The following is a 60948-nucleotide window of genomic DNA, read 5'->3' on the forward strand; positions in this document are numbered from 1 at the left end:
GTTAACCTTGGACAACATAAACAGATGACCTATACATCATCTGCCCTAAAGATCGCAAGGTCTGAAAACTTTACTTTTGATAAGTTTGTTTTGAAACTAGATTAATTAGGCCTACCTTGAGATGTTCCAACCATTAAAGCAAGCATTTCAAGCACTGGTTTAGAAAAATATTGGGTTCAAATATGCTGCTGTCCCTTGAAAACTAGTTAAAATACCTTGCTTTAAAAACATTATATGTATGCCGCTATGAAAAGAAGTTCCGTTTTTCTTTGAACAAAAATAAATGAAATAAAATAAACACAGGCTAAAGAATCAACTCTCGCTTCACTGTCTGAGAGACACAAAATGGTTGATCAAAAGGTGTGAGCCTTGCTCTGTGGAAGTACCGGTGCTCTTATATTTACTGCTTTTCAATATCTTTTATCCGGTTACGTCTGTGCAGGATAAAAATAGATTGGAACAAAGTACACGTCATTGTCTTACCAAGTCCAATGTCGGTTAGGTCAAGAAGACTTTTGCCACCTAACGCAACTTTCTGACGAGATCCTGGTTGGTTTTTATTACGATTCTATTGAACTTGGTGAATAGTGGGTTCATATTGACAACTGCTGTTGAGGTCGTTAAAACAACTTCCTTTGGTTCAGACTTGACATGTCACTTGATATGACGCCCACGTTGTGTGGTAATTGAAGCTTTCTTTGTCGTGTACAAATACAACTCTGGGGAAAGGGATACTCAATAGATCTCACTCATATATCTAAAAGTGGTTGTTTAATTTGAGATCCATTGCAAACATGAATGGAACAATCTGCTTATGAAAAGAAACACAGGCTTAAATGTAGCTTTTTGCTTCTAAGCTGTAAGCTCTTAAGCGGTCTCTGCCAAGGAAAAGTAATGCAGCTGTTCTGTACTGCCATACAGTGTTATACTTGATTATGGCACCTTTGTGGTGAGCCTAATAGATTGACTGTCTGTCTGAGGTGAAGTAAATTGGGTAATTCAAAGCGGTTACCTAAAGAGGGTAGGGTGTGTGGGTGTATTCTGCTAAGGTGCAAGATTTAGTTTAAATGATGACTATTCTGTTGCTTATAATTAACACACAACATGCTTTTGTAACTTAACTCAGGGTTAGGACAGACAGAAGACAGACCTTTTTATGTTTACATTATTGTTTTTAGCAACTTTCACAATGAAAAAACGCCGCTTTTGGATTATTGTTGTTGTTTATATTTCAAAACTAATTCAAAATCGTCTAAATATTATAACGATCAATTTAAGTGCAACAATTACTTTCTTTTTTGTTTTTTTTGTATAGGGAAACCTTTTTTTTTATAAAGCTTATATCAACTCAGTCTGTCGGTCTGTCTGGTAAAAAGTTTGAACATTCTCCGGTCAAGTTGAAAATTTGCACAATTATTTATTAATTGTACCCGACAAAACATGAATCAATTTTTTTAAAAATAACCAATTAGTTAATTACTTATTGGGGATTAATTATTTTCTTTGGTATCGAAATAATGGGAATAAATGCTATGAGAGATGTAGATGTATATATATATATATATATATGGATTTAATCCCCTCATTACGTTTTGACACGTTTTTTTCTCCCACTTCCCATTCTTGGATCAATTTGAAATTTTGCCGATACACGAATCCATTCAAACATTAACCAGTTAGCAAATCAATTAGTACTAACTAACTAACTTTGTTTTATATTGCAGACAGGGAGCTAAACCCTGCCCTCTTCAGATAAATGGCAGTAATCAGCAGTTCTTTCCCTTAGAAAAGCTTTGTTTTTTTTTAAAAGTAATCTTTTTTCTTTTTCTTGTTTTTCATACTCGTACATCTTTTTAAAAAAAATTTGATTCTCATGATATTTTAGATCTTTCAAAGTTATCATACGTTTTTACTTTCTTTTCCGAAAGCGAAACATTTCATTTTAAATTAACTATGTAAGCATTTTTTTTTGTTTAAGTATCAGTACTACTGTTTAGAACTATTCATTATTAATAGAAACAATAACATGATAGACTACATACTAAGGGAGATCATTTTCCTGTACATTTTTGGTACTTTCTAAAAAAAAAAAAAAAGGTTATTAAAAATATTTGAATTACTAAATTAATTTTTTTAATGCATTTTCTATGTATACATGTCAATATTATTTAAAACAATGTTTGATGTTATACAAGTGGAGTGCAATATACAATAAAATAAAAACCATAGCAATAGGCCACAGTGGAAAAATTCCTCCTTAAGGCTTTAACTGCGAGATTGGCCATTTACAAAACCATCAATTAGATCAGTAATTATAATTTATAAAATAAAGACAATTTAAATATTATGTCATCAGTCGGACAAAGAGTACAATAGTATTGGCAATACTTTTGATTAGTTTCAATACATACATGTCTCTTATTTTTGTATTGGTGAAGACTGAGTTATGATTGCTGATAGTTTGTAGTTCTTAGCTTCTGATATCCATGCTGAAAATATTTAAACCAGCCCTTTAACCTGCTTGATTGGCCACTTCAGATTAAATTTTGAGCTTGTATGTTTCCACACAAACTGTCTTTGTAATGTTGTAAAATCTAATATAGCTAAATGAGTTATACCTATGTGCATATAATTCCTCTGAGGTACTCTTGATCAGGAGAATATGAATGCAATACAGACAGATGTTACATACGTTATAGTACACCCACAGGAGCCACACATGAGTTTGTGTAACACATAATTTATTTATTATCTTATTTTTTTCCTATTCTGTACATATAGGAAACAACTTGTGAAATTAAGTTATGCTTTATATGCATTTTATAAATTCTGGGTTTTATTTCAATTAGAAAACTTGAATATTTACATTATAAAAAAATGTACACCATGATCTTTGTTTTAACATTTTGTGCAGAGCAGGAACATTTTTATTAAGAAATACAAAGAAAAAAAAAGGGCTAATAATATTCTAATATTATCAATCTTGGTTTTTTATTGGCTAATGAATGAGAAAGAATTGTTACAACACATGTGATCAGCATTTTTGTAGAAGTTAAAAACAATAAACAAAATTATATCCCTAAGGATAATTGTATTCAGCTATTTTCAGAATTATTCCAGCAGTCAAAAGTAATGTAACACAAAGGAGAAATATTAAAGGTTTGAAATACAAAATCAGAATGCATTCTAGTAATCTGACTCAATAATTGTAATACATTAAATGTAATCACTGTTTAAAAAAAAAAAGAAAGCTGGTAGATCTAAAAGTAAGTAATATTTGTAGTTTTATATATGTATATATCTCCTTTTAAGTAAGCTCAAAAAATTCACAAGAAGCGTCTCCATTTTTTTCCACAAATGTAGGTGTCAAAAACTTCAATGTAAAAAAATGATGTACACAAAGGCTTACAATTTACACATAGACCAATGAGTTAGACTTCTCAATAAGTACATACATAACTTTTGAAGAAAAATTCACTTTTTTTTCATGCATTCGAAATTTATCAAAGATTTATCAAAGAAAAAAATACTTTAGGCCATCTTTCTTGTTCAGAAATTCAAATGCACCTGAGTTCAAGCAAACTTTTAGTGGATTTAAATCTACAATTCAAGATAACAAAGGGATATGCAAATATATAAAAATATATATATATATAATTGCTTTAATATAGCTCAACTTTTATGTTTTTGTCACATGGTTCAATCTCTTTTGTGGACCAATTGTGGAGGGAAGGGGTATTTGAGAGAAGGTTTTCCGTGCTGCCTATAGGCTCTCAGGGAACACAACTCTGCTTGAGTCAGGAGTCAACTCGAGCCCTCTTGAAAGGTAGCCAAGTGGTTTAAGCCTTAGGGTTAACACTTATGTATAAATCCATAGTAGGAACAATTAGAGTTTTAACATTAAGACTTGCAATAATAAAAAAAAAATAATATAGCTGTTTAGTTATAATTTTTAAAGTCATTTATGAATAGTAAAGAACATGATTAATTGCTAAAATGAAAACTTTGATTAAGGAACAATAGTGAGCTTTTTCATGATCACCTGATATAATTCAATTCAGACAGCCTAAATGGAAACAATAAATATAACAAATGTAAAGCTACCATACAAATTCATCAAAGTGATAACCTGATATCAATGCACTGCCTGACCACTGACAACAACTTTATGTATTGATATGAAATGATCATAGCCAGATTCAATGACCAGTCTGATACTCTGTGCTCTTTTTTCCTCTATCTGTATTTCTTCTTGTTGTAGTTGAGAGTCTATCTCTTCAAATACTGGGGAATTAAACAACAAAATTAAATGACATTATTAACTTTAATGCTGAAATAATTATACAGTTCGTGTTACGTGCTGCCAATTGTACAGCATTGGCTGATATTTATTGGACATTAAAGTTTTACATTATTTTGGAGACCTGAGATGTCAAGTTCTTTGAGTTGGTGGTGTGGTGTGTAGCAGTTTGCAGAGAGCCTGAATAGTGAGAATCATTGCAATATAAGGGTCGATTATAAGCCTCAACTGCATAGTGCAAAAGGTATTTTTTATTACTACAGTAGAAACGTAAGTTAAATATCTGCGTTTCATTAGCTTAAGCTATTTTGAAAAATAAAAAGCTTTATTGCTGCATGGGTGAAAGAATTTTGTGTTAAGTGTGTGCCTTTTGTATTTCTTGCTGATGAAGACCTGATATATATAGCTTCTACCAAAATAAAAAAGAAAGAAATTTGTCAGCTTAAATAAAAGCAGTCAAATGAAAAAGAAATATTAAAATGTGTTTGTCATGTAGAATTACTCACTTTTTTCTGCCAACATGTCAAATTTGTTAATGTCTGTACCTTCAGAACTCTCCAATCTAATTCTTTTTACTTGATTTAAAAAAAAACAATGTTAAGGCAAAATACTAAATAGTAAAAATTAATGTTTAATAAACATTTCTATAAATCAATCTTATTACAACAGTACATTACAATTTTTTCTTATTTCTACAGTACAAAACATTTTAGAAATTGTAGCTTCTAAATAGCTAGCTTAGTTACTACTGAATCTTACAAACCTACATAAATATATTTTTAATAGCCTGAGAATGTTGAAAACTTCATGTGTTTATTCTGAGCAGTTAAATACATAGAGTATAATCATGACAGCTGTTTACAGCAAAGTTTAATTTATCACACACACAAAAACTAAGATAAGAAAAGCAAAAAAAAAACTTAAACTGCTGGCAAACATGGCTGAAAACTGCTGGCAAACATGGCTGACATATGGACAGAAGTCTTAAGAAATGGATAAAGGGGGTTGGTTAATGATTTTGAATCATCTATAAAGCTAAGAGGATGGAAAACTTAAGTTGAAAGCTCACTGCAAAGATACACAAATATCAACTGGATGTTAGAATCTTCTTTGAAAGAGTAAATTATGAAATTAATTTTTAAAACTGTCTGAAACAAAATCAGATTCTGAAGTGTGTTTGCGGCCTAAGCTTTTCCAGAGGTACATAAAAGAAAGTCAAGCCCTACAGAGAGACTCAAATACACTCACCATTATAAGAACAAATGTGGACATTATTTATTTTCATGAGAGACTGAAATCTAATGACAACTTCCTGAGGGAACATTCCTGTTGTAGACCAAAATGTTTCTGCATTTCTAAATTTAAAAACAAAAAAAAACAACATTTAAACATTTAATTTTTCTTTTCTTACACTCTTTCTCTCTTCCCTCATCTCACCCTCACCCCCCCCCCCCACCACCACTTTGACTGAGTGGCATGCATCTCAGAGTCTGCTGTGTGATCTCAGTGGAACAAATCACTAGACTTCTCAAAGATTTGTATATAATGTGATTTAAGAATGAGACTGAATTTAATTTTAAATCACAAAGCTTAACCGCCTGAGGTCTCATGCTTTTGGGTCCCTATTCAGACTAGAAAGTTTAGTTTCAGCTCATTTATATATGCTGAGCTCCTAAGGCAACAGCAAAATATAAAAGTATCCCAAATACTCCCTCCTCCCACACATATCTGCAAACGTAATTGGATCAGAGTGCAACAAGCAATTATACTATAAGTAAGAGCATGTGAAAGATACTAAATAATAATATTTATATAGGCCCAAATTATGCAACAATTAATGTTATTCCATTTTATTTTAAGAATATTGATGTTTCCTGCTTACTAGAGACATAAATACGCCAGCTAAAAGTGGAAATTACCAAATTGCTTTTGTTTATAGCTATAGGCATCCCCTCCTTTAGCCGGATCTCTGGTAACCATAAGACAGTAATCATAACTAAGTAATGACTTCTAATGACTGAAGTGAGACTAAGTCTTACAAATACGAGTTTATATATTTTTTAATTAGGAATAATATTTTTGATATTATCTTATGAACATGATCGTGATTATTTTTTTTTAAATTAATTTAAATTCACATGATGATGAGTGACAGGACAGTGTCAGTGACACTCAGTTGACTCAGACTCAAGCAAGTGACAGATTAGAGAATTAGACTGATTAGTGATTTACTTAGTCGTCATTACTGACCCATCTATCATATGTTCTGGAGGGTGTTTTTCATCACTAGAGGTAGCCAGAGCAATATGTGCATCAGCTGAAGCCAAAGCAACGTCAAACATTGTGTGAATTAGGATCTAGACTAGAATCTAAATTTATTCTAGCTACTCTATTTTCACGTTTTCTGCAGATTGTTTACAGTTGGTCAGCAACGACGGTATTTTATTGTGCGCATGCCTTGGCTATGGGGATTTATTAAATCTGTTTTATTTTATTAAGTTTTAATTTCATTTATTTTTAAATGGTTTTCTAAAATAAATTAATTACCCATTTCATTTTATTGTTATAAATATGTATACATTTAAATATATTTGTAGCGAAAATAACAGTTTATAATACACAATCTGTCAATAATTTGTTATCAATAATTAATGGTCTCATGACCTACATATTCCAAGTAAGATCATGTGACTACAATATACAAAATGGTAGCCACCACAACAATGGAGTTTTTTCTTTCACTAGTAGGGATTCTTGTCTCTTTTTCACCTAAATCTACTTATGCTGATCCATTTCCCGTAGTTCTTTGGCATGGCATGGGTAAGTAAATTTTGCAACTCTAGGTTATCATTAATCTAATCAAGGTGATCAATATATATTTAGTTATTTACTTATTGTTATAATGTTCCTTCACTTCTTCAGAATGGAAGTACTGTACATTATATTAAGTGATTAACATTGGCATTGGTCTGATTCAGTGATTGGTCTTTGGAAGATTTTCAAGATTCAAAAGATTGTTAGAGTTACAGTTAAATCCTATCCCAAACCTCCTGCAGGATGACACTCTGTCGACATTCCAGAGCGCATACCATTCTAACAGCAGGCAGCAATCCTAGATCTACAATTTCTAGATTTTCATTGTACTACTGTGAATATTTATATTAATATTATTATACATGTAACTTTAAATTTAAAGTAATACTAATACTATTACTAATATTGCTCGGCTGCTGCAGTAACTAATTAAAAGGTAAACTTGAATCTTAGATCTAGATCAGTGGTCTTCAACGGGGGCGATATCGCCCCCTAGGGGGCGTTTTCGAGATTTTGGGGGGCGCTGAGAGCCAAAGGGGCGGTAGGGGGGCGCTGGGCACAAAATGGGGCGGTAAGGGGGCGCTGGGCATAAAGGCGGAAAGAAGAAACTAAAGGTGCTCTGAAACAAAACAAATATTAAAATTCTTCAACATTAAACTAAATATAGATAAATTATAGTTAACTTGCTTCTAATTTAAAAATAGGAACAGCGTTAGAAATTGAGTTCGGGAATCCCATTTTCTATTTTTAAAATTCTTACTGTTTTGCTATGATTAAAGAGTATTTATTGGACCATCTCGCGCATATAAACGTTTAAGATTTGATAAACAAAGTAGTAATACGCCTTTTAGATTATTGTTTATTTTATCTACATATGTTAATATATTAATATGTAAATGTTAATTGCAAAAAAACATTACAGGTAACATTTAATAGAATAGTTTAACTTTTTAAAAACAAAAAACATTGATAAAATGTTACGAAAACTCACTGGTATGTCATGTAATATTTCCTTGAGATTTAGGGAATTGCAACTAGAAAAAAAGTAAGTTCTACTTTGATGGCATTTTCCGATGAGGTTATGAAACCAAGTCGGCTTCACGAACATATTGCGATATCCAAAAATAATTTAAGAATACTCATGAACAATTATAAAAATCTACAATTAAAACAATATTAAAACAAAAAAACAGCAAAGCAGGATATGTTTTAATGGCTTCTTAAAAAAATGCAAAACTTTTTTAAAATTCTTATAATATTGTTGAAAAATTGATTAAAACTAAATTTATTTTAAAACATGTGTAACACTAAAACACTTTTTTTCTGTTAGAGATGAAATATTATTTCAAAATTGTCTCGTTATGTAGCTTATGGGGACTTATAGGAAACAATCAGTGGTTGGACGCTACAAAGACTTCATAGGTAATATAGAATAAAGAACAAATCTATTCACTATTCACATTGTGAGTTATGATACACAAGAAAAGTTTAGCCCACAATTTCATTTCTATTTGAATCTAATTATAAAACTGTAAATAAAATACAAACCCATGCCGAAAATAAGCGCATCTTTCAACAGTTTTATGAAACAAATGATGAAAAAGGTGATAGACTTGTTGTAAACTGAAGTTCGCTGGATTTCGAAAGGGGTTTGTTAATTGTCCTGGCTCGTTTTTTAAGCTCTTAAATATTATTTTTTTTTTTGAGAAACAGGAAGATTCAACGTTTAGCGATGACTTAAAGCAGGCTAAAAAAAAAAAATTGTTTTACATGGTAGGCATCTAACACAAATGAATGAAACGAACTTCCGACTGCTAGGAAAGAGATTGACTTTTATTGATAATCTCATTTTCTCTTTTATCGAGATATTAAATTTATTTTAAAGAGTTTTACAATCTCACATAACTTGTTTGTTGACAAATGAATTACTGCCAAAGGACACCGATATCTATGCAATTCACATAACAATGCTCTATGAAGAAATTAAGATTCGCTTCTAAAATTTAAAAAAATATATATAAATGACAATTGTTAAACATCTGTTACTGACGTTCAAACTGAGTTGCATGAATAAATAAATTTACAAAATCATGTCTTCAGTAAAAAAGAATGTAAACATAGGAGGCACACAGTGGCGTAGCTAGGGTGGGGGGGGGGGGGAGGGGGGAAATTTGAAAATCTCCCAAATTATTGCTTTTTTAATTAATTAAATTAAATATTACGCAAAATGCACCAGCCTTCAAAGATGTCAAGCCCCCTGGCCCCCAAACGATGGAAATTCCTAGCTACGCCCCTAGAGGCACAACAGAGATGTAGCTGCATTTTAATGTTTCAGTAAAATTCCAAACTTTGGTCGAAAATGGAATTATAAAAAACAAGGTTACCATTAGCTTAATTTCATTTTGTAGTGAATTCAGCAATAATAATATTTATATTAAAAATAAAAAATAAATTAACAACTAAACCTAAAAACAATAGGCCCTAATATTCAAAACTTCAAACGGAGACTATTCTTAGGATTTGAAAGAAAGTCTTTACAATTAATTTTTGTGTGTAATCACTGCAAATTATTTGACATAATTTTTGCATAATGATAATATTGGCTGTTTTTTGCCTTTAATTCCGAAGATTACGGCTGAGTCCAGTGTTTCACATAACTACGGAAACCCAACTGCGACCTACATATTTTTCCCGAATTTTATGCAGACAAAGCCGTTGTATGCTGGCTTTTCTTTGAGTATCAAATGTTTGTCCCGCAGTTTTTGTAAGAGCTCTCGAACTGTTTCTCTCAGAGGCTATCTGCTGCCAGAGGATGCTGCCAGGTACTTTCCTCTATGCCAGTGAGAGCGAAATGGCGCCTGAATAAATCTTTATAGCGCTCACGGGGGAGAGGGGCTCCTCAAAGCTCGTCAGTCATAGGCCAAGTAGTTCACAACAATCGCCTTTGGCATGCGGTCGTCTCCCAAGCGGGATAAATGTTATTGACAGCATAAAAATTAATAGATATTTTGTTCAAATTTTCCTTCTCACGCTTCTTTATAACTGTTTTTCTTAGAGGGGGGCGCTGGCGGATTTTTTAAATTCGAAAAGGGGGCGGTAGGCCAAAAAAGGTTGAAGACCACTGATCTAGATTAATCAAGATTCTAATTCTAGTAAAAGTACATCAGACCTAGAAGATATATATTTATATAGATCTAGTACTAAACAATGAACTATAGATTTACATATTCATATTCATCTATAGATTAACATGCATGACTAAATTGACCTAGGCCAGGGACACGCCCAGGATGTAGGCCTAATCATCTTTATTTAAGTAACTCTTTCTTTTTATAAGATAATATAAGGCTTTGAAATGCCAACATTAGATTATCATTACATTTTTTATAATCTGATTATGTTTCATTAGAGAAAATGGTTAATTAACAATCAAAATAAATGCATGATTAGATCAGAGCATGAACAATGGATTCAGAAACCCAGCCAACACTGTCTTTGCCACCTACTTTATATAGCAACACAGGAATGAGATCAACATTTCACACAATCATCTAGAGTCTGCCCCCCTTTTATCCAAAAATATTTTTAAAAAATGAATTGGTAGTGTACAAGTAGTGTACTAAGTAATACAAAAGGATTTATGTGTGAGTGTTTTTGTTAAATATGAGGACTTGCAAGGGTCTCCTACATGTTCAGTAAAACTTTTTTTTTTGTTTTCTGTTGTTGTAGTGTTGTAGATAAAATATTGAATGTTATTTTCAGAAAAGCTTAGTTTAAAGAACTATTAGTTCAGTTGTCATTTGTTTAATTTATTATATATCACATTATATTTTTATATATAGACATGAAATAGTTCAAATTAGATATAGACTAACAACTACAGTGATAACAAATAATATCAACTGTAGACCTTATTTTGATTACTTCAATACTGACATTTGAATGAACTTTGACCTATTTTTTTTTTAAAGATGATAAAAATGATCAAATGATAATGGACCTTATCCAAAAGCTGGTAATTAGGATGACCTTGTTTGCTTTCATCTACTGTTTTATTCTTTAAACGTCATTTGTTTAAAAAGAAAAATATATTAAAAAATGTATAATAGATCCATACACTTATTCATATTCATCTGTTTTTCTTCCTTTTAAAAGTATATTTTCATATAATAATTCTTAAACGTTATTTATCTTTTAACAAAATTTTCGTATGGAATAAGATCAATTCTTTTTTTTAACAGGAAATAATTATGATAATTAATAGAATCCTAAATGCTGCTGGCAAAATCATTGGCAAAAAACAAACCCCATTTGGGCAGTTGTTTGAGACAAACATCTATAAAAAAGCTAACAAGATCCTCGAAATAAAGAATCACCCTTTGTGTCAGGATTTTGTGATACCATCACAAAAGAGATACAAGACACTGATAGCAAAGACAAACAGACACAAACACTCTTTTGTTCCCCTAGCAATCAAATCATTAAATAAGAACAATCTGGTATAAACTTTGTCACATGTAAATTATGAGTGAGTCTGGTGTGAATGTACACTTTGGTTTCTTATAGTTATAATGTTTTTTGTTTGGTGTAATGCACAAATTGTAAGACAAATTTCCTTACGGATAATAAAGATTATTATTATTATTATTATTATTATATTATTATTAATTGTTCTAACTACAAAAATTAAAGCAATAAATCCTCTCATTTTGTTCTTTTCACTAGGTGACAGTTGCTGTAATCCCTTAAGCATGGGCTCTATCAAGAAACTCATTGAAAACCAAGTGGGGGGTGGTGTGTATGTGAAGTCACTGGAAATAGGAAATAATATTGTGGAGGTGAGTGAAGTTAGTCTAACTGGCTTGACAATAACAGAGCAGAATACATGAAAAGCAAGGAATCAATCACCCTGTATAAATTTTACGAAAGCCTAAGATGTCTAGCCTCTTTTATCTTCTTTTTTTGAAGGAACATCTGTAATTTACAAGATTATTGTATCTAGATAATCCAGAAATATTTTTTAAATGTACTTAGCTTACTTAAATGTATGTGCTATTTCTATTTGTTACATTCAAAACGAAATATTTTTAAATGCTTGTTATTATCTGGCATGAATATTAAGTTTAAAAAAAGATGTTTCAATATTTTATTTAGGAAAATAATAAATATCTGAAAGTATCTCAAAAATAGATAAACTCATTAATTCTCTGTCCTAGTGTGTGTGATCATACCATAATAACTAGTAACCATAATTAGTGTCTCAGATTTAAACCAAAAACAAACCCTAAACCTTAAAACTTCTTTTTTTTTTTTCAACATTAGAGACCAAAACACTGCAAATAGTGCCTGTGTATTGTATTCTCCTAATAGAAAGTACTGATAATGATATGATGAATCTCAATACTTAATTTAAATAAAAAAAAAAAAGTTAATGAATCATTGTGCTTCTAAATAGGACACAGAGAATGGGTTCTTAATGAATGTCAATAGGCAGATAGAAATTGTTTGTGACCAACTACAAAAAGATCCCAAGCTACAGCAAGGATACAATGCTCTTGGCTTTTCCCAGGGAGGACAGTTTTTGTAAGTTATGATAATTTGTAACATTTTACAACTATTAGCATTCATCTAGGACATAAACTTTCAGTTTCTTTATTTATAATAAGTAGACAAAATAAGTAAAAGTTCTGATACAAATTATGCATTTTTTTTTTAAGTTTTAATAGTTTTAGGACAATCTACATTTACATATGAACTAGCTTTATCTTAATTCTTTTGTGTCTAAGACAATGCTTTATTATATTTACCTTAAGGCAATAGATTTACAAATGAATAAGAGGGCTTTGTTTTATCGTTGTGTATTTAAAAAAAATGTAGAACTTATTTTTGCTGAAAAAAACGATCTATACAATTAAAAGAATAATATTTGTTTTTAGACGTGCTATTGCTCAAAGATGTCCCTTGCCACCAATGCTCAATTTAGTTTCTTTTGGTGGGCAACATCAAGGTAAAAAAAATATATATATTACTCTAGCAAGCTTAATACTTTGGTTGTCAGCTGTTTATTTGTTCTTACAGTTTATTTATATGATCTCATTTCAAGGTGTCTATGGTTTCCCGAGGTGTCCAGGAGAAAACCAGACTATTTGTGACTATGTTCGCAAACTTCTCAATGTTGGTGCTTATGTTTCGTAAGTTGTTATTGTAAATTTTATTTATTTTATATTTATTGTACCAAATATTGATGTCTTAAACGATGATGACCTCTTTTGTCATTTTGGGTTCTGAGGGCTTTGTACTGGGGTTTTGTGCCTCCTCATGTGGCTGGTAAGACCTATATGAGCTCAGAATGTTCAGGGGCACACACTGCAGGTTATTCCAGCTGGAGCTAGTGTCATTGGCCTTGCTTTTCTTCTCTGAAGCTTTTCTTCTGCCAACGCAGGTCTCTTGTACTCTGCAATTTTCACACCAGTTTTCACAGCTTGAGGCCATGATGCTCTACCATGTGCTTCCATCTCCCACATGGCAGGTTCAGCTGAAAGTTTTCAGGAACACTATGAGGATGTCCTTGAAGTGTTTTCTTTGTCCACCTTGTAAGCTCTTCCCTTTGTTAAATTGACCATAAAGTAGTCATTAAGGGGTTTAGGAGGGCTGTTCTCACCTCCATAGCATAAGAACAGAGCAAGGAAAGGTGCCCCAAATTATGCCTGCTCTAAACTACCCTAGCCAGCCTACCCCAGCTGGCTGATGGTAACGCTATGCAGGCAGTCAAAACTCTTAGAAAAAGATGAAGATAGTTCTTCTTACCTTAGGTGCATGGAATATGCCCTCTCTGCGATAATGACACTTTGAAAGACCACTAGTAGCCAGAAGCTACAACAATACATCATAGATATAGCATCACTGAGTGAGACTCAGTTTGCAGATGAAGGCAATCTCTGTGAAAGAAGATCTGGATATACTTTCTTCTGGAGTGATAGAAGCAGTGAAATATGAGGCAAAGCTTGAGTTGGTTTAAAAAAAAACAAAACATAATAATAATGCTTGTCTTCGAGTTTGAAGATTAATGAGGAATACAGTATTTTCCGTGGCTACGCAGTCCCAGCTGTTTTAAAGAAACATCATTAGTAACTAAACTAGCCTTATCACTACAAAACTTAGCATTTGAATACAACCAAAGAGACATCCAAGGAAATTTAAACCTTCAAAAAATCTAAACACGTCCAGACTAGCAAAAGGAAAGACTGAAAGGTTGCTCACAGATGCAATAGAGAACTGTCTCAAGTCCTCCCCCTTAGTTGATTCCAATGTAGACAAAAGCTGGGAATATTTCAAAGAAGCCGTCCATAGCACAGCACTAAATATACTCAGACTTATGGAAAGAAAGCATCAGGACTAGTTTGATCTACTTAGATCAGAGAACTTTTGGATCAAAAGCACAAGCTCCATAATCCAAACTCCCAGTCCATTGAGATGCATTTACAAACATCTGTAAAAATGAACCAAAACAATTAAGCCAAATGTAAGATATCTGGCTCAAACGTTTATCTAATACAATATTTTTTAAAGTAACACTATTTATTTTAAGGGAATAAATAAAAGGCTATAATTTATAAATATATTATTATATCATAGTTTATGAAGATTATTGTTACCTTATTGTGTAGATCATAAAAAATTTTGCAAAACAAATATGCTGAACAATTTATGAAACAAACTCAATCTCAGCAAAGATAAATTTTGTGTATATCCTTTGTTTTTTTTTCTTCAGCTGAATACTAAATCATTTTTAACTTTCTTTTTCCAGATGGATACAGAATTTGTAAGTATTAAAATAAGACTAAACATAAACTTTGATTAGTTATATACTTTTTTTTTTAAGTCATTTCGAAAGCAAAGAAAAAACAACAAAACATTTCTTTATTTCTCCTCAAAACTAACAGCCTTGTCCAAGCAGAATATTGGCATGATCCATTGAATGAAGAAGAATACAAAAATAAAAGTGTGTTTCTTGCCGACATCAACCAGGAGAGGGTAACCCCATAATTTTGTTACTTACTCTGAATTTGTTTCGTTTATACTTTTTCAAATTATCTTTTACATCACTTTTATTTCTTTTAATCAGAAATTTAATTCTACATACAAAGATAATCTTTTAAAACTGAAGAATTTGGTTTTAGTGATGTTCAGTGAAGACACAATGGTTGATCCTAAAGAAAGTGAGGTGAGTTTTTTTTTTCTTTTATTTCCTTTTTGTTCTCAAAATTGTAAACAAACATTAGACAATACATTTGCAAATTAAAACAATTAATGTCCGGCTTATCAACATAAGAAAAAGTGGTTTGAAGGTTTCTACTTTTTTCCAACAGGTTTTCAGTAATTTTATGTCTTTCTTTCTGTTCATCTCTTGCTTTTGTAACATGCTTGATTTTTCTGTCACTCAACTTGAAGTCCTGCTGAGAAGCATCTTTCATCTTCTAGTAATGTACAAATTGTAAATGTCAATGGTTTTTCCTATTAAATAAGGTCATCTGTATATGAGAGATAATGTAGTGGATGACTGTATGTATTCTGCGACAGCATGTAGTTTGTGAACCTTTTTTTGTTTCTCTCCTGAAATAGTTTGTGTTTATTTTTCTTCTAGTCTTAGATTGAAAATCAAAAGAGATAACATTTTTCTAAATCATATTTTTAGCTTAAAATTAATTATTTTTTTTGTAGAAAGTTTTTTTTTTTTTCTTAGTAACTATAGCCATGACTTAATCAAATCCCAATTTTCTTTTTACCTTATTAGTCTGCTTTCACATTTATTTTGGATTAATCATTTAATCATAATCAATGGCCATAGAAAAAAAACAAAATAAAGTTGGTTGCTTTGAAAAGTTTCTATGCATGATATTAGAATTATTTGAATCAAGAAGCTAATATATTTTGAATTAATTTGCAATTGCTTTTAATAATGAACACCCTAGTGGCTTAGTGCTGTTTTCAGATGAATAGAAAACTATTTGAGATGTGTGGTTGCCTAAAAAGGACTAGGTTCAAATCAGATGTGTTTGCTAAAAAAACAAAGATACCCCAACCTCTCACATCTCCAAATGTGAATGGAACCAGTGTATACTGTGCATGAAAGTTGCTCTATACAAAATCAATTTAAATTTTTACAAATCTTATCTTTATAAAATACAGAAATTACTTCTAAAAAGAAGATTATGTCCTATGCTTCATGCATCTAGTCATGCATTTTAACCAATGTCTTAAATTCTATCAAATCATTGGTTTTCCTGGCTGGCTCAGGCAACCCATTCCATGCTCTAATAGAATTAGGGAAAAGGAGCATTTGTACATATTTGTCCTAGCATATGGAACGAGGAATGTGTCTTTTATATTTGTGTCTTTCTAAGTATTTTATTAGGTTTTGTATTTGGAGATTATGGTTCAGTGTTTTATGTAAATCTGGTGTATAAGTACATTTCTAAGCAATTCATAACTTTAAAAATATTAGATCTCTTTGGGTATATGCTACTGATAGTAAGTAATATTAGACCTTACAGAGTATTTTTTTTTTACCACCTTACATTTCTAGAATATTTGTTATTACTTCTTTATATGATAAAAAAACATTCTTTAAAATATTGCTGTAATTAAATTTTATGAAAACAATGGCCATAATGAAAAATACATTTTTTTTTAAATGTATGTCTTCTGTATGGACCATTTTATGTAAACTCTCTTGCTTTTTTTATGCCTTATGAAGAACTTAAGTGGCACATTAATTCTTGTTAGTATTCAAATGAGGAGTAGTACATTATATCTGGTAACAATTGACCTTTTAACCTTTTCAAATTATTTTTACCTTACAGTGGTTTGGTTTTTATATTGAGGGTCAGAGCAAAGCAGTTTACAATATGACACAAAGTAAACTTTATCAGCAAGTGAGTGCAGACTTTTAACTTCTGTTTTAAAAATTACAATATAAGTTTGTGTTTCTCAATATATCTATCTTTCTTTTGTATTTATACAAAGGAATGAATATTTGAAATTTCTGTGATATGGTAATATATTTTGGCATATTTATATATATTAAAATAGATATATAGATTTAGAGAGATTTTAAAAGAAATATTTTTGCTTTTCATTTACTAGGATTTACTAGGTCTTAAGGAACTGAATGAAAGTGGCCGTCTAACTTTATTGTCAAGTCCAACTGATCATCTTCAATTCACTGATGCTTGGTTTGAGCAAAATATTTTAAGATTTTTGAAGTAGAGCATCATTCCATGCTTCAAAGTTTTACATTTTAAGTTTCTTCATAAAAAAGTTTATACAAAGTTTATAAAGCCTTTAATTTCTTTTTAATGTAAATTTTTTTGTATCACAACCTTGTCCTTCTGGATTTTTGTACTAATCTTCATACATATTCTGAAAGTTAATTGATTCAGCCATAGAAATGAAAAGACAGCAGCAAAAAAAAAAAATTTATATTTCGAATGTGAACTGAAACTATATCAGTTCATGGAATGTTAAATACGTGCAAATTTATGTCGTAGAAAAAGAAAGCTAAGTGATAGCGGATATTATCAACTGCATATTAATTATACTGTGTAGTTTTTATGACATGAAAAATTGATGAGTATTATTTCTTTATTTTTACTTTCAATGGAAACTTTCTATATATTTTTATAGAATTTGTGCATTATCACTGCCTGGTATGGCAATCTGAGCATTAAAAATAAAATAAAACTTCATAGAATCCTAAATGCTGCTGGTAAAGTCATTGGCAAAAAACAAACCCCATTTGGGCATCTGTTTGAGACAAAGATTCATAAAAGAGCTAAAAAGATTCTAGTAATAATAATCACCCTTTGGGTCAGTATTTTTTTATTTTACCGTCACAAAAGAGATACAAGAAACCGATATCACAAAGACAAACAGACACACTCTTTTGTTCCCCTGGCAATCAAAGTATTAAATAAAAACAATCTGATATAAATTTTTCACATGTAAATTATGAGTGAGTCTGGTGTGAATGTACATTTTGTTTTTTTATAGTTATAATGTTTTGTCTGGTGTAATGCACAAATTGTAAGACAAATTTACTTACAGACAATAAAGATTATTATTATTGTGAAAATTTTTTTTTTTTTTTCTAATTTAAAAGGATTTTATTATTTATAATCTCTTGTATATTTTCCTGTGCATCAAAAAGGGTACAGTTTTGTAAACTATTGGCTACATCTGTTACTAGTACCTCTACTATTGCTACTAGTTTCAACTATGTCCCAAGAAACTCACAAAGTATTCTCATTCATTGTCATCTGGATAGTATTTGTTAGCCAAAGATTTATAGTTGCTGGCAGCAATCATTTTAAAAACATTTTTGACAAAGGTAAAGTATCAACAAACTTGTGTAATTAACTAAACCTACTTGTTAAATATAAGTAGTTGTTTTTTTTATGTAATATTAGTTTTGTTTAAATGAAAATAGATAATTTTTAGCTATCAAATTTTATATTTCATAAAAGATGTTTTCCCTTTAATTTGTTTGTCTCTCACAGATGTTATATTGCCTCTCAGCTGTTAAACATTTGCTTTAGCTGTCTGTCCTTCTGTCACATTCAGAATTCAAAAATGAAAAGCATTATTCCAATTTAATTTTACAATTGACTTAAAACGACTTGAAATGTATGCAATAGCTTCTTAAGTTCTTTCAAAAACATCCCCTTGAAGTCTGTTTGTGATACAATGGTCTTCTGTGTTGGTTACTTTATAGCCACTGTTGTGAATGCAATGTAGGGTGAGTTTGTGACTTATTTGTAAGCACTCTTTGTGCTAGCTGGCTGTGTGAAACATAACTCTTCATCAATTTTGTATTCTTTGCTTTATGTTTTCACTTTTAAAATGTTTCTATAATGTTGACTTTAAATTAAATGTGATATCTTTTATTAGACATTGATGTTGAAATTTTTGTTCTTATTCGTGGACAATAGTATACAAGAAGCATTCTAAAATACTTGTAGTTTGAATGGGAAAAAAAGTTTATTTAAAATAGAATGGTGGTTAGGTTATCAAAAATATATCATCAAATTAACACTAAATAATGTCTTTATACAACTCTTTCAATAGTTATATACTAAACTTATTAACAGGACAATCTCTCAATTATTGATTTATGATTTATTCTACATATTTGTATGTAAAATGATATTAAGAACATGATTACATGCACTTTTGCCATGACTAAAGAACTGCCGTTGTTGCTTGATGATATTGTCCAGTGCTGGTAAATGTTGGTTTCACTACTATTGATTCTGAGATTTGGGGTAAGCTCACAGCATGACCCTGCACTTGACTCGCTTTAACATCTAAGGCTGTCTCCTTTCTAGCTAGACTAGGTCTCTGGCCATCTCTTTGAGAACTTAGGAACTGGGTGATTTCTTCTAAAGCTTTTTCCATGTTGTCCTGAAGCTCTGAGACACGAACAGAATTGTTGCTGGACTCCTGATGAAGTTTGGCCAGCTCAGCTTCATTGTACAGACCACTTAGTTTAATGTAGATGCGCAGGGCACCATGAAGTTTAGATTGTATTGACATCAACTGAAAATGTGAAACCATGTTAAAACCTGAGATTTTGATTTGCAAAATAGATTTGTTTAGTGACAAATTAGCTGATTTCAAATCTGAAACAATTAAACATTTATTGGAATAAAAAAAAAAATTTTGGCAAAGCTTACTAATGTATAGTAAGTGTGACTGAAATGTTCTAATTCAATTTTAATTCAGTAAGACTACGAAAGTTTTTTCTGGAATAATATGATATATTATAATATGATATATTATAATCATTATAAAATTCTTTGAGAAATAAAGTAATTGTGTTAACGATTTTAGTCAAAAATTATGATCATTTGTTTAAATTCAAATATTTTGTTAAACAAGCAGAAGTGGTGCTCTAACTTTCCATGGGAAAAAAAATTATAAGTATAAATATGAAAAAAAAAAAACTCTAACCTGCTTGACATCATTGATAGTGGATTCAATTTTCACCTTGTCATCAAAACTTTTCAACATTTCATCTTTTGCCATCAGAAATTCATTTTGTAACTGTCTATACCTGGATGCCAACTCATTGTTTTTTTTCTTCAGATGCTCTTTTTCAGACTGAATAGTTTTTAACAAAAATGTAGCATTAAGGACTTGCAAGTTTGTTTGTTTTTTCTACGAATGAGGATAAAATTTCTATAAAATTTACATTTGAATTGTACCTGGTGTTTTCTGAACACATTTTCTCGTTCTCTCATCAGAGTTTGGTGTGATTTGTCACTTCTTTGTAATCTCTCTGTTGAAATAGGAACAATATTTTTGATTTATTTCCATAGGGTAAATTATTAGAAAGTATTTTCGATCGGAGTTCAAATATAGAAAGTAAATGTTATGAAGCTTAATATTTTGGAAAACAGTTTTACTTTGAATACACAAAACAAAACCTTGATGCAGTATGATACAATCACTGGTAGAGGAAACACAAATACAAAAACATATCCCCATAAAATACCTAGATTCTAATTTTAGGGCACGTTTCTTACAGCAGTGATGCTCAAAATACGTAGTTTTATCCGGCCTACCGAAATGTTGGCACAAAATGTAGAAAATTCCCATTAAAAAAGTTACTAAAATTATCTTTACCTATGTTAGGGTCTTCACTTTTCTTTGATGGATTGGCACCATGATCTTTAACATTTGTGTGTTAATGAAATGGGACTCTGAATGCAAAACATACCAGGAAAAGTGAACGGATCTTTACTTTGGTGGAACATAAGCCAACATGTTGTTTTATAAAGAAAGTGTGGCTGTTTAAAACAACAACATAAAACGGCATTATAAAACAAATATGATGACATACTTGTTTTGAGCCGCAAATAAAAATTGTTAAACTATGCATAGAGATTGGTGGATTTATGAGAATATTTACCAAACGAGAGACAAAAATGAGTCAGTGGGGAAGCTGGCTACAATGTTGCTCACATGAAGCCATTTTCAGATGCGGAAATAATATACTTCAAACAGCTCATTATTTAATGTAAATCCTAGCTCTATGGGTTTCTTGTAGGTCTAGCACTTATTTCTGCTTATGGGAGGTATTGTAGTGCATGTCTAAATATAGTCTGTATATAGAAACTGTTCGTTGTAGACCAGCCAAGAAAGACAATGACTAAGTAAAGATTAGGTCTTTCACTAACAGGAACAACTAGGTTAGCAAATAGATAGAGATTAGCAACTAGGTTAACACATAGTATAGAGATTAGCAACTAGGTTAACACATAGGATAGAAATTAGCAACTAGGTTAACACATAGGATAGAGATTAGCAACTAGGTTAACACATTGATAGAGATTAGCAACTAGGTTAACACACATAGATAGAGATTAGCAACTAGGTTAACACATAGATAGAGATTAGCAACTAGGTTAACAAATAGGATACAGATTAGCAACTAGGCTAACACATAGAGATTAGCTACTAGGTTAACACATAAATTAGCAACTAGGGTAACACATAAATTAGCAACTAGGGTAACACATAGAGATTAGCTACCAGGTTAACACATAAATTAGCTACTAGGGTAACACATAAATTAGCAACCAGAGTAACATAAATTAGCAACTAGGGTAACACATAGAGATTAGCTACCAGGTTAACACATAAATTAGCTACTAGGGTAACACATAAATTAGCAACTAGGGTAACACATAAATTAGCTACTAGGTTAACACATAAATTAGCTACTAGGGTAACATAAATTAGCAACTAGGGTAACACATAAATTAGCAACTAGGTTAACAAATAGAGATTAGCTACTAGGTTAACACAGACAGAGATTAGCAACTAGGTCAACACATAGATATGCATAGAATGTAAAAATCTTCTTATTTGAAAGAACATTTGTAATTAGAAATACTGTCATTACATATTTTATAAGTCATATAACATAGGAACCAGCCATTTTAGTTTCATGAAGTAATATTTACCACTTTACCTAAAGACTTATCATATTGGTTCTGGAGATCCTCCTTTAGAAGTCTACCTGCTTCAACTTGGACGTTTAGTTCATCCAGCTCAGCCCTTGTAATCAGAAATGTAGATTATAGGATGATTTCCAAAGGGAAAGAATGCAATTCATTTTAATCATTTTTCTAATTTTTATATTTTGAACAGAGCATTAGAATTTAATGGGTTTTGAATTTCCACATAATGACATTATGTTATTGTCACTAGATGTGATTTTTTTTTTTATTTGTGTAAACTATATATATATATATATATATATATATATATATATATATATATATGTAACAGAGGCGCCCCACGGAAACGCTTCAAAGACCAGCTTAGGTGTCAACTTTCCTTGGCTGACATAGAAGAGAGCACCTGGTTGCATGCGGCCTCAAAACGAGACAGCTAGAGGTCACTCAAGAAGGCCACAGGATACACATTTGAGACCAAAAGAAAATCTGTTGCCGAGGACAAACACAGACGGCAAAAGAAAATCTAAATCAACCGCCTCCGGACAATGGTTATGCTTGCCATAGGGGGTGGCAAAATATGTAGGTCACAGCTGGGACTGCGCAGCCACAGGAAATACTGCATCCCTCACTAATCTTTGGACTCAAAGACTAGCCTTATTATTATTATTATTATATATATGGCCAACAGTTAACAATGGTGTCGTGTAGCCAGCACAACGACCAGCCGCCTTTACTTTTCCCTAACTAGTGCCAGGTACCCATTGGAGCTGGGTGGACTCAAAGGCACCCAAAGATCCCGAAATTAAAAATCACAATCTTCACCAGGATTCAAACCTGTGACCCCCGGGATTGGAAGCCAAGCACTTTACCGCTCAGCCACTGCGTCTCCAATGTGCAAATTACCTATATAAATTGTACATTACCTACTAAGCACTGGAAAAAAATATTTAAAGATTTCTAAAGAATCAAATTAATAAAATTAAGCAATCAAAAAATTAGAACCAAACAACAATTGTTCATTTTGTAAAATCTCTTAAGAGTAAAAATTGCAATGAAATTTTTTTTAGAGTAAAGGTTACTGTAGGGGTTTTCTCAAAGTATGCTAACAAAAAGGGGTGTGTTTTGAAAAGGTATTCAATTTGTTTTTTTAAGGGAAAAAATTATGTTAAATTTTCACTGTATTTTAATATCCATGTTTGAATTTTTATGTAACAATTACATTATGTCCATCATATCAAAATATATAATAATGTAAGAGACATCAATTTCACTGCCTGTTCCTCCACTAATTTTCAGATATTTATCTAATATTTTAAGTTTGAAGAATAAAGCATTATCCTAGTTAAATGTCTCATATTTACGTAAGTGTTGTTATTGCTTCTTCTGATGTTTTCACTGATTTCTCCATCATTTTCTGGGCTGAATCCATCTCTTCAATTTGTTTGTTCATCATTGAAGACTTGTATTCCATTTGATTAATCTCATCATTTAATGCTTTAAGCTGACTCTGTCACATACAGGGTAAACAATCAGTTCATTTTATAATTAGAAAATTCATCAAACTATTAAAATGTACATACAGAATAGTGATAAAAGTGAAAGTAAATACCTTGAGGGCTTGGTGGCGTGGCTGTAAAACTGCTAATTGTTTATTTAGTTTTTCACTGTTTTCTTTAAAATTACTTTCAGTCTCTTCCAATTTTTTCTGTAAGCTAACTTTTTGCTGAAAAATAGTTTTTTGTTGGTTTTTAAATTTGTCAAATTAAATTTTGTACAGTATTTCTTCCACTTTTGTGCTTGCTATCAGCTGATCTTAACTTCATGTAAGAAAATAGCTTCCTTTTGATACTACTTACTTTTAAAGACTCCTATATTGAAGATCATATAATATAATTATAATCTAAAATAACAGGAGATATAATACCATAAAATGAAATAGATTTCGAATACTAAGATATACTGAAAAAAAGTTATTGTAGAAATATCCAAGTTGCTATAAATCATTAATTTGAATTATTCAGTATTATTTTTAATAACAGAAAAGAATTTTTAACTCATTCTAGCAAAATAAAGTAGAAGTAAAGAGGACATAGGAATAGGAGGGGATTCACAATTAATTAAATTCTTATTAGGGATTTAAATTGATAAATATATTATTTCTTATAGAACGCAATAGATTTTTAAAATGTTTTTTTATATAGTAAAATCATTATGATAACAAGCTAAAAGTCTACAAAGAAAAATTTAAAAAATTATAAGTATCAATTCTGAAAAAAATATTAACAAGCAAATAAGTTTAAATTATAAAAGAATTTCAAATATGAAAATAATGCACTCTCTCCAATACAAACAGAAAAACAAAAAAAATTACTTTTGTCCTTTCTTCCTTGGCAGACCGAAGTTTTTCTACTTTCTCTAATACTGCACTAACAGCTCTATGCACTTCATCTGCCACATTTTGTGCCTGTAATGAAATAAAAATTGTGAAAAGCAGTAGCAAATGATACTAGAATATGATTAAAAATGAAAACTTTCCAAAGATTTAAAAGCTATACTTTAACATTACATCGCTGATCTCTTATTTGACATTTATGAGACATTTAATTAGACATTTACTTTTTCTCTCTTTTTGGCAGATTCCAATTTTGTCTTTTCAATTTCCCCACCTTCTGTAGTGATACGAGCTTGCAGTACTGTCTTAGTGTGCATCTCATCTTTCACTTGTTTTCTCAATGCTTCAAGAGTGTTCTGCACAAAAACATGGGATTTAAAATCTTTACAATCTTTGAAACAATGAAATGATACTTGAATAACAGTTAATATTTATACATCAAAATATGTACTTTATAATTACAAAGGATTTATAAATCAGAATATACTTTACAATTAGCAAAGATTTCCTTTGAAATATCATCAAATTACACTAATTTAAGTAATTATTAGTAAACCTCCTTTCTTTTAATGTCTGAACGATGTCTGTCTAAAGGTTTTCAAACTGGAGTAAAAAGTTCCTTTTAAGATTTTGTGATATGTCGAGACAGATAATTTAATAGTTACATGTTTCTGTGGTCATTCTGTGAACGAATTTAGCTTTCCTCATCCACGCTTATGGTCTTAGGAGGTTTAATCCTAAATTAAAACTTTGAATTGATCTTAAGACATTTCATTTAGTTTTTAAGCCTTATTTCCTCATTAACATAAATCATTTATTATCTAGTATTTATTAATAACCATCTATTAAAAAAGCTTAGAACCATCTATTAAAAGACTACTTTAGAACTATACATTTAAAGCCTATAATTTATAACTATCGATTAAAAAGTTTATAACTATCCATTAACCTTTAATTTATACTCAGCCTGAGAGGCCTGTTCTTTTTCTATATGAAGTTTTCCATGCAGGTGATGATTTAAAGAGGCATTAACATTGTAGCTCTCCAAAGTCTGCTGCAACATGGTGCTGCATCGTTCAATTTCTTTGTTGATTCTCACAATATTCTTTTCCGAAGCTACTTTGTGCTGGATACTGAAGATAGCAAAATACATTTTGAGTTATTTAAAAAAAAAATATCTACTAGTATTATCTAGTAATTAATGGTGGACAGAATTTGATGAGCATTACAATCAAGTTGTCTTCATTTGTGTGAAATGTCAAATATCACTGAAGTTCTTAATAGGAGATAGACAGAATGGTTTTAAAATTTTGGTTTTTATTCTTATCAAAACAAAATTTTGTTTTAGAAAACTTTCTCCTTTAAAGATATATGGAAAGTTTTCCACCTTTTTGGTCTCTATTGATCTCAAAATATATACATATAGACTGTGATGGAAACTAGCTGTGAGATTACAAGAATATAACTGTGTTTGAATTTTTTCTTTAAAAAAAGGTTTTAAAATGTGAATGAACTGATAAAAGTTTGTAAGGGTCTTTTGCTTTGTAGGAACTAAAGATATGTTAATGAGTTAATTTTGTGTCTACAAACAAATAGATGGTTTACGACCGAACTAGCAATCCAAACTAAAATCATTTTAATTATCATAACAATGACATTAACACAATAAAATATCACATACACGCAGTAACATGTCACACATACACAAGTTTTAGTGGATAATGAAAGGAGCAAGTAAAATTAAAGATTAGTAACATTTACTAATTGAGTAAAACAATAAGTGGTCATTGAGGCAAAGTACAATAGAAAGTAAATAAAAACAACACAATAATAGACCTATTTAAAAAAAAAAAAAAGCAGCAATACAAGGAAAGAACAATTGAATAAGAGATACATCATGCAGTTTGCAATAAAGTAAAGAGAGATTAAGCCATGATTAGATTTTAATAGACAAAAAAAAAGAAAGAGTTTTAAAATATTTAAGAGAGATTAAGCCATGATTAGATTTTAATAGACAAAAAAAAAGAAAAAGTTTTAAAATATTTTTACTCTATTAACAAAACTATTATCATCAAAATTTACAATGCATAATTACCATTTATTTATTTTCTCTTCACAATCATCAATATCCATGGTGACTTCTTGATTTTTGTGTGTGAGCTCTCTACGTTTTGTTTCCACTGACTGCACTTGGCGTTCAAGGTTTTCTATTTTGTGCTTATTGTTATTTTTCTACATTTGGAAATAAAGCACTCAACACATTTCAACCTTCATTTACAAGTATAATTCTATGTTTTATTAAGGAGAGTTGAGAAAGGGGTTTAACTCATAATTTATGCTTCTATAAAAAAAAAAAGACTAAATTTTATTTAAAGATTTTTTTCTTTATTTTGGACACTTTGAATTTTTTTTTTACAACTTTCTAGTTCAATTTTATTTTAAAAATCTTACAGTTGTTTTCAGATCTTGTTCCAGCTGGTCATTTTCATTTTCAAGTCTTCTGTGCTCAAACACAGCTTGAGTTATCTTTGATTGCAAATTTTGAACCTAATATTAAAAAATGTATTACAGAATTACATTTTGAACAATGCAGGTGCACATTTAAACAGAATCCATTAACATTTTACAGTAGGCCTCAACAACACTTTCAAATCTATTATCTACATGCAATGGTTGAGAGCTATTTTAAAATATTATTTTAGAATGAATGAGCACTAAATGGGAGAAGTAGAAAAAATTGTTTTTGTGCTGCTAAAATGATGCATTTTAAACAATAGAAGATGCCGAAGGTGGTGGAATTTACATCAATGGCCTTAAAGAATTCTAGGTCTCAAAGCATCTTTGCTTCTTTGACAGAAGAAAGTTTTAAATGTTTCTTCAGAAATGAAGATTATTACATCCAAGCCCTTCCCTCTTGCAGGACAGCAGGGGATGATGGGATGTCAAGGTTCAAACCTATACCATCATGACAGCAATTCAAAATGTGTATCACATATCCATTCATTTTACTTTATCATATACATTACATAATATTTCTTTACTGGCAGAATCAACATAGAAATCATGAAACAATGCATGTACATCAAACCAATCTGACCTTTGTGGCTTGCATTCCCTCTGCTATTTTTGCATTTTCATTTTTGACTTGGAGCACTTTCATTTCTTGCTCATTATCAATTAATCGACTATTGATGTCATTTATTTGATGCACATATGCATTGAAATTCAACTTGGCCTCAGATAGTTCTTGACTGTTAAAAAAAGGTGTATAATTATTACAGTGTCACTCATTCCAGCTGACACACAGAGACAAAATTAAATTATCTTTAAAAAAAATAATGCCAACGTATAGCTTATATCTGAGGATAAACTTTGCTTATGTGCCATTTTAGAGTAAAAAAAAATCTAACATCATTTTGTAGTGAATAAATGTTTTTCCATATAATGTTTTCTAATAAATTTTTTGTTGTCTCATGTGTATCAAGATTTTTTGTATGATAAATGTTAATTTTATTTACTTAGATGAATTATTTAATTAAATAGCTTCTTCTCACTTAAGAAACAATTCAGAGGATTCACTGGTTTAATTTATATAAGTTTTGACAGATGAAGCTGATTCTAAAGAGGCAGAGCCACAGTTCCTACAGAAAAATGTTTCCATTTTGTCACAATAAAATAAGGTAGTTCTCTTTGTCTTTCTTTTCTCAGCCTTTTTACTCTCAGCGATGTTTATGTCAGCAAGCACAATCTCTCTATGCTGCCTAATCCTGGTCAATATTTACAACATATTTTCATTGATAAATTTTTTGAGGGCTGTCAGGTCATGTGGTATGCACTCTAGTCTGTCATTGAGTGATATTGATTGTTTAAACCCTCCCCACTGCCATCCCACATGGTCCTGTGAGAGGTTTGGGCTAGGATATAATTATTTTCAAGTCCAAAGGAAAATCTGAAACATTTAAAACATTTTACAAACACAACATCTCTTTTGTAGATATTGTTATGTTAGCCTTGGACATTCTATAGGTCGAGTTACTTTTTTTAAGGTCTCAGTAGAAAATATCTTCCAGAATTCTTTCATCAAGCCAGAACCAACAATCATTTTTGCACTAGTGTTGCATAGTTTTAAAACTGTCAGTCAGAGACAATATATTTCCAGGAGATGTACATGGTGCATGTATGCTGACCAACCATAGAATTACAGACTTGACTATTTGACTATACTCTTGAGATGTAAAATGTCACAGATTTGACTATACTGATTCATGTGGTGCTATCTCAGACTGAAAGTTTTGTCTAGTCTGCTGAAATTTTTTCCTATTTTTTTTCTAATGTTGGCAATAGTTTACTCTAGGTAGGTAACTTTATGTACAGCCATAATATCCTGTGCAAGATTGTCATATTTATGATACTCTGATATTTCTTATGTGTGTGAACACTTGAAACACAGCTTCCAGGACACTACTAGTCTTTCCAATTCTACTGAGAGCAGCAGGATTGCAAAATAAAAGCTCCTGAATAACAATATGCCTTCTCTTTGTTTTGACTTTATAAATAAATTGGAATATGAATGAAGTAAAAAAAAAACAAAAAAAAAAACAAATGTGTCATTAATAAATGTGAAGGTGTTATTGTACCTAATGTTAGCCAGATCATCCCTGACCCTGTCTAGCTCTTTTTTTATAAACCCTCTTTCTGTTTCAGCCTTGGTTATAGCTTCTGTATATTTCATGTCAGTCTTTGCCAGTCTTTGTTTGGTCATCACCAATTCCTGATCTGTCTGTAAGAATACAGAAGGCATGAATAAAAAAAACAGTATAAAGAATTTTTTTTTTAAGTGTGCATTATTTTCATCTGAAATATATATATATATATATATATATATAAGTAATAAGAGCACCATACATTTGTAAGCATCTTCTTATCTTATCTTATATAATACAGACGTTACTTCAAAAAAGAAGATGATTACGTCCTACGCGTCATGCATTTAGTCATGCATATTAACCAATGACTTAAATTCTGCCAAGTCACTGGTTTTCCTGGCTAGCTCAGGCAACCCATTCCATGCTCTAATAGCACTAGGGAAGAAGGAGTATTTGTACAAATTTGTCCTAGCATATGGGACGAGGAATGTGCCTTTATCTTTGTGTCTTTCAGAGTATTTTATTAAATTTTGTTTTTGTATTTGAAGATTATGGTTCAGTGTTTTATGTATGATTGCTACTTTACTTTTGAGCCTTCTGTCCTGAAGGCTTTCTAAATTTAGTGATTTTACTAAAGGTGTTACTCTAGTCAAATGTGAATATTCGTTTGTTATGAATCTCACTGCTCTATTTTGTGTCTGTTCCAGTTTCTTAATGTTTTCTTGAGTTGAGGGGTCCCAAACGGAGGATGCATATTCTATTATTGGCCTAACCAAGGTTAAGTAACATTTTAGTTTTATGTTCTTATTTGATTTATAGAAATTTCTTTTAATAAATCCTAATGCTTTGTTTGATTTTTTTGTAGTTTCATCAATATGTGGATTCCATGATAGTTTTTCATTTATTATAACACCTAGGTATTTTGCGTTTTTAGTCTGTGATACTGGTTTGCCATGAATAAGATAAGTGGAATTAATTTGTTTTAGTTTTTTTGTTACTCTTAACAACTGACATTTTTCTGGGTGGAAAGACATGCTCCAATTTGATTCCCATTTCTGTAATTCATCTAATTCTCTTTGTAAAATATCTGTGTCTTGTGTTGTTTTTATTGTTCTATATATTATGCAATCGTCTGCAAATAATCTGACTTTTGTTCCTGAACTAATGCAATTTGGTAAATCATTTATGTAAATTAAAAATAGTAGTGGACCCAAGACTGTACCTTGAGGTACACCTGAGTTTACTGTTATCGGTGTTGATTTAGAGCCATTTATTATTACAGTTTGTTCTCTCCCTATCAGAAAGTCTTTAATCCACTGATGCAGTGGACCATTAATGCCGAAATATTTTAATTTTTTAAGCAAACTATGGTGGTGAACTTTGTCAAAAGCCTTAGAAAAATCTAGTAAGATAGCATCTATTTGTTCACTATTATCTAAACCTTTTGAAAAATCATCAATTAGTCCTATTAGTTGTGTTTCACATGATCTATATTTCCTAAAGCCATGTTGGTATGGTGTGAGGACATTATGTTTGTCTAAGTGGTTTATGATGTTGCTACATATTATGTGTTCTAGGATTTTACATGTGATGCTGGTAAGTGATACTGGTCTGTAGTTCCCTGGGTCAGATTTTTCTCCTTTTTTAAATAGGGGGGTGACATTAGCTTCTTTCCAGTCCTTTGGTACTCTGCCCTGGTTAAGTGAAGCCTGAAAGAGTATTTTGAACACTGGGGCTAGCTCATTACTTAGTTCTTTGAGTAATCTAGCTGGAATACCATCAGGTCCAGAAGCTTTATTTGGTTTGGTGTTGGCTAATAGTTTTTGAATTCCATTTTCTTGTACTACTATATCTTCTATGTTGTCTACTTGGTTCAAATTCAGTAATATGTCTTTGTCTCCTGGGGCTGAGAATGCTGATGCAAAGTATTTGTTTAGAATGTTTGCTTTAGTTTCATTATCATTATGTATTATGTTATGTTCATCTTTTAATGGCGCTACGCCTGTTGTTTCCATTTTCTTAGACTTAATGTATGACCATAGGTTTTTGTTGTTATCTTTAGATATTACATTGTTTATGTATTCACTCTGCAGCTGTCTGCTTACTTTTTGGGTTAAGTGTTTAATTTTTATATACTTTTTGTAAACTCTTTCTGCATTAGTTTCTTTAAATTTTCTATAGAGGTTTTCCTTCTGTTTACAAAGCTTCTTTAGTCTATTATTAAACCAGCATTTATTTATTTTGTTTGATGTGTATTTAGTTGGTATATGATTTTCTATTATGCTTTTAAGATGGTTTTTAATGAAATTCCAGAGGTCATCGACTGGTTGGTTAATGTCTTTTTCTAATAAGAATGTTTGTTGAAAGTTTAGTGCAGCTTGGTGTAGTTGTGTTAGGTTACATTTATTCCAGAGTAAGATTTTTCTTTTGGGTTTTGTATTGGCTACTGCTTTTATCTGACTGTGTATTTTTATGATCTCATGGTCTGATAGACCAGGGATAATTTCATAATCAACTACTAATCCAGGTCTGTTGGTTAAGAAGAGATCTAATGTGTTGTTTAATCTAGTTGGCTTTTTAATGATTTGATCTAAACTTAGGTTGTGTAAAGTTTCTATGAAAAGCTCATTTATGTCCTTAAGGTTTTGGTGTTTATCTATGGTTAGTGTTTTCCAATTTATATCAGGTAGGTTGAAATCACCCATAATCCAAAAAACTGCATTTTTATTTGTCTCTTTAAGTGTAGTAATCTGATTACATAGTTCCTGCATGTATTCTAAACTAGAATTTGGTGGTCTGTAAATGCTGCCTATTATTAGGGATGTTGAGGTGGTATTAATTTTACAAAATGTTGATTCTACATTTTTTGAGTTAGGTAAGGTAATTTCTTCTGCTATAAGAGTGTTTTTTATTGCTAAAAGAACTCCTCCATGATTATCAGCCCTATCTTTTCTAAAAATTTCATAATTACTATTGAAAATTTCTGCATTATAAATTTCAGGATGCAGCCAAGTTTCTGTTCCTGCAATTATGTCTGGTTTCTCACATTCTAATAAAATTTCTAAGTCTGCTGTTTTGTTCCTAATGCTTTGAAAATTTATAACTAAGGTTTTAAGGTATTTTGGTATTACTTCTTTAGTAGGTTTGTTTAGTGAGGCTGTTGTATTAATTTTAGTAGATTTAGGTTTAACAGGAGTGGATCTGGCTAGTGGTTGGTGAGTTTGGTTCGGGATGGTGTTTAGGATGTTGTATGGGTTAGAAGTGTCCGCATCAAAGGAATCAAACAGTCCTGATGTAAACTGAGGTAACCCACACGGTACACAGTGCCATGATGCATAATGCTGTAGCCTGCTTAATTAGTTTAATTTTTTTTACCATGGATATGTTGGAAAATTATAGTTAAATGAGCTCAGATCAAAATACTAAAATTGCATTTTTTTGGTTGATATTTAATAGGTCCATGGGATGCATGCATGACAAAATAAGTTAGTTTCCAAGTGTTATTTGTGGTTCATGAAATACTCTGTGCACCTGAACTATATAGCAAACATTTACTTTATCAACTGACTAAATGTGCATACTAGTGCTGGTTGGTCTAAAAAATTTCCTCCAATATTGTCAGACCAGAATGTAGATTAACACCTCTAAGAGTTTGATCTATACATTTACATCAATAGCTCTGCTACTCTGCCATGTCCAACGTCCCTCAAGGACTCTCAGAACCTTGGCACATTAAATGTAATTTACTACCTCAGTCATCATATTGTGCTGATAAACTTTTTGACATATTTTTGTGTTAAACTGTCAATATACTCAAGTGTTTGAGTTAACAATAGAAACAATGTAACTTACATCCCCTTGAGCTTTCCTTATTTTGTCCATAGCTTCAACTTCTAAGACCAACTTTTCTTGCACCAAGGGTCTACAATTAAATTGTTATAGAATATTATTGGCCAACAGGCCTATATAATTATGATATATCTACATCCATTATAATATCCTACACAAAGCCATACCTCAACTGGTCTTTCATGTTAATTAGTTATTTAAATTATACTTTAAATCAGTGTTTTTTTGTGACAGTACCTTTTTGAATGTGGGGAAAAAATTATTTTTTTTCTTGTATTTTAACATTTATTATTAATTTATTAGTAGTTAAAAGTTAGGCAATCCATCACTGAGTACCAGCATCTAATCACTGAGTACCAACAATTATTGGTTTTTATGTTAATCAGTTATTGAAAAATATGTTAGTTTTCCAAAGTTATTTAGGCAACTTGTTTTTTCAAGATCTAACGGCACTTAGTAAGAATAGAACTATATGAAATAGAAAATTTTTATCTTTGACTCAATATTGGTGTTTAATTAAGTTTTTTGGTGGATATAATTAGTATTTCATTTGTGACTTTATGTTAATGTTTTAACACTATTAATTAATAAACTTAAATTTATATAGGAAATAGTCACTATTAGAGAATGAAAAGGTTGTCAATGGGGATTAACTATCATTGCCTATAAAATACAAACAAGTCCAGCACCTGGTCTGCTCATGTGACTAAGATATTAAGCCTAGCTATAGCTGCTCCTAGTAACAGATACTTAGTGCCTCAAAACTGTGAAGCTTCAGGCAAATGAAGCTTGTCAGTCTATTAAGGCAATTCATCTGGGAGAGGGTTACTCTGACTCCATAAAGAAACAGAAAAGAAAAAACTTACACATGCTGTTGAATAAACGTAATGTCCTCCTTTAAATAAATGTTTATTTTTTCTGCAGTAGCAAATCTGCGTTGAACTTTCTCTTTATTGCGTTCACTGTAGGTATAGTGCCACTGTAACTCACTTATGTCCATTATACAAGTTTCATGTTCTGGAATTTTTTGTTTAAACAATAATTAAAATTTTAAAAGGAGTCAATTAACCTCATATAATTTAATTTAAATTAAAAGATTTTAAATGATAGACAAATTTTTCATAACTATATGTTATTTTTTTATTTTTTGAATCCCCTCTTTAAAATGAAGATTGGCATATTTTATGATTTGTTGCGTCCATTCAGTCCATTTTAAAGTGAACTACAGGGCATCTCTCAAATGAAGGACAAATGCATATAGTATAAAATATGTGAACTTAGCAACACTGAGTAAGTCTTCTTTATAAATTAGACATTAGACATATTTAGAGGATGAAACAGAAACAATACTGCAAGCAAAGATTACAAAATAATGGCAATTTAACAACTAAGTTTGTGCCATTTCAAAGTCATGGGACTTGGTAGGCATTATATAATTAGCCAACTTAACATCTTTGCAAACTGAGGAAGAGAAAGAGATTTCTGACAAAAACAATTTCCAAAAACTTTGTTAGAAAACTGTAATAGATTTATTTTCAATATTGGTACCTCTTTGAACAAGGGCAGGTAATTCCTTAACCCATCGTAACTGAAGATCATCAATTTTCTTTTGTAGCATTTCAGTTCTTGCAACTTCTTTAATGTAAGCTTCAAAAGTCTCTCGTCTATCATTTTCAAGGTTTGCTAAAAGTGTAAGGACTTCATTAAAAACCCCTTCTGCATCAAGAAAAGGAGCGCTGATGTCAGAGTCAATTTTTTCTGAAACATGAAACCAGTTTAGATGAAATAAGATAATTAGAATGAGTTTAAATAGTCCTATAATTATTTTTTCAAGCTAAATGTATGTATATTTGTAGATCAAGGATTACCTGCTTCTTCAGTTATGTGGCTGCTCATTCCCAAAATAGCTAAATCAGCAGAAACTTGTTTAAATGCATCTGATTGGTCACTTAATGTTTCATCTGATGCTGGAACAAATTTTAACTGCCTCCTTCCAACGTTACCTGATAGATATAATTAAATGAATAGACCTTTAATTTAAAAATTGATTACATTGAAGATACAAGATCACAAAAACTATTAATATCATTGTTAAAAGTATGTGCGTTGTACAAGGTTTATTCACTTCTTTACAAAGTAGATCATGGTTTGAATTATTATGATTACCTTTTTTTGTTTTTTTATCAGTTTTTTGCTTGGAAACTTGAACATCTTTCTGCTTTAACCATTCATCTATTACTTTTTGTAATAACTTTATATGGGATACAGCTTTCCTTAAGCATGGAGTCCAAATATTAACAAGTTCACAGCTACGCGGTCTTATCTGCTTATTTAGCCAATTCTCTGGTAAGGCAAACAACTGATCTTCAACTGGAAAGAAATAGTACAAAATTATCCTTACTGTCCCACTTTAAAATTTTTATAATAAATAAGTATCTATTGAAAATAAAATTAATTAAATCTAAGCTTTTTTAAACAGATATAATTGTTATATTCAATGTTTTACACTAAAATTAATATACACAATCATAAATAATAACAATATGTTATATGGACATTACAAATAAAAATTAACTTCATTGTATCCTAAAAGCTACTGGTAAAGTCATAGGCAAAAAACAAACCCTATCTGGGTAGCTGTTTGAGACAAACATCCATAAAAAAGCTAAAAAGATTCTAGAAATAAAAAATCACCCTTTGGGTCAGGATTTTGTGATTTTACCATCACAAAAGAGATGCAAGACACCAATAGCAAAGACAAACAGACACAAAAACTCTTTTGTTTCCCTGGCAATCAAATCATTAAATAGAAACTAAACTATCTGATGTAAACTTTTCACATGTCAATTATGAGTGAGTCTGGTGTGAATGTACATTTTGTTTTTTTATAGTTAAAATGTTTTGTTTGGTGTAATGCACAAATTGTAAGACAAATTTTCTTACTGACAACAAAGATTAATATTATTATTATTATAACATTCATGGTGCAATATTTCTGTTATTGGGACACTATATATTGATTACCTTCTTTTTCTGATTCAATGAGGTCTACTTCCTCACCTTCATGATTGGGTGTATCTGTTGATTAGAATTTCATCTAATTAGTCACACTGCAAAAATATTTATAGTATTTTTTTTTCTGAAATGTCATGCAGTCCATAGGTCTCAGAGCCTATTTTTTCATTTTAGTATTACATTTCGGGAAGTTACAATTTTATTTGCTTATGACAAATAAAAAATCCTTATTTTATTCATTAGTAGAACAATGATAGCTAGATAACTATTAAAATTGTCAAAAAGGATAACATTATATAAACTATGTAACCAAATTTCTTGATGCAATTGTGACATACTACTATTAGGTGAAACAACTTCAACTTCCATAACACTTAGATCAGTTTTCCTGAACTCCTCATTGCTAGTTGACCTTGAACCCATGCTGCCATCATGAGAGTTATTTGTAAACGCTTCCACATCCTCCAGTTTCACTACTTTATCCATATCTGAAATAGTTCAAAGATATTTTATAATATAAAGATGCATAAAAACTAAGTCTAGGTTTTAACATAATAGTTACTTTGTTTTCTAGATTGATGTGTCATTATTAACCATCATTACATTTTTCTTACTTTTCATGATACTGACATTCTAAAAAGTGAATAGCATTACAAAAAAAAGCTAATGCAGACTAAATTATTTTGGAAGTTCAAAGACTCAAAAAGCAAAGATATACTGCTGCAGGGATGAACAAATGTATAGAATATGCAATAAACATGCATATGTGTGACCCTGTGAGACTAAGTAAAGCAAAGGATGTTCGGGCCACAAGACCTTCATCAGCTAAAAAACAAACAAAAAAAGACAAACAATTAACACATAATAGGCTAAAGTTAACTTATCTATCGACGCAGAAAAGAAATGAAATTATTTTGGGACTAAGGAGAAATAGGAGTGCAGCTGAAACAAGATTTTTTTAAATGTGTAACCCAAAAATTAAAACAAAAAGTAATAATTAGAAAAAGAAAAGGATAAAACTTTTAATGAGTATCTGATGGTTCAATTTGTCAGTAAGTAAGCAATGGTGTGAAATTTTACAAAGAGAATTAGATAAATTACAGATATGGGAATCAAATTGGAGCATATCTTTCTATCCAAAAAAAAATGCCAGTAGTTAAGAGTTGCTAAAATAAATTGAAGTGTTATTTATCTTATTCATGGTAAACAAGTTACACAAAATAAAAACTCTAAATACCCCTATAATAAATGAAAAAGTTATCACTGAATCCACATATTGAAGAAATTATTAAAAAATCAAAGCATTAGGGATAATTAAAATAAATTTTTACAAATCAAACAAAATTGAAATACTATTTAACCTTGTTTAGTCCAATATAAGAATATGCATCCTTTGTTTGGGCCGCCTCAGCTCAAGAAAACATTAAGAAACTAGAACAGATGTGATTTATAACAAACATTCACATTTGACACCAAAAGTAAAATCACTATTTAGAGACACTTCAGGACAGAAGACTAACAAGTAAAGTAGCAATAATACATATATAACATTGAACCATAGCTTGCAAATACAAAACACAACTAATAAAATATTCAGAAAGACACAAAGATAAAGGCACAATTCTTATTCCATATGCTAGGACAAATTTGTACAAGTGCTCCTTCTTCCCACTGTCATTAGAGCATGGTACAGGTTGCAGGAATGGGACAGGAAAATCAATGACTTAAAGAGTTTAAGTTTCTAATTAAAATGCATGACTAGATTAACACATGGAAATGGGTAGGACATTGTTATCTTCTCTTTTGAAGGAATGTCTGTAATTTATAAGATAATTTTAAGATGGCAGCCTGATCATGCAGTTTGCATGCTGGACAGTCGTTCGGATTTATCGATGGTCCTGGGTTCAAACCCTGCCTGCTCCCATCCCCCGTCGTCCTGGGGGAAGTTTAGACTAGGAAGTAAATTATCTTCAACTCTGAAGGAACATCCGAAACAAGTAAAATATAATAAATAATAAGATAACAGTCCAAAAAGAAAATAAAAAAAAAACAATAATGCTCTAAATGGCTACATAAATATAATGTATAATCTTTATAGTACAAGGTTATTAAATTATAATAGAGTGTTATCATATTTCTCCGCATATACCCTGCATAAGTGTATAAAAACAAAATCATACAAACCCCACCCTTATATATATATAGTTCGTCCATCGTTCGATGATGACCACTTTGTCATCCAGGGGGCTGAGGGCTTTGCACTGGGGTTTTATGCCTCCTCATGTGGCTGGTGAGACCTATGTGAGCCCAGAATGTCCGGCTGCACACTGTGCAGGTTATTCCAGCTGGAGCAGACAACGTATCACTATAAATACAAAGCTAGGGATCTATCGAGCTGTCATCCTCCCTACATTGCTCCATGCCTCAGAAACGTGGACAGTGTACAGAAAACATGCAAAGAAACTGAATCACTTCCACATGACATGTCTAAGAAAAATACTGAATGTCAAATGGCAAGACAAAATACCAGATACTGAAGTCCTTCAAAGAGCGGGTCTGCAAAGCATCCATACAACCCTGATGCAGTCTCAGCTGCGATGGGCAGGACACATCTGCAGAATGGAAGACCACCGCATCCCTAAACGACTCTTGTATGGCCAACTAAGTGAAGGAAAGCGCTCACAAGGTGGTCAAAGAAAGCGTTTCAGGGACAACCTCAAAGCTTCTCTGAAGGCATTCAGCATAGACCCAGCCACCTGGGAGACAGAGGCACATGACAGAGCATCATGGCGTCACGCTGTGAAAACTGGCGCACAGGTTGCTGAGAAAAAGAGAACACCGCTGGCAAAAGAAAAACGCTAGAGAAGAAAAGCAAGGCCCATGACACACCCTTATGAAAAGCATGTGAAAAACATGACTTGCTGAGCTGGGCCCTATGATTGGCCTGATTGTGCATGGGCTGGTGCTTGGCCTTATTGTGTAGGTTATTTATTCCCAGAGCAGTCAGCAGCACTGTTTGTAGTTTAAAATTCATAGCATACCATATAGTGTGCATAGTTTCTGTTACACTATAATATGTTTATGAGTAAAATTAATTTAGTTAAATAGTTGTCACAATTTTCAAAGTTTGATGTTTTAAACATATTTAGAATTCATTGATTCTCACCAAACTTAGCATGTTGTAACTTAAACATTCAGACAACAACTAGAGCAAATGAAATGAACTTTATCTCTTTATTTATCAGAGTTATACAACAGAAACGTGGTTGTGTTAAGGTTGTGACATCTTGCCCCACACCGAGGTAAGTTGACACAGGGCATGGGGTAAAATGTCATACATTAAAAAAATTGCCATATCTTGCTTTGTCTAAAAGAAATAACATATTTAGCCAAAACTTTGTTCTTGTAGTAGTTTCCTTAACTTGTCGTCGTGAAAGAATTATATATATGTGGAAATTCTTAAATGTTTTGGACCTAACATAGAAAGCTGTAGGTTTTTCTTCAAAACAATGTTTATTTTTTTCTATATAATTTTTTACACACATCTGTTTACTTCTCCCTGCAATGCACCCACCTCCAACCTATCTAAATAGTAGGACTAGAGAACTTCTTTCCTAAGCTAAATGTTGTGCTTGGAGGACAGATATTGTCTGTATGTTGATGCTGGCATAACCTTTGTAAACAACATTTTTTACTGAGAAAGTAGCTTAACACTATTTAGATAGCATCCACAAAAAAAGAATAAAAAAAAACAAATAATTATTAATAAACAAATATTAATATTAAAATTTGTTTCAAAATGCTTAATCTTCATTGGGGCAAATTGTCACAACTGTGACAAATTACCCCAACCTGTGTGACAACTACAGAACTTGCCCCACAACAGTTTTCTGAAAATTTATTTTAATAACATTTTATTGAGTCGAGCTTTAAGAAAAAAACTAATTTCAATGTGTAACTAATACATAGAGACATGAAACAATGTAATGTTGGACAATCATTTCAACAGTATAAGTGTTTTACAACAAAATTACGCAAAAATAAAATTCCACTTTCAGAACAGTCAAAACAATGATTCCTGATAACTTTAAAATACGGAAACGTATCAGCTTCGTTTTATAATTATTTGTATATGTTTCCGTAAACATCTCAAATGTAGTTTCGCATTTTTGATAGCGCATCAAATTATACCGATATAGTATAGTGTTTGTGACAACTTACCCTTGTGACATTTCGCCCCATCTTCCCCTACCCTGCACAGCTGCCATTCATTTGTAAAAACATTTATAACCCGCTGGTTTTATGGGTAAAAATATAGCAGTCATAATGTAGAGCCCTAAATTTAAGATAATTTATGTCAGTTAGGTATAAGCCTATAACTAGTATAACTTATAGCCTAGCAGGACTATGTCTATAGTTAAAGTTTAGTATTAAAACATTCTCAAGTATAGATCTAGATAACAGAATAATAAAATATAATTTGGAATTAAAGACAAAATGTTTTTAATCATTCAAGTCAATCTGATAATTTCATTTTTTTACTGTCGGAATTTAAAATAAAAAGAAATGGTCGTAGCTGAAATTCTGAAATTTACAATTACTGTCACTGTCAATCTTCACAAGTTACATCATCCTGATTTAGACATAGTTATTCTATAATAATAATAATAAACATTAAAACTATCAACTTAAATATACAACTCTTAGATCTATTTGTGAAAGTAGGACACACCTGAAGCTTTAATAAAATGGGTAAAAAAAATAAATTTGTTCAGGGTTAGCACTATCCGCCATCTTGACGCTTTACGTTTCCATGCACGGAAAACTACGGAAAATGTCGTAATGTCGTACGGAAGATTCCGAGTTAGTGAAACACTAAAGATGGCGACCGCCAGTTTGTTTGGCGTTTAAAATAAATGAATTAGAACTATGTTTTTATTTATTTTTTGAAATGCAGCTAATTGAAACGACGTGAGAGCCACATAACGGCTACTGTATCGGTAATTGCACTTGTACCCTTTATATTTACAATAGTATTTAATTTGCATTGTTTGGAAACATGAAAATGCTCATCGCCTTTCGTTACAAAAAAATTCGTTCCTTTCAATACTTTCAATTCAACTTGTCTTGTCTTTACAACTTACTGAACTTTCCCTGTTTCAACTCATCTCACTCAAGTCACCCCATTTAGCGCCGACTTTTGATCCATTCCAGACAAGATCCACGTCTAGTCTACTGAGCGTTACTCTCTAGATATAGATCTAGTATTCTAGATCTAGTTCTAGACTCAGTCTAGTCTCTGATTTTACTTTTAGATAGCCTCTAGACTAGACTCAGACTGTCAGTCACTGACTGTCATTCAAGTCACTGTATCCTAGTGTCTGTAGTCTGTAGTGAAGTGTAGTCCACTGTAAGACCACTGAGTTGACTGAGTCCACTGTAAGACCACTGAGTCCACTGTAGACTTCGATTTTTAATTATGGGGGTTGGTCTCAATAGAAATCATAAAAATGTCTTACAGTCTTCATGATATGTCTATATTTAAGTCATTGAATAACATCGTGTAGGAAATAATCATCTTCTTTTTTTAAGTAACTTCTGTGTAATGACTATTTCTTAAAAGAAAAGATTGTAGATCTATCTAGATAGTAAATCTAGTATCTAGTCTAGATCCCTCAAGGCTAACATTAGTAAGAGCTCATTCTTCCAATTCCAACTGTGTACAGATTATTAAATATTGCTTTTAGATAGAATCTCTCATCCGTCTCTTGACTTTCATTGTAGGGGTGCTGTAACAGATCATGTTTACAACCGAACCCTTTCATTTTTCTGGTCAGCAGCTGTTCGTAGCAGTAGATATTTTAACAATATCAATGTCCAACCAGCTTTTCTTTGGTCAACCCTTGCTTCGTGCTACATCCACTGTACCTTGAGTTAAAGGATGACTTTTGACAATGAGTTTTTTTAATGTCTTATTTACAATATGACCAAACCAACTCAGCTTTTGTATTCTAGATCTAGATTATTTTTTTAACATTTTTCATGTTTTTATTTTATAGTAATCTAGCTAGTATAGATTTGGTATCTGATTATGATTGGTAAAATCTAAAGAGCTAATTGGATTAAATTCTTATATAATTCTATTAGATTAGATACTACTGTACTCTAATTTGTCATTATATCAAACACTTTGATATTTTACCATTTGCTGTCTTATATAATACAGACGTTACTTCAAAAAAGAAGATTTCTTCTTCTTCTTCATCGTTCTCATTGTTATGTTGGAGTGTTCATATGACTAGACCAATACATGAGATGAACTGCGCAGTGGTTTCCAAATCAGGGAGCTCTCCATATAGTTTTCTTTCTATTGGGGTGATTTGGGGCCAATGTCTTATACGGGCCTCTTGGTAGAGAGAGCAGTTTTGGAGGACGTGGTCGGCATTTTCTGGTGATACTCCACATGGGCAGATTTCACTGGTTCCAATTTTGAGCTTCCGGAACATGTGTTGTCGCATTCTGTTGTGTCCGGTCCTGAGTCGAAAGATTAGACGTTGGTCTTGTCAGGATAGCTTATAGTAAGCATCATCTTTCTTGTGATTTGGATGGGAGCTCGTCCATTTCTCATTTATTTTATCTACAATTAATTTCTTCATTTCTTCTGGATAGAGTGCAGAGTTTACTTGTGAGTTTGTTCTCCCACTCTTGGCGAGTGTGTCAGCCTTCTCATTTCCTGCTAGTTGTATGTGAGCTGGTATCCATTGAATAACAGTTTTTTTGCTGTTGTGGAAAAAAAAAGAAGATGATTACGTCCTATCTTCTGTAGTTTAGATAGTGACTGTTAGAGATATAAATAATACTGTTATAACTCTGCCATGCGCAGCGCCATCCAGGTTAGTGCAGAAAGTGCGCACTTCTTGAAACCAGACTAGGAAGGATGTTTACATTAGGAGGGAGAATGATTTCCGCCCAAGTGAAGAGCTGAGATGAAGATGCTGTGACAAGGCAGATGTCCTATGTGTTTGTCATGTCTCCATGTAAATAAACATCTATGTCTCGTTGAGTTGCCTCCCTTCAGTTATTACAATACTATACAGCCGTATACATTAATTTACTGACTAAATTGTGCACTGTAAAATGTTTGGATTATATCTAGATCTAGTTATTTTGCTGTAAATTAGTGGCAATTTATGTAGCCATTTCAAAATCATAAAAAAAAACATCACATTTTGTGTGTATTGGATCACAAAATACTGGTGATATGATTTACAAGGAAATCACTGACTCAGATCCTAGGACTGACAGATTTGGCATATTAACATTTTGGTTAGTCAAGTTCTTGATTAATATTAAGTATTTAGAATAAATGGTTACATTTAAGTATTTGGCATTGGTAGATCAAATGAGGTCACTAATTGACAAATTAGCCAAAGAGGTCACTGTAAATGTCAGCCAATCAGAACCAGTGTGTTACAACAACAAAAAATAGAGTTTAAAGGTTTTTAATGTTAAATAGCCACTGCCAATAATTTCTATAATAATCTGTGTTCTTATTATTAACCCAGGTACATCCCAAATGGATACTGATATATTTATTTTACCTATGATTTCAGGATATTAGTACTTTTTTGCTCTCAACAAACTTTACAACTATCTTGGCCTTTGTATATAGTGTTTTTAGACCTTGCAGAGGTATAAAATGAATATAAAATTAAAAGTACGGCAAAAATAATTAAGATATTTCTATTGATAAAATTTAAAAAAAAAAGATTATTGATCTTTCTCAGGTAGAAAGGAAGAAAATAAAACATGTTTCAGTGGCTAGGCAGCTCAAACATTTAAGAACTTATGTACACTTTTTTTTTTGTACACTTATGTACACTTTTAGAGTCTCATTTAATTTCATTGCTATTTCTGAGTAATAAAAAAAAAACCCTTGTCAAAGTTTAATGCAATTCCATAAATTTTAAGTTTTTTTTTTTTATGTTAATGAAAAAAACATCAACATTATTTTGAGTTACATCTCTTCCCGGTTTGTAGTCTGATAATTAATACTGAGAAAAATGTCATATTCAAAAATGCTGTCATTAATACTGGCAACAAAAAAAATACACCCATTGACTTTTGCATAAGACCATATAAAAATGTAGATTGCAAAAAGGTACCTTTTGTAATTAAATTATTGCCTAAAAAACTTTTAATTAATTGACTAACCCTAATTTGGAGTTTAGCTTATTACTTTTATTATTCCCACCACTATATTGTCCAATTTTCTAAATAGATAATTAATTTTTATTTATTTATTTTGCAGGTGATTGAAAATATACAGATGTTTTTGGTTTAGATGAGTTTTTCATCAAGTTAGCAGAAACTGACTTCAAAGATGGAAAATCAGTTAGTGAAAGAAAGCATTGTCAAAGCGCTAGTTCCTAGTCGAAGAAGTGTGCGCCAGTCAATGCGCAATAAGAAATGTAAGTTTCTAAAAAACATGTATTCAATAAGTATTAATTAATTTGTTTATTTCTTGTTTAAGAAAGCTGCTGTACTAATTATAGCAATATTGTTTGAAAAATAAATGTAATCTTATTTCATCTATGTTTTCACTTATCATTGGCTTCCACTTATCCACCTGATCAGTCACTAGATGTAAAAGTCTTTTACAATATGCACTGCAGTATTGGCAAAAAATATATATAAATAGCAAGGTTTTTGATGTATTCAGTGTACAAAAATAGGAAGTGTTTTGTTTAGCGTTTTGTTTCTTTTGTTTAGCTTATCATGAAAATCTTCATGAAAATCTTGGATACTGCGTCTTTTTTTTTTTTTTTAATCATTTTTTTAAATGGATTTTTAAAGCACTTTAATTTGAAATTTTATAAGCTTACAGTATCCACTAAACTTACCTTGCATTTGTCAGGAAAAGTAACAAATGTTGGTTTTTTGTACACATTATTTAATGCCATATTCAACCATTGTTTAAAGAAATAGGTTTGAATCTTTATAAAGTGTTAGATCTTGTGGAACATAATGGAAAATAAATATTACCAAGATCAGGGCATTTATAGTGTATATTCATCAACCCACCAACAAATTTTACAGTGCTAATTTGTATCCCCCAGAGGACAATTATTCATTATCATTCACTTTCTTCCTCAGATAAATTTGACCCTTCAGATTTAAAGCCTAAACCACGAGCAGTCAATATTAATTCATCAACAAAAACCCTTCCTGCAACTGTTAGTAATGAAAAGACAGAAGAGTCTCTTCCCAGTAAATCTAATGATGTTGCTGTCAAATCAGGTCCAGTTCTTCCAAATGGTCTGGGAAATGTTTCAAATCTTTTTGCTAATCTTAAACCAGGCAGCAAAAGAAATGCCTTTCTAAAAACTGGAATAAAATTTAGTATGAGGGTAAGTTTTTCTTCATTGACCTAACATGTCAAAGAATTTATGGACTCATTTCAGTATCTATTAATTAAAATTTTATACCAATGTCAATGAGAACTACTCCCACAGCAGCCTGTGAAATAGACTCCAATATTGAACCTCTTAAGTTAAGGCGCAACAGAGCAGCATTAGAAGCTATTGAGAGATACAGAAGGTTGGAGGACGATCATCCAAATAAATTACTAACACAGAGAAATAGGAAAAACAACCAAAAAAAGCAAAGGACTCTGATCCAACTTACTGACGAACTAGCCCTAAAACACCACCTACCCAATAACAGAGAAAAAATTACCAGGTTTTCAAACATACACCCGGACTAAACTACAAACAACCAACCATCAAAACACATTTACTAAATAACACCTTAACAAAAGAATCAAATCCACTGGAGCTCAAAGTAGGCACGCTTGAAACAATCGAAAGCTATCAAAAAACAGCTATCCATATTTATACAGACGGATCAGCTTTCAAAGCTACCATCAATGCTGGTCTTGGTGCCTTCCTGGTCTTCCCTAAAAATAAACACTTTGAGATAAGCGCACCCTGTGGTGATTACTGCTCAAACTTCCAAGCCGAAATTGAGGCAATTACCATAGCACTCCAGACAGTGGAAAACAAATTATATGAAGGAGTGCAACCACCATCAGATATTGTTGTCTTTACAGACTCCCAATCTACTCTGCAAGCACTTAACAGCAGCACCTCAAACAGCCCAAGAGAGTTGACAACACTCATTGTGATAATCCACCAGATGATATCAAAATTAAATATCAATATTACACTACAGTGGATCCCTGGACACATTGGCATCATGGGAAATGAAAAGGCAGATAAGCTATCAAAGGCAGGTTCATCTATGGAACAACCAGATAGACCTGTTAACTACCTCACCCTAAGGTCAATGTTAGTCAACAATCACAAAGAGGAGTGGCTCAACCAATGGGCATCAGGAAACAAAGGCAGAGCCATGTACAGAGAAATGACTACGCCTAACAAACTGGACAGTATTAACTTCCTCCCCCGCAAAGAACAATCTACAATCTTCCAACTAAGAACAGGACACACACCACTATTAAATTACCACCTGAACAAAATAAACTCCACACAACTACCCCTTTGCAGACATTGCGCCCACCCCTTTGAAACCGTAAACCATATCCTCTTTGAATGCCCCTCCCTAATCCACCTTAGGCAGACCCTACTTCCACTACAGCCCAACATAACCAACACCCTTTATGGCAGTGCTGAACAGCTGAAGAAAACAGCACACTTTTTTTCCTTGGCACAGTCTGCAAAAGAGCTCACAGCTCAGCAGCAATAAAGCTGGCTAGAAGAAGAAGAAGATACCAATGTCAAAGAATTTACAGACTCAGTTCAGTAAACTGATCTATATAAGATAAGTCAGAGAATTTAGTCTTCTTCATTTGAATGTGATGCAGGTTAAATAAAGAAGACACGGATAAAATGATAACTTAAACTTTAATAACATGTATAATAACAGGCACGACATGGCCTAAATTGTGCCGATGTGCCTCAAATCAACATGTATAATATGAACAGGAACAGTTATTTCTTTAACTATTGTGGTATCAAAATATATTGCTAAGTTTAGGATTAGGAAACTTGCAAATTATCTGGCCGTTGCTCTCTCTCTCTCTCACTCTTCCTGAATATACAGGATGTTTTAGGCTCATATAAAGAAGTATGATCTAATGGTAGAATTAACTGGAACAATAATACAATGAATTCACATCAATTACTCCTCATTATCACTTTCTTCAATCCAAAAAAATCTTTCCTATTCATTCCACATGTGTGTCTATAAGAGTTTAAAAATGAACAGGGTTAGACTTATGCTGCCAGATAAAAAGGGAAGTTGCACCTGTATTATAAATTTTAATTAGGGGGACATTTACAACAGTATTTGATGAAAGAACTGAAGTAGATTAACTTCCGCCATTCCATATTTTCATGTTTTTTCCGCCATTGCATTTTTTCATATTTTTTTCTTCTGTCCACGTCTGTCTTTCTCTTGACATAGTTTCTACCACTTGTTTTACATTTTCTGATTATTTTAAATAATTTACTTACTCTGAATTTATAGGGCCTATCATTTGATTCTTTTATTTTGATAATTTAGAAAAATTTACTGTTTCATTGTAAAAAGCCACCAATTGATTCATTTAGCTTAAAAAAAACTTTATCGCAGAAATAGAATAATATATAATTAGATTTAGCAAGCTTGCCTAATTATTTCCTACCCCTAAATTTAAAATGTGTCATTCTTATTTTTTTTTAGCCTCGAAAAAGAAGTAGTAAACGTTCAAAATCTGTAGCAGCGCAGATAGAACAAACAAAAGATGGCTGCATTGATATGACCCCAGACTCCATTTTATGTAAAACAAACATGAAGGTATGAATTAAAATAAATTCTGATTGTCTACAAAGCATAGGTAAAGTTACTGACAAGTTAAAGTGTATTCAGAATGTCTTCAAAGCATGGTGCTGACTGGTCCTTTTTTTTTTTTCTTATAAAATATTTAAAAATAGGGAGGAAGCAATTGTTTTATGCATGTCCTTCTTAAAAGTTAATAGAACTTTATTGCTAAATAATTCTGCAAACATAGAATCTGTGATATGCTAGTGCAAATGGCTTTAGGAGCTATTATCACAATTTTTCTTGACTATTTTTACTGTGCCTAAAGTTGTATTATTGTATTTTCTGCCCGCTGTTCATGAAGCTGTATTATTATATATTTGGCCAGTTGTCCATGAAGTGTTTTTCAAGCTCTTTAATCCTGAAATCTATATAGTCCAATCATCTATTTATGTTGTTAATTGCTACAGAAACTTCTAAAGGAAGGGAGAAAAATTGAAGATGTTTTTTTGGTGAAACGTGTGAAAACAGATTTTCGGGGGCTAGATAACCTACAGGTGTAGGCCCTCTTCCATTCATTACCTTTTTTAGCATACAGTTTATTAAGCAACTAGCATCGTGCTATTACTCTGAAGCCAACATGTTTTAAATAGGTTTTTAAAAATATATTTATAGTTAAACTATATGTCTATAGAAATACTGCTAAAATGTTTTATATTATATCTTCTATAGTATTATGAGGGTAATTAAAAATTGTTGTATGGTGAACTATTATATTTGTTTTTATTACATTCTAAATTTTCTTTTTTTTTTTGTACAACTTATAAAAAAATTTTTATCTACCATAGGGATTGATAAATTACAAGACATTTAATCAGTTGCCAGTGGATTATCAACACAAGCTAGTGACTTTACTTCCTCAGTGTGATCAAATCCCTGTGGCAAATTCCACAGACCTCAGGTAATTTTTGTTTGGAACCAAAAAAAAATGAGTGTGAAGAGGAAAGTGATTTTTTATTACAAAGTTTATATCAACTCACTATGTGTGGTAAAAAATGTGTACATGTTATTTCTACCACACCCAATCTTGGATCAAGCTGAACTTGTTCACAATTATTTCTTTTACATGCCAACACAAGAATCATTTTAAAAAATTAACCAATTAGTTAATTAACTATTCGTAATTAATTATTTTGTTTTGTGTCTCTAGCAAAATACATTTAAATTGCGATCATCCAGATACCCCCTTCTTTCTCCCCTAACCCTTTTGCAACTGGTCCAGACAATCGATAGGATCATAGCATATTGAAAAAGTTAAAAGCATGAAATTGCGTAAAATAAAAACAATTAATAAAAATATTTCTAATTGCAGATTTATTATTGTCAGTCTAGATCTATTACAAATTTAATTAAATGACTGATCCAAACTAATTGATACAACTACACCTAATATAAGCTTTGTTGTTGTTGTTTTTTAAGGTTTTTTTTTTTTATTTTGCTTGATATTTATCATAATTTACTTTTTGAATTATTTTCATTATTTTTTTTTTTATCAGATTAAGCTCCACTGCCCTGAATAATGAGTTTTTTGCAAAAGCATGCATGGAATGGAAGGACAGACTTTCAGAAGGTAGAAGAGAAATATAACTTTAGTCTTATTATTTGTAGCATAATAAACACTCTGGAAATCTAGAACATATTAAGATGTGATGAATGAATGATTATAAAAGTTACAATAAGTAGACTTGTCATGTTTTGTATTTAAAAAAAAAAAAAGAAAATTGTGTTAGGAATCACTAATTATTTTAATGGTTTCATTTCAGGTGAATTCACAGCAGAAAATCAACAGCGCCTAAAGTTAGATGAAGAAAAGGAGCTTAATAAAATGGATGCTTGGAAGGTAGTCATTTATTTTGCATGTGTTTAATATTTGAAAGTCATTTGTTTTAGAAAAATAATTAAGTCTCTTTATTAAACATGAGTAATAGATGGTTTTGAGCAGGATTCAAACCCAGGGCATTCTAAGACTCTTATCATATGGCTGAAGAGACATGATGATTAAACAAACAAGTGTTCAGCTGACTATTCAAAGATTGCTACTTAGATTTAGGCACTATGATTGTTGTGATTTGAAGTTCGGTAGTTTTCTTAACAAGCAGGACCTGGCCTCAGCCAAAAAAAAGAAAAGACTGTTGGTTGCCATATTAAAGTCTCATTAACTATTACCTCAGAAATAGATGATATCAACATCCTCTTCTATTTGTACCTTTAGATCTTGAAAGACATATCCAATATCACATGACCAGCTGTACTGAATTCCAATCTATTACTTGGTTCTGTTTAAATACAAGTCTTCAAAATGGCTACTGTCATATATTTTCCTATTTTAGATTTTGCAAATAGTGATTCAGCTTCTGTTACAAACCTTGTTTGGTAATAGTAATGATAGGGCTAAATTTTGAGTCTTACTCTACATCAGGCATTGAAAATTTGACCATGGCTATCACGGGGGGTTGTGAATGTGTGTAGGGTATAGAAGGTGTGTGATTTTTATGTTAGTTGATGATGTGAGACTGAGAGAGTTAGTCGAAGTTGTATATGGGTCTTTGAGAGAGTTAATGGAGAGGTGTGCTGTCTAATTAACTATTTTTGTTTTTGCTTGATCTGATGAAACACATTGATTTTATGTATTTATATTCAGTAGTTTAATAAATTGTTTATTAACTATATGAATGAGTTGAGTCTCCTTTGAGAGTGTTCCATTACTCCACTGTTAGATGTTAAAATGTTCCCTTCAGCAAAAGACTGAACTAGGGCTTGGAGTTACTCACCATCCCCCTAGACAAAGATCTTCACTTAAGGCAACCTCAATATATGGACTGTTTGTGACAGCTTCTTGCAAAAAAAAAATCTAATTCACCATTTACTGTTGCTAGAAATACCCAGTTAAAACCATGTCTGGTGAATTGATATTTTACTAACCTTATAGAAATAGTGGAGAGGTGGAGCATTGGATTATTATTTCTGCTCAATGTAACTATAAATTTGTTATTGTTCTATATTCACTGTTAAATATTGATCACAATTAGAGAAAAGTAAAACATAGAAAAGAAAAACTCTGTTTAAAAAATTCATGTTAGATCCTTGTGAACTTAATTTCATGGTTGAACACACAAAATTAAGAATGCCGTCAAACCAAAAAGCAAAATAAAAAACAAATTCAAGAATACAGTAAAAATTTCAATCTTCTAAAAATCCTAGTCCAGTTTGAGTACATTTTTCTACAGCTTTTCTTATGGTATTAGGTAACTAAGAAGGAAAACAAACAATGTATATATCAAATCCTATTTAGAACTTTTGAAATCATTTTCAGACATTTACGCTTACATTTATTCATTCATTTTTTTTTTGTTGTTTCAGGCAAAACATTTTGAGCCTGTATGGGGTCACAGGTATGTCTTTTTTACTACCATAAAAATGCGGTTTAAGAAATGAATATTTTAAAAAAGTTGTCAGTTGTTTTTAGGTTGCTTTCTCATTTATTTTTTTATCAAATTTTAATTGAATTAAATTTTTATTTTTTTTTACCATAAATAATTAAACCAATTAATATTATTTGTTTCCAGTAAAATTATGTCAGATGTACCAAAAGCAACAGGGCCTTCTCCGAACAAGATCAATTCATCGCATGAAAGTCAGATATCCAAAACAAAGCCCATGATGAAATCTAACATGCGGGTCTCATCTATGATTCACAAACGCTCTTTAACCCGAGCCATTCGAGCTAGTGTAGAAAGCTCTCTTCCGGCAAAGAAAAAATTTGCCCAATCGATTAATGATGCATATGATGTAGCCAATAATCATTCTCCTGCTGATGGGGCCTCCTCCTGCTCCCCTATTCAAGCATCCAGTTCATCTGCATCAGAGTCTTCCCCTAACTCAACCTCTTCCTTGTCCAGTAACAATTCATCTTTGGATTCTGTGATAGCAGCCAGCAGAGAAGCCTTAGCGAAACAGGTGGAGAAACTAAGGTGAGATATTTGACTTCACATACCACTTTAGCATGGCCTGTTCAAGTCCTAAAGTCTAGTATGGCCTGTTCATGTCCTAAGGTCTAGTCTAATTTTTGGACATTCATAAAAGCACATCTCTCCAAGACAAGAGATATCTGGGCTGTTTATAGGAGTTGGATCAACACAATGCAGGCCAAGTAAATTCTAAAATAAGAATGTTAAATATCCTTGCCACCATTGGCATTTAAACTGGAGACTCATTACGATAACCAATCCATTTTTGATTCTCAGCACACTCTGCCTTTTAACTAATCAAATAAAAAAAAAAAAACAACTAACAAATTATAGAAAATTAATGAAACTGTCATGCATTGGGGTGTATACATTTTTTTGTCATTGTTCTCTACCCTGCAACTAAATGTGAATATTTATTTTTTACTTTTAAAGGCCGATAATGATTGTTTAAAAATAAATAAATTATGTAAAATAATCAATTAAAATATTTTTTATTTTTGTAATAACAAGTCAGGTTCTAAACTTGTATTTTTGTAATAAGAAGTCAGGTTCTAAACTTGTATTTTTGTAATAACAAGTCAGGTTCTAAACTTGTATTTTTGTAATAACAAGTCAGGTTCTAAACTTGTATTTCTATTTCCTCCCATCAGATCAGAAGACAGGACTGAGATATTGGGTGTTACGCCGGCTAAAAAGAGGAAATTGTCAGGAGCATCATCAATAACTACAAGTCGGCCTACGCAGCAAATGCAGGCTACTGCAAGAACTCTGGCCCAAGTCAGAGCACAGACTCAAGCTGCTAAGAACAAATCACTAAATGTCTCTTCACCCAGTAAAGTTGCAACATCTGATTCTGGTTCTCCATCGTCTACTAGCTCATCACAGGGTATTACTCGCACTGTTACCATGACTTCCACAGGCATTATAATAAAAACTCAGGGACAAACCAGAACCCTAGCCCAAATGAAAGCCCAGACTCAAGCCACCAGGGCTGTTTCTTCTGTGCCCACTGGTCCAACGCCACCTGCTCAAAACAATCAGACCATGCGCAGTTTGTTGTCCAGTGGCCCGCTTAACAAACCACCAACGCAGACTAGAACACTTGCGCAGATTAAAGCCCAGACACAGTCAAGGGCTCCAATTCAACCTCAGGTTCTCAAACCACCTCTGTCTGCTGTTACAGAGGCCAGCAAAGCTCAACATGTTCCAAACATTTTGTCCTCTTCAGCCAGCAGCAAGATGAGAGCTTCCCCTGTTTCTCTTGATCAGCAAGCAGACATTAACTTGAAGAGATCTATGCAGATTTGTCAAGCTGAGTTGGAGAAAAGTTTGAACAAAACAGCCGTTAGTGTTAATGCTAATTCTGTTCAGTCACCGAAGACTCCAACTCCTCCCCCTCTGCAAGTTACCTGTGCCTCAAAAATTGTATTTACTCAGCCACATACAGGACTTACTAGTGTAAGTAACGGACGTGTTGTTAACAGTCCTTCCCCTCAACATCAATTTATCCAGCCAGTGTCTCCAGCTAAGACCCCATCTCGCTCAGGAACACCAACTACTCTTGTAGTGAACAGGGGTAGAATTTCTCCAGCTATCCCCAAATTCGTTTCACTTCCTGGGAGCACGGCACAATCATTAGAAACTACTGGTAATAAGATCATTGTTGTGTCTAACGTGTTAAGTCCTGTTAAAGACACTCAAAACACAGTTTACTTGCTCAGCACTGCTACCACCCAGGATTTGTCTGGAACAACTAGACTCTCTCCAGCAACTCACTTACCAACCAGCGGATGTGTTTCTCCTGCTGATAATTCTAGCCTGACGCAGAGGAAAATTATCACACAGGATGCTCTCCGTGCATTTTTAAATGCACCTCCTCGAGCAGCTAGTGCACCTCCAAATAATCCAGACTCAAAAGTAGATACACCCACTACAGCAGCCATAGTAAGGTCTGCAAGTGTTGGTAATAATGGGATTCTTCCGCCTCAGTCACCTTCTTCCGTAACATGTTCGCCTTCTATACCATCGCCGCCAACACACCAAACATTCACAGTTTCTTTGGGTGATCTACCTCAGGGCATAACAATTCAGAACTTTACAAATCCTTCTGGGCACCCAGCTGGCAATATTTTCATTCCCAATAATCAAATCCGTGTGTTTTCTAGGACTTCCTCTCCAGGAGCAGCTTCTCCTGCTCCTCCGCCAGCTTCTCCATCCAATATATCCGCAAGTTTTTCTGTACACAAAGTGGACCTGTCTGCTGGCACACCTACTATTCCAAATCCCATACCTCCTCTTCGGTTTTCACCATCACCAATTGTAGCTCCAATGGGTAATGCTAGTCAGACACTTGCAGGGAAAAAACTTAGCACAGCACGAATAATACATGTATCTGGACCAGGGAAAATGTTACCAGTAGTAACTCAGCTGTCCAGCCCAGTCAAACTTGGAACTGTTACTATTCCTCCTGTAAAATCAAGTGTTGTTACTAATGTCCAGCAAGTGAGACCAGTTAGGTCACCTACAGTTCTCAATGTTCAAACCTGTCAAATGTGTCAGCATCATTCTGGACTACCAAATGACCAGAGCTCAGAAGGCAGTACTTGTGCATGCAATCATAAAGCTATGGTGGTATGTAAAAAGTGTGGCGCTTTTTGTCACAATGATTGTATAGGTCCATCTCGACTCTGTGTTACATGTTTAGTAACAACTTAGCACTCTTTGTTATTTTCCTTGTTTAATAGCAACATAGCATTCTCTTGTTATTTATTTGTTAATTTATTAAATCATTTAATGGAGGGTTATTAAAACAAAATAATTAGAAAATCAGTCAGGTCTAGAAATGGGTGGAAATACATTACTGCTTTTAATATAGTTCCATTAAATGAATGTTTGTTTCTTTGTTTTGATTTCAAGTTTTTATTCCTATTTTTGTGCACACTAAACTGGATTTCAGATTTGGTTGAGAGAGATTGGTTTCTACAAAGCACTTCAATGGAGTTTCACATTTTGTTACTAACTTTTTTTAAAAATAACTATTAGTGAATATTATTTTGAAAAATTTTTGAGTGGTTATTTTCTTGATGCTAAAAATATTTCCCTATCTTTTTTTCCTTACATTTTTAAGTGATAGTTTAGTTTTAGAAATTCAGTTGTTACAAATGAAAAAGACTCAGTTTACCAAAATATGTTAACTTTGAAACCTGTAATGGTTTGCTAAAGCAATGTTAATTTGAAAAGCTCACTGAATAAATTAATACTTATTACTTTTTAATTCAGCATGTTATCTATCATATAATCTAATACAATGTTTCATATATTTCTAAAAAAAAAACAACAACAGAAAGGCCAGTTCAATTATCACAAGATGAATGGCTTATAATATGGATTAGGAATAAATAGACTAAAAATTGTAAAGGAACACCTAATAACTAGAGTTCTTAAGGATATCTTTTATCCAATAAGTCAAACTGTTTGAACTTATAAGCTGAAACTAAAGCTGTTTAAATAACTGTTTTTGTTTTGTTTTTGTTCGAAACTTTGAAATGTTCACATTGGTAAGAGTTTCTTATGTTGAAATTTTCTTTTTCTACAAATATTGCCAACAGTGAAAATAAATCTACTGTCTGTTTTTAAGAGTTGACAAATAATTTAGCCATTTAATTTTGTAATTGAAAAATCCCTGTCTACTCATTTTGCGCAACATGGCTGTGAGTGCATTTAATACAAGTAAAACTTTTTTTGTCTTTTCTACTATAGAATACCCAAAACATGTGTAATTGGAATCTGGTAATATTGTTGTGTCCATGGCAAGGATTTTGTTAAAACCATTACATAAACATTTTTATAACCAGTTTTATGTTTCTTAACCACATGAAAATATCTGTTTCATGTCAGGGGAGATTCTAGCATATTTTCACATCATTGTAGAAAATTTTCAATTATAAGTACTACAGTCAGTTAGATTTTATGGGATACGGTTGGTTTAGCTATGGTTCATTTTCACCTCCATCTCAAATATTTTCAAAAGATAGTGACACTGATCTGTCATATTGTGAACTGTTCCTTGTGGAATTATCCTCAGGCCCATTTCGATATTATACTGACAAAGACAATTTTTACTAAAGGCATCTTTCAACTTGTTTTTACTCAGTCGCATAAAGGACTTCCTAGAAAGAGTTGCAAAATGGTCGGGCACCGTTCTGCACAATGGGCGGCAAGCTGTTTCCACTAAGATCTCTCACTGGCAATGTCTGAAGCCCAATTAGCAGGTTATTCTTGAACTTAGAATTATTTGATTACCAGGCCCGAGACCTACACAGAGGGAATAAATCTTTACTATTTACTATTTAAATGTTTTCTTAACGTGTACCTAAAATCTTTGATGCCATACCTATGTGACATGCAGCATATTTATAGTTCCTTTGCTTTAGTTAATTTTTAGTTGGCCACATCTTTTAAGTAACTGTAATAGCTCAAATGCAGTATTTTTCTTCTAAGTAAATATGTTTGTTAAAGCTATTCTTTTTTTATCTTATTATTTCAGTTTTATATAACTTTTAAATAAAATTCAAGAATTTTGTATATGGATAAATATAATGCTTTAAAATCATTTCCACTGAAAGATAAGTTTTTCAAACATTTTGGTTCACCACTATTTTGTTTGCATAATTTTGGTTTAATAGGATCACCCACAGTTCTATGGACGATGTCTATCACAGTTTTATTTACATCATGAAAGTAACTATTTAGCTTAAAACCAACCTTATTCACACTTAGCTGGGTTTTCTTTTTCTGCACCAGAATACTTTTTTTGTGTGTGAAATATATATTTTAATAGGACAGCAAATGTATAATGTAATCTTTATACCACCTAGACTTCAAGATTCTTAATTTATTCATCTATTCTTTTTTTTTGGGGGGGGGGGGGATCAAATCTGCCACTAATGTGCATCGGTAATCTGTGCCTTGAAATGATTCAGGACATAAGTGTGGGTAAATTTTTCATATTAAAATAATGCAGCTAGTTCTCCTGAGCAGGGTCTGAAATGGGGGTTGGGAGAGTGTCTCTTCCCCACCATGTGATAAGTCTGGGCATTAGTGAATTAAGCAAAGAATGTTTCTCTGAGCTTGATATGATATGCAATATTTGTTCATTGATCAATATGTTTCATCCTGTCAACAACACATTTTTAAACAGACTGTACATACCAGTTTGAAATGACTAGCATACATTAGTGCTTCTTTTTTATTTTGCTTTGGGAGATAATTGAAACTCTTGTGTTTGAATAGTTTTTGTTCTATGATTTCTTTTTTCCCTAGGCATTATCTTTGTTTGTTTGACCATTGGAGTCTGGTATAAAATTGTATGTCTACACTATATTTGTATTTAATAACCCAAAGCCATTTACTAGCTTTTAGGTGTTACTGGTAATGTCTAGCCTCAATGTGCTTACATAATGACATCTTCTTACTCTCCCCTTAGGATTAATGAAACCCTTAAGAGAACCGTTTAGAGTATAGATACACAACTTTCTAAAGTAAAGTAAATATGTCTAGATGCAGCAATATTTCAAGTGAAATGGAATAATGGTCATTTTGAATTGATTTCATATGCAGGAAGAGGATTTTAATTTTTAAAGTTATATTTTTTTGACTGCTTATGCAAATTATGTTTATTATGTTATGGAACACTAAAAAAAATATTTTCCCCCCTCTTTTACAAAATTATTTAAATATGTATAATATAGAGTCCAACAGGATCTGTTTCTGATACCTATAATTTTACTCATATTTGCATACAAGACATTTTAGCATCACTGAAAAAATAGAAGAAGAAATTAAAAACTTTCATTAACTTTCATTCTTTTATTTTATTCATTGAGATGTACAGATTGTTACAATACACATTTCTGAGTTTTAAGTATGTGTCATTTTAGATTCATGCTTGGTGGAATTTTGTTTCTCTTGTTGTTTTCAGAGATATTTTAGTTTTAGAAAATCAAAATATTCCTTTTCAATGTTAAAAATGAGTTTTCTCAAGCACTGAGCTAGACCTTAAACAACAAAAACTTTACTCTAGCTCCGCTGCTCTGTACTAACAAATACTTTGGTCTCTTTCTCATCTCTACATTTGTATCTCTACATTTGTGTTTAAGTTAGCAAGAATTTTTAATTCCCTTGATTGTGCATTTTATTTTTTCAACTGATTTTTTCTTCTTGCTAAACAGAAAAAAGAATATTTCATACATTTCAAAATTAATGACTTTCCTTCAATGAATAAAAACTATTAGTGCTGACTTTATGATTGTAATGATTGTAAGCCTAGCTTTTTTTTTAATACAGTTGTTCACTTCAAACACAGTTGTATAAATGTTACTGCTTAATACTAAAGTAATACTTCATCTGATGCAATATTGACTATCAACAAAGGATGAAGTTTATATTTTTTAGTAACTCTTAAAGTTTTGTTTAAATTATATACTAACACATCTTTGTATGAAATGTAAATCAGTGCAATGATTTTTCCCCCAATATATTTTTCTTCTTCATTTGTTGTTTTTCCTTCACCTAAGAATTTTTAATGCTTATGTAAATGTTACTTAAAATTTTTTTCATTTAGCCATACTTACTGTGTAAGCAAGTTTTTCTGACCAATTGTACATTTTGTAGATACTGACTTACTTTAAAGGTCACTGTCTAATGTTGTCTGTTTTCTTAAAGGTGCTGGTGTTGTTTGAATCATTGATATATATAAATATATCTTTGTAGCTGGACAATAATTTGGTCATTTTGTTAGAAGAGTAAATCATTTGTACACATCTATTTGTTTTGTGAAACTTTTTAGCTCTAGGGCAACATAACAACAACTTGTGTGATGGTGGCCCATGAATTAAAACAAAATGTGAAAGAAATGTTTTCTTGAAACAGTCACATTTTAGGTTTTAAGTGATGGAAAGAAATCTAAAAATAAAACATGAACTCAAACAACTCTGAACTATTAGTTTTGTTGACCTCGGCTTTAGGTTTTGGAAGAAAAAAATGAAAGTGTCCAGTAGTCCTTGTTGCATTAACCAATTCAAATACATTTTATAGAATCAGAAAGCTTTTTTTTTTTTTTCCCTTTCATAGAAATAAAATAAAATGATATTAATCACATAAAGTGCTGAATGAAATGTCCCCTTCATTCATGCGAGACAATAAATAGGCCCACATAGTTGACTTGTGTTGAGTTCATCCACATGATAAGTGGCACAAGTTGCCCAGAATGGCCAACTTTGTCATATTATCTCCTGCATGTAAATGTTTCAATCTATGGCTCTGTGCCAGGACATCTTTCTTCTTGTATAAGGTTCCCTAAGTCCTTTCACTTTCTGTTAGGGTGCATTCACATTCTGTCATATCTCCAGGGCCGGTCCTAACAATTGCGCGGCCCTATGCGAAACTGATAGTGTGGGTGGGAATAAGGGTAATAGGTGAAAATTAAGATTTTGTATCAGAAAATAAATTTGACTTTCAATTTTATTCATTCTTTGCTAAGTACATAATTGCAATCAAATTAACTTAAACTTTATGAACCTTGCAACCTACGGTATATTGATATGCCAGTGACTATAAAAGTAAATAAAGTATTGGAACTTCCGATTAAGGTGAAATTTTGCCCGATTGTTACATTTTATTACATGAAAGCTGACAATGCCTTTTTTCTTTTATTCGGCGTGGATTGGCGTTTTCTGCAATGAATGACACCCACAAATGACAATTTTGTCTATTTTTCAGATTTTAATAAATTTGGGAGATTTCCAGGAATTTTTTGTATATATTTTTCAATTTGATAATTACACTTTTAATTAGCACGGGGCCTATGATAGCGCAGGGCCCACTGCGACCACATTGGTTGCAGTGGCCTAAGACCGGCCCTGCATATCTCCATTCTGACTAAACCTTTGCTATTTTCTCCAACATTTGTTTATAACATTTTTTTTATTTAGCTGTTAAAATAAGATCTTGTTTATTGACACTGAGCTTAACAAATTTCTTTCAGAATTATTTCATCTGACAAGTGGCTGACATGTCTAAGCCAATGCTGTTTATAAATTTAATTAATTTGGCAATTAGTTGTGAGTAGACATTTTCAATACTGTGTTTGTTATTTGCCTGAAAATGTTTCATTATCATTTTTTTTTTCATCCCTAGTAATTAAGTTTGTTCATCATGTCTTACCCATTAGAGTTGTGGTTTGTTTTTGTATGTGATTCACTAAATGTAATGTTTCTTTTCCGGGCTATACTTGTGTTTGATAAGAAATTCTACGTTTCTACCCATCACTTAATAAAATGTGACATTGTTATTACTATTGTAGTTTACTTGTGTAAATATTTTCATTTTTATTGGATCTATCAATTGAAAGTTCACAAGATTAATGCTGATTGTTTCTATGTATGCAGTTTTGTACATAAACCAAAGTTTTGGTGTCATATAGACATGTATGCAAATGGAATAATATAACCTCCTTACCCCCGCCCCAAACATGTTTTGTTCTTCTTCAGATCATTCAATAAATATGTTCTTTGCAATACAACTCACTTGGTTTGGGTTTTTTGTGTTTGGATAGTTTTTTTTGTAATCATTTAGTTAATAAAACACTTTTCTTCCAAAATATTAGTGAGACAAACTATCATACAGTGGGAAGACCAGGGGAAAACATTGCAAAGCAGGCTCTGGAATGGAACCCACAGGGTGAAGAGAAAGGCTGAAAGCCCAAAGCAACAAGAAGCGAAGATGGACATCAACCAAACAGAGGGGAATAGCACAGAATACAGTCTGATGGTGAAGTACTGTTATACAATCCCTGAGCTTCACTGGGACTAAATTAAACTATCCTAAAATTCTAGAATAAAGAAACGACTATGAAAATAAGTATCCCATGCAATGAAAAAAAAAGAATTACTTTTATTGTATTATTATATAATTATCATTATTTTTTTTTTAGTCATCTCTTCAGATTGAACAATATAATCCCCCTACCTCAACAAGTTAAACTGCCCCATTACAT

General features: G+C 31.9%; 4 protein-coding genes across 4 annotated transcripts; 2 read left to right on the forward strand and 2 right to left on the reverse strand.

Moving 5' to 3' along the window:
• Positions 1–2966: 2966 nt before the first annotated feature.
• On the reverse strand, positions 2967–6749 carry LOC106063573 (intraflagellar transport protein 25 homolog). The gene is made up of 4 exons (XM_013221975.2): positions 6551–6749; positions 5549–5655; positions 4807–4875; positions 2967–4284 (listed from the first exon to the last, which is right to left on the reverse strand). Exons 1-4 carry the CDS (start codon positions 6640–6642, stop codon positions 4136–4138), a joined length of 417 nt encoding a protein of 138 aa, XP_013077429.2. The 5' UTR covers positions 6643–6749; the 3' UTR covers positions 2967–4135.
• A 213-nt stretch (positions 6750–6962) lies between these two features.
• Positions 6963–19064, forward strand: LOC106063579 (palmitoyl-protein thioesterase 1-like). The gene is made up of 10 exons (XM_013221988.2): positions 6963–7120; positions 11840–11952; positions 12570–12697; positions 13051–13121; positions 13218–13305; positions 14922–14936; positions 15058–15148; positions 15240–15338; positions 16978–17049; positions 17261–19064. Exons 1-10 carry the CDS (start codon positions 7006–7008, stop codon positions 17381–17383), a joined length of 915 nt encoding a protein of 304 aa, XP_013077442.2. The 5' UTR covers positions 6963–7005; the 3' UTR covers positions 17384–19064.
• A 70-nt stretch (positions 19065–19134) lies between these two features.
• On the reverse strand, positions 19135–40853 carry LOC106063599 (coiled-coil domain-containing protein 178-like). The gene is made up of 21 exons (XM_056028530.1): positions 40775–40853; positions 36381–36530; positions 36052–36105; positions 35194–35397; positions 34896–35030; positions 34576–34785; positions 33894–34044; positions 33031–33100; positions 29170–29312; positions 27630–27783; positions 26984–27079; positions 26628–26764; positions 25482–25665; positions 24757–24888; positions 24512–24604; positions 23750–23863; positions 23502–23647; positions 22152–22237; positions 20380–20453; positions 20126–20275; positions 19135–19711 (listed from the first exon to the last, which is right to left on the reverse strand). Exons 2-21 carry the CDS (start codon positions 36526–36528, stop codon positions 19355–19357), a joined length of 2838 nt encoding a protein of 945 aa, XP_055884505.1. The 5' UTR covers positions 36529–36530; positions 40775–40853; the 3' UTR covers positions 19135–19354.
• Positions 40850–60474, forward strand: LOC106063587 (polycomb protein Asx-like). The gene is made up of 10 exons (XM_013221998.2): positions 40850–41042; positions 44354–44513; positions 45199–45452; positions 47788–47901; positions 48714–48826; positions 49422–49495; positions 49689–49765; positions 51286–51317; positions 51492–51896; positions 52544–60474. Exons 2-10 carry the CDS (start codon positions 44426–44428, stop codon positions 54606–54608), a joined length of 3222 nt encoding a protein of 1073 aa, XP_013077452.2. The 5' UTR covers positions 40850–41042; positions 44354–44425; the 3' UTR covers positions 54609–60474.
• Positions 60475–60948: the final 474 nt, after the last annotated feature.

Source organism: Biomphalaria glabrata, chromosome 5 (genome assembly GCF_947242115.1).
Source record: "Biomphalaria glabrata chromosome 5, xgBioGlab47.1, whole genome shotgun sequence".
NCBI lineage: Eukaryota > Metazoa > Mollusca > Gastropoda > Planorbidae > Biomphalaria > Biomphalaria glabrata.

Coding starts and splice junctions, on each gene's coding strand:
- LOC106063573 (XM_013221975.2), bottom strand. CDS start 6,642: ATGTTTGACGTTGCTTTGGCTTCAGCTGATGCACATATTGCTCTGGCT. Junction 4,876..5,548: donor CCACATTTGTTCTTATAATG/GTGAGTGTATTT, acceptor TTTTAAATCAAG/TAAAAAGAATTAGATTGGAG. Junction 4,285..4,806: donor TGACATGTTGGCAGAAAAAA/GTGAGTAATTCT, acceptor TTAATTCCCCAG/TATTTGAAGAGATAGACTCT.
- LOC106063579 (XM_013221988.2), top strand. CDS start 7,006: ATGGTAGCCACCACAACAATGGAGTTTTTTCTTTCACTAGTAGGGATT. Junction 11,953..12,569: donor TAGGAAATAATATTGTGGAG/GTGAGTGAAGTT, acceptor GCTTCTAAATAG/GACACAGAGAATGGGTTCTT. Junction 17,050..17,260: donor AAAGTAAACTTTATCAGCAA/GTGAGTGCAGAC, acceptor TTCATTTACTAG/GATTTACTAGGTCTTAAGGA.
- LOC106063599 (XM_056028530.1), bottom strand. CDS start 36,528: ATGGATAAAGTAGTGAAACTGGAGGATGTGGAAGCGTTTACAAATAAC. Junction 35,031..35,193: donor TGATAAAAAAACAAAAAAAG/GTAATCATAATA, acceptor TATATCTATCAG/GTAACGTTGGAAGGAGGCAG. Junction 20,276..20,379: donor ATGTGTTCAGAAAACACCAG/GTACAATTCAAA, acceptor AAAACTATTCAG/TCTGAAAAAGAGCATCTGAA.
- LOC106063587 (XM_013221998.2), top strand. CDS start 44,426: ATGGAAAATCAGTTAGTGAAAGAAAGCATTGTCAAAGCGCTAGTTCCT. Junction 45,453..47,787: donor GAATAAAATTTAGTATGAGG/GTAAGTTTTTCT, acceptor ATTTTTTTTTAG/CCTCGAAAAAGAAGTAGTAA. Junction 49,766..51,285: donor ATAAAATGGATGCTTGGAAG/GTAGTCATTTAT, acceptor TTGTTGTTTCAG/GCAAAACATTTTGAGCCTGT.